The sequence below is a fragment of the Cicer arietinum genome, chromosome 3 (genome assembly GCF_000331145.2).
Source record: "Cicer arietinum cultivar CDC Frontier isolate Library 1 chromosome 3, Cicar.CDCFrontier_v2.0, whole genome shotgun sequence".
In the NCBI taxonomy this organism is placed as follows: Eukaryota; Viridiplantae; Streptophyta; class Magnoliopsida; order Fabales; family Fabaceae; genus Cicer; species Cicer arietinum.
In genome coordinates, this window is record NC_021162.2 from 56,933,926 (window position 1) to 57,006,014 (window position 72,089).

At 28.2% G+C, this 72,089-nt stretch overlaps 4 protein-coding genes across 9 annotated transcripts; 1 reads left to right on the top strand and 3 right to left on the bottom strand.

Moving 5' to 3' along the window:
* The first annotated feature begins 37,622 nt into the window (after positions 1 to 37,622).
* Positions 37,623 to 44,752, top strand: LOC101505743 (auxin transporter-like protein 2). The gene is made up of 9 exons (XM_004492362.4): positions 37,623 to 37,764; positions 38,001 to 38,243; positions 38,325 to 38,510; positions 39,068 to 39,180; positions 39,297 to 39,480; positions 39,711 to 39,808; positions 41,269 to 41,476; positions 42,201 to 42,458; positions 44,215 to 44,752. The coding sequence occupies exons 2-9, from the start codon at positions 38,058 to 38,060 to the stop codon at positions 44,449 to 44,451; spliced, it is 1,470 nt and encodes a 489-aa protein (XP_004492419.1). The 5' UTR covers positions 37,623 to 37,764; positions 38,001 to 38,057; the 3' UTR covers positions 44,452 to 44,752.
* A 5,186-nt stretch (positions 44,753 to 49,938) lies between these two features.
* LOC101506063 (T-complex protein 1 subunit beta-like) lies at positions 49,939 to 55,885 on the bottom strand. Of its 5 annotated transcripts, none has more exons than XM_073365995.1 (4): positions 52,465 to 52,819; positions 51,858 to 52,142; positions 50,977 to 51,296; positions 49,939 to 50,413 (listed from the first exon to the last, which is right to left on the bottom strand). In XM_073365995.1, exons 1-4 carry the CDS (start codon positions 52,542 to 52,544, stop codon positions 50,301 to 50,303), a joined length of 798 nt encoding a protein of 265 aa, XP_073222096.1. In that variant the 5' UTR covers positions 52,545 to 52,819; the 3' UTR covers positions 49,939 to 50,300. The 5 variants fall into 5 exon arrangements, 2 of the variants coding, with proteins under 2 accessions (XP_073222096.1, XP_012569022.1); XM_012713568.2 differs by having other exon boundaries at positions 49,939 to 50,562; XR_003471809.2 differs by lacking the exons at positions 49,939 to 50,413; positions 50,977 to 51,296 and adding exons at positions 52,929 to 55,359; positions 55,644 to 55,884 and having other exon boundaries at positions 51,929 to 52,069.
* Positions 55,886 to 57,792: 1,907 nt separating this feature from the next.
* Positions 57,793 to 64,427, bottom strand: LOC101506710 (T-complex protein 1 subunit beta). Of its 2 annotated transcripts, none has more exons than XM_004492365.4 (12): positions 64,263 to 64,427; positions 63,779 to 63,816; positions 63,374 to 63,430; positions 63,203 to 63,268; positions 62,993 to 63,104; positions 61,983 to 62,111; positions 61,211 to 61,282; positions 60,934 to 61,049; positions 60,231 to 60,307; positions 59,581 to 60,066; positions 58,706 to 59,021; positions 57,793 to 58,182 (listed from the first exon to the last, which is right to left on the bottom strand). In XM_004492365.4, exons 2-12 carry the CDS (start codon positions 63,782 to 63,784, stop codon positions 58,036 to 58,038), a joined length of 1,584 nt encoding a protein of 527 aa, XP_004492422.1. In that variant the 5' UTR covers positions 63,785 to 63,816; positions 64,263 to 64,427; the 3' UTR covers positions 57,793 to 58,035. The 2 variants fall into 2 exon arrangements, with proteins under 2 accessions (XP_004492422.1, XP_073222639.1); XM_073366538.1 differs by lacking the exon at positions 64,263 to 64,427 and adding an exon at positions 64,095 to 64,113.
* Positions 64,428 to 67,772: 3,345 nt separating this feature from the next.
* LOC101507256 (uncharacterized protein At4g19900-like) lies at positions 67,773 to 69,323 on the bottom strand. The gene has a single exon (XM_004492366.4). The coding sequence runs from the start codon at positions 69,192 to 69,194 to the stop codon at positions 67,866 to 67,868; it is 1,329 nt and encodes a 442-aa protein (XP_004492423.1). The 5' UTR covers positions 69,195 to 69,323; the 3' UTR covers positions 67,773 to 67,865.
* Between the last annotated feature and the right edge of the window lie 2,766 nt (positions 69,324 to 72,089).

Consider the following 72,089-nt stretch of genomic DNA (forward strand, 5'->3'; position numbering starts at 1 on the left):
TGACAACTTGGTGTTCTAAATCTCATCTTCACAAACAAATTAATAAATTAAAAATCATAAACAAATTAATCATAAAAATTATTAAAAATTAACTAAAAATGACATATTTTAATCAATGAGTTGCATAATACAAATTATATATTTTGATAGCTTTAAAATTTATTTTTATAAATAAATAGATCTAAAATCAACTTTTTAAAATTTAATTAATTAGATGTTTTTTTTCTTCTTAATATTGGAGTTGTTAAGACGCAAGTTAAACTATTTGTTGATTTTGAAACTCTATTTAAAAATATAAAATATTATTTAGAGGATTAAATTAGATATGACGTATTTTTACTCCTTGAGTTTTGAGACACGAGTTGTACAACTTGATAGTCTTAAAACTCATATTTTAAAGTAATTTTTCAAATCAAGCAAGTTTCTTTTTATGTTCATCAAAATTAACTTTTTTAATAGTAAAATACCATTTATTTAAAAGCAATCAACACATCCGCATTTTTACCAAGAACTACGTAGCTTTGATTTCTCCATAGCACCGGGAGATACGTAGGAGCAAAATCACGCTCTTGCCAAGCACACTAATAAAAAAAAAAAATTTCCCGCTCTTTTTAGACACACTTTTATCTCAAAAAACCACATTTATAAAAAATAATTTATATTCATATTTAATAATAAAGAGAAATAAATATATTTAAATTGATATAATTTTGTACAATTAATTATAGGTAACCGTATTTTAACGGATATCGTAGGGTGTTAATACATTTCCTACACATAATCGACTCCTGAACTCAAAATTTGGTTTCAAAGACCATTTTTTATTTTTCTATCTTTAAGGGTTTCCCAATATTTTCTTCATTTTAAAAAATAAATTTTGATGGTGACTCCATTGAATTCGAGGAAAACTCGAAATTTTAGGCTGCAACAGTACAAAACATATATTTAGGAATTAGTACCACTTTCTCCTATAAAGTGTGCTATTAAGTCTCGTTGGATATAAAAGATCAAAACTAAGTCTGATGGGTCGGTTGAGCACTATAAAACAAATTTTGTTGCTAAGAGATTCTCTCAACAATATGGTATGAATTATGAAGAAACTTTTGCTTTGGTAGCCTAGATGACCAATATTTGTACACTTATTGTAGTTACATCTATTCGTGAAAGACAAATTTCCCAAATCGATGTCAAAAATGTCTTTTTAAGTGGTGAGCTTCATGAAGAAGCCTATGTGGTCCTTCCACAAGGAATTTATCAAAATTAAGGGGAAGTGTGCAAGTTAAAAAAAAGTTTTCTATGATATTAAACAAGCTCCTCGAGCTTGGTTTGAAAAGTTCTCTACTGTGATCACTTCTCTTGGTTTATGTTCTAGTGGATATGATTATGCGTTGTTTATAAGATCTACCACTTATGGTTACATTATACTTCTTTGTATGTTGATGATATGATTATTATAGGTGATGATGTTAGTGGAATCAATGATTTGAAATTGTAGTTAGCCAAGCTGTTTGAGATGAAGTACTTGGGAACTCTTCGCTATTTCTTGGGGATTGAAGTTGCCTACTCTCATATAGGCTATCTTCTTTCTCAATCCAAGTACATTACCAACATTCTTGAGCATACTTGCTTTCTAATACTAGAGAAGCAAATACTCCTTTAGAGTTGAATGTGAAATATGCTCCCTCGGATTGTGTTCCTTTACCATATTCCACTTTGTACCGTAATTTGGTTGACAACTTGGTGTATCTTACGATTATCAGACCTGATATTGCTTATGTTGTTCATATTGACAGTCAGTTTGTTGTCTCTCCCACTGCATTATATTGAGTAGTTGTTCTTCAATATCTTCAAGGAACTCAATTTCAAAGCCTTCTTTTTCCATCGTCATCCTCGTTGGATTTACAGGCTTATTCTGATGCTGATTGAGCTTGTAACACCACATATCGTAAGTCCACCATAGTTTTTTGCATCTTTCTTGGAGACTCTCTTATTTCTTGGAAGAGTAAGAAATAGGACATTGTTTCTCGCTCTTCTACAGAAGCAGAGTATCGTGTTATGACATCCAATACTACTAAAATAATTTGGTTACGTTGGCTTTTGTCTGATAAGGGTATCTCTCTTTTTGAGCTAAACCTGATGCACTGCAATAACAAGAGTGTTATTCAAATTGCTCATAACTCGACTTTTCAAAAACGCACCAAGTACATTGAGATTGATTGTGGTCTTACTCGTCATCATTTTCAGCATAGAACCATTACTCTACCATTTGTCTTCACTTCCTTACAGATTGCTAATTTTTTCCCAAAGATGCATTCCGTTAAACATTTTTGTTTTTTGGTTTACAAACTCTCGATGCTCAATGTTAATGCATCATGAGTTTGAGGTATTATATATTAGTAGTAAAGGTATTTTAGACTTTTCTATTTTCTTGTATATATACTTATTATAACTCTATCACCCTATCTAGTAAGAATATTTATTTACAAAATAGATGACTGAGTGATAGTTTTTTTACTAGCAAAATTTGAATATACCATATGGTTACTAAAGAAATTTGCATAAGCGTCATTTCATTTGTTTTCATGAAGAGTACATTTATACATGAAAAATAATAGAATCACATGCTCAAAAATATTCTTAAGTTATTGACCTAAGACTTTTGCCCATATAGCTGCTATCATTTAAGGAATTTGTTTCCATATTTATTGCAACCATAATATCATCTTGTTTTGGAACTGACGTAGACTTCTGGTCCTAATTAATTGTAGAATCAACATATGTCAAGGGTTTTGTATTATGTTCCTTATCACGCCCCCTCAAGCTAGCAGGTGGATTTGGATACACGTCTAACTTACTGCGAAATTTGAAAAACGAATCATTCGCTAGTGGTTTGGTGAAGCATCTACAAGTCTTTGAAATCTTAGAAAGCAATCTAGAAATCCTGACTTTTTCTTTAAAGGATAAATTCATGAAAACCATGAGTAATCATCTATAAAAAGTGCATAATATTGAAATTTTTTATTAGAATTTGTAGTTCAGGTCCCCACAGATCGCAATGGAATTTGTCTAAAGGAAATTTAGAAATTTTATTAGAACTTTGGAATGAAAATTTACAAATTATTCCCATTTAACAACTAACACAAACAACAGGTTTTGATATCCATTGTGTTACATTGATCTTATCTTTCAACAAAGATAGGATTTTGAAGTTTGGATGTCCAAGTTGTTGGTGTTAAATTGTGGAAGAGGAACCTCCTTTTATTGCACTTAAAGCCTCTTGACAGTCTCATTCGAGTGTGTACAACTAACTGCCTTTGCTTATGCCTCCATGCAATCATCCTCTGATTTTGGTCCTTAATAATAAAGCCAAAAAAGGTGAATTGAAAATTGCAATGGTAATCATAAACAATTTTTTTAACAGATAACAAATTCTTCTTTAATTTAGGAACCACAAGAACATCTTTAAATTTTAAATTTCCATTAGTTGTAGTAACATTTACATCACCAGTATGTGCTATTGGTATGCTATTTCCATCACCCAAATAGATTACATCATTTCCATGATAAGGCTTAATATAGGAAAGATTACTTGCATCATTGATCATATGAAATGTGGCTCCATAATCTATAATGAAAGATTGGACCTTTGTGTCATTTAGAGCAAGAGCAACAAGAGCTTGAAAATCTTCTGATAAGAATAATCATACCTATACCAGCAATCAAAGGCTTCATATTTTGGTTTCTTACAAATTTGACAGATCTTTTTATATTCACTGGTTTGAGTATTTTGATGTAGCTTCTCTGAATTAGAAATGTGGTTATGCTTAAAAGAGAACTCATTATTTTGTTGTCCATTATATCGACTCACTGGAGTGAATCCTCTTCCTTGAGAGTTAAAGTGACCTTTATTGCCATGTCCGCTTCGACCTCGACCTCGTCCTCTTTGGCTAAAGAAAGCTTGTGTCTGCTCCATTAAATTATTTTCTTCTTCCTTTTGAACATCTTGTATCTGCTCATGCCCTTGGAAAGCTAACAGAAACTGACTAAAGGAAGGATAAGGTGGTTTAGTAAGCATAGCAATACGAGAAGCTTCATACATTGGTCCAAGAAAATTGCAACATTTTGTCTTGGTAAGAAACAGGTTCTTTTATAGCACTGAGATTATCACAAATTGATTTGAATTCTCGTAGATATTCATCAAGGGTTTGTGACCTTTTTTTATTGTCATTAACATGTTTTTCAAACTTCGCGCCTTCTTTATTGTCGTAGGCAGTAGTTGTTCTTCAATGGAAGTCCATATCTCATATGTGGTATCGTCGTTGATCATGGTCGACATTTTTTCTTCATGGTTCCAAGTAACCATGAACACAAGAAACCATCGTTGGTGATCCACTTTGAATAGTTTAGATTTAGGTTGTTTTCACTTTTGTCTCCCTTAACTTCCTCTTTTGGTTTTTCTTCACCGGAGAGATGGTGAAGAACACCAAGACTTCAAACTAAGGGCTTTATTTATTCCATAAAAAAATTTGAAAAAAACTCAGCGAATAATTAAATTTTACCGGCTAAGCTTTAAAAATTTGAAAAAAACTCAGCGAATAATTAAACTAAGGGCTTTATGCAAAAAAAAAAAATCAATTAATATTTAAATATGCAATTAGTCCTTACAATTTAAAAAAGAAAAAAATTAGTATATGCAAAATTAACTTTTTAGGTTAAAATTTTACATAATGCAAACATTTTTATTTTTGCCTTTAATGTTTATCAAAATTAATTTTTTAAAGTTGAGTAATTAATAACTTTAAATTTAGTCTTACAAAATCAAGAAAATTTAACTTTAGTTCCTACAGAATAAAAATTTCATTTTAGTCTCTGCAAAATGTAAGAAAATTAATTTTAGTCCCTTCATAAAAAAAAAATTAATCGTGTGTATTGCTTTTATAATAAATTATAATTAATGTATTATAATTTTTATTTAAAAATATAAAAAAAAATATTAATTTTGACTTATTTATTAAACTAAATATTTATCCCGTATAGATTATACATGATTCATTGGCTTTTTAGTAATTTATTTTCAAACAACATTATTAAAAAAAATTAGTTAATATATTATAATTATTTTTATTTTTATATTCACGATATTAAAAAAAGTTAATTTTAATTAATTGTTTATTCAAAAACGTTTGTATTTCGTAAAGAGATAAACTAAAAGATTTATTTAAAAAGAGTAAATAAAATTATATTTATTGTATGTTACGTAGACTAATTAAAGCCTATATTTAGGGGTAGGGAACTAGGTTCGGGGGTGTAGTGTGGAATTTTGTTATAGTAAACTCTGATGTTGACAATGGCAAACGATTCCCTTGGCCCATACGAGTCTTCTTCCATGCCTACATAATTATCCATAAAACATAAATCCAACATTTCTTTTGACAGCACAAAATCCAACCTAACTTAATGCACCCTATACAATCTATCCTACGAGGCTTGAACTTCATGACAAATATGGAAAATTTTACTATATACCCACAATTAACATGGATATTTAATTTTGTACTTCTTTATTAAAAGAAGTCAAATTTTCGTTCATTTCACCTAAGAAAAATTCTTTCAAAACTTCCGAAAAACTTGGATTTTATGTAATTCTCATAGTTTTTGTCCTTATTTTTTTTATCTAGTTTTTGTCTTTATCAAGTGGATTAAAAAAATGAATGTTTATAAAATATTGTGAACTTCAATTTTGGGCAAAAATTTTTAGTGTAAAAGGACAAAATTATTTTCTCTAAAGTAAATAACATTTGAAAGGTAAAAAAAGAAACTAATTGTTTAGGTTCTATTTTACTGGTAAAACTATGAAGAATGTGACTTCAAATACGTAGTCACGCTATCTCAATTTATAAGAAAGAATATTAAGTAGGTATTGTAAAAAACTAATATAATAAATGGTGTTGCATCTTGTATTTCAAAAAAGATTCTAAAATTTTTCAATGTAATCAATTGAATTTTTTTTTTTAATATAATAATGCTCATAATTAAGATCTAGCTAGTAAGAATATTTATTTACAAAATAGACGAGTGAGTGATAGTGTTTTAACTAGCAAAATTTGAATCTACCATATAGTTGCTACCTAACAAATTCGATGCTTGCAGGTTTCAAAATGTCAAGCTAACATTTATAAGTTTTGAGTAATTTGATGCATTGGAAAAAATCTAAACCTAAGATAAATAGAGATAAGTGCTAAACATAATTTTTAGAACTCCCACTATTTATATCTCAACATTAAGTCTAATAGTATTGTGTTTAAGGGGGTGTATTGGATAGAGATAAATTCAATAGTGTTGTGGAATGTTTGTCAACGATATTCTTTTAACACTAAAGACAAAAGCATATGTCAAAACGAAAAAAAAAATTGTATGGGAAGATAAAAAGGACAAAACTATATGCTAAAACAACTTATTTCAAAATCATAAGTACTTTTGTTATTTTTTTTTTCTCGCTCTAGTGTTTTCTCTTGTGACACTTTTGGCATATATATGCAATCAAAAGGACGATAGAAATGTATAGAAAATATGAAAATTCTTGGAATCCAATAAAGTGAATTTGTGTTGACTTGTATTCGAAACACTTTAATTATAAAACAAAATTTTCGTTGCGGCTTGATGTCTGCCACTAAAAATGCAATCCACTCGTGCAATATTGGAAAGAGAATTAGGAGGCAAACCATGGTGGGAAGACAATGAGAGCAAAACTTGGTGGAGAATGGAGATTGGAGAATCGAACAATCTCACTAATGTACTAAGAGAGCTTCCAATTCCATTAATTTTTAAAAATTAATATGAATCAACTTTTTTATGGGCAAAAGAGAAGAATGAAAGATTAATTGTTATATTAGTAAAAAGTAAGATAGCTAATTAATCATGAAATTTAATTTAAAATTAAATCAATCCCCATTATATTTTTAACAATTTTAAAAATTAAGGGATTAAAGTTGATGAAATTTTTTTTAAGAACTAAAAACAAAATAATAAAATTTTATAGAAACTAAAAACTTATTTAACTATAAATTATAATCTAAACATTTGAATGTAAGACTTTGTTTATATTAGAACTAAAAGATTAAAGATAAAGTTTGTTAATCAGAGTTAGTTAAATTAATTATCATCGTTATTCTCTCCATTTTCTTATGAAATGTACTCTATAAAAAGTCTTTTTTATTCATTACTACTTGATCGATTAAGGATTGATAAGTTATTAATAAATGAGATATTCATTAATAATAGGAACTAACTCGAGATCCTATAATAATTACATTTGTTCTTAAAAATTATAAAATCTTATCTAATTTTTTCTTAACAATCCAAACACAAGAGAAAAGTCCCATTTCTTGTATTTTCTAACTGTTTTCTACTCATAGTACTCTATGCTTCGTTGTCAAGTTGGAAGAGCACTACTTTTAATCTATCTTTGGAAAATGAAGAAAGCTTTGTCACTTATTCAATTATTACCCTTTCTACTTTTCTCTTATCATGTTCCTAGGTAAGGGTTAGTGTTTGAGACAAGATCACAATGCTAGCTTGATTATCCAACAAAGGTTGACTACATGTGTAGAAAAAAAAAATCACCAACCGTCCATTAGAAAGTGGTTTCATGTCGATAGCCAAACATTTTGAATGTAGACATGACACTGGAGTGCAATATGAAACTTAGGAAATGCAATATGTTAACATCTATTGCTATCAAGTTAGGTAGCAACATTTTACATGGCATAACCTTATAAGATAGTGCCTATGTCACGAAATCATTAAGTAAGCAAAAAAAAAAGTTGAGCTCATCAAATGAGCTAAAAGCATGCTAGCCAAGAAGGTGAAATATAAGAACATGTGAAATCATAGCAAAACGCATGAGAAAAGTAAAGGTAAAGAATCATTGGTTAAGGAGGAAATGAAATTTGCATGTCTCCTATCTTTAATGGACCATTATTACTTCTAATTGTAGCTAAAATACAAATAACTTGTTTGTTACAGTTAATGAAGTTTCATGAATCGAACTCATTTTGTTAAATTGTTTTTATTGGTGCATTTTTGTGTTGAGACACAAACGTGACGTGTCAATTCACAATTAAAGCACTATTTTTTAGAAGAGAATTAAGCTTTAGACATTTCCTTCATAAGAATTAAAGCTATACAAGATAAACTTTGGAATAAAAAATTGGCAACTATTAGAATTCACTTGTTGAGAAGTTTAAGGGAACATCAAGATCAACAATAGATTAAACATCTAAGATTTTTAAGAGACATTAAAATTTAGTTTAATAAAAAAAATTATTAATAATATAAATGTATTTAATATTTTATTTTGTATTATTAATTTGTGGTAAAAACTAACTAGATCTAAAATACCTATGATTTTATTCTCATCATTTTTTAAAAGTTTTTAATTCAAACTTTGCTTTAAATTTCTAATGCATAGGAAGGTCCTACAAAAATTCAATTCTATAAGTGAATAGAAGGGAGAGGGGATGGATGAGGATATTGATGAATTAGAGAGTGGGTGTGAGGGTGGAGCCACATAGATATTATGGAAGAAGAATGTAGTTTTGTTGGGCAGCTGTCATTTGTCTTAGGAAAGGCATGGCAATTGGGCACATGGGACCCATTCTAATGTCAGCCTTCTATCCATTCAGATAATTGATTATGTTCTACAAGGACTTGTGGATGCATTTCATTTGAGAAATCACTTTCTTATATTTATTATTTTACTTAGCTAGTTACAAATTACCACTTTATTTATTTCGGTTGATCACATTGATAAAGGACTCATTAAGTAAATGATTGATCATTAGTTTTTGCTATATAAAAAATTTGATTAAGAGAGAAAAATTTATGTCTAATAAGTTTTTTGATAGAGATTAGTCATTGCTAATGATAGTAAATACTTAGTATATATAACATGATTATAAAACAATAATTAACATTTATTTTTTATTTATTGTCTATTTTTGAATGTTTATTAAAAAGATGTAAAAACAATTTATTTTCGACGTGTATTTGGTTATATAGTCTCAAATTTTTCTTTAATGTATTGATTATTTAAAATAATTTTGATTAAAAGTAAGTTGAATGAGTTGGTTAATTAAAAATAGAATGAAACATATACTTAAGAAGGGTGTACAAGAGATAGACAAGACTAAGTTTTCTTTTTCCAAAATGAGAAGAGAGCATTTTTGACTGTTGGTAAAGGTGTAGCCAAACAATAACTCCAAAATTGCCTTTATCATTCATTCATATCTAAGAGGCACCCACCTTGTAATTTGTTTGTTCCATGACATGTAAATGGGTCCCTATAACCTTCACTTACATGCGTAGAAGATTTAATAACTAACTTTGTCAAAAATGACTCTCTTCTTTGACCATCACAAATCCTTATTGCTTTTCCTTTCTCCAAATAATAATTATACTATACTATTAGGTATAATGGACCTTTAACAACATTTACTCCTTTTTTTCTAACTATTTATAAATAAAAATAAATCGAAGAAAGTTAACGTATTCAATTCTAACATAAATAGTAATAATTTTTTCTCTCAACATAACTTCACATTCTAACATAAATAGTAATAATTTTTTCTCTCAACATAACTTCACATGTATACATCGAGAAAAAAAAAATTGTATAAAAATATATTTTTGAATAAATTATACCTTTAAAATTATACTTCTAAAATTATGTGTAGTTTTTTAGAAACGTGTGACGAATAAAGTTCCTATCATTTAGTATGAGTACAATCTCAAATTAAAAATATTTGAACCCACAAATAAAAAAAATTAATTTAGACATATCATTTATTTTTTTTCTTTTAATTTTTTTATTTGTAATTATTTTTTAATATATTTTATTTGTGTATATGTGCCAAATATTTTGTAATTAAGGTTGTGCTCCAATAAATATCTCTCACTTAATATACCTCAATAATATAAAAGTAGAAATTGAAAAGACTACTCACGGTGTCATAAGTCCAAAACATTTCAAGTGATCTCAATATCCACATCCATGACTAATCAATATCATTTAGTAGACACATATGAAAAATGAAATTTAGGTCTAATACCACTAGACCTTTAAATAATCACATGTGAAAAATAAAATTTAGGTCTAATACCATTAGACCTCTTAATAATCACCAAGAGTAGTTTTGTCAATGCAAACAATGTGCAATAATAAATTCTCTTCTTAACAAACAGATATGGTCATGGCAGACCCCATTTCTGATGCAGTTAAGTTTATATTTTTGGTTGAAGGGAATATTTGGACTTGCTTGAGCCTTGAATAAGACTTGCGACATCATTGTGTAATTAACCATCATGAAACAAAAACACTTGCATTTTACAATTTCCTTTGACATTCTCATTATCCATAAACAGAAACAGACTACATTTTGCTTTAATTTTCATTTAGTATTGTAATATATGCTTAACATAAGTGTAAAATTCATATTTAATTGTTCTAATGTCTTAACTTAACTAACAAATGTCGTATTATTAACAAGAAAAAAAATTATACTTAACCGATTAATTATAACTTCTAGCAAAGTATATGGAGATCAAAGCTATCTCCATCTATACATCGGGACATAGAGATTTTGAGTTGTAGGGAGAGTATCTCTCTTTTAAGTATTGTCACACATAATGTTATAGTCTCTAAATTTATTAAAATTACAAATATTTTTTTTGTTAGTGATGTAATAGACCAAATTGATTATCGAAAAATGAAGATTAAATTAATTATCTAAAAACATATTAAAAGACAAAAATAATTAATAAAAGACATGTTTTAGTTTGTTTGTGTAATTTTAATACATTTAAATTCTATTATAACAATACCTGCATATTTATTTTAAAAAATCAAAATATAGTAGAGACATAATCTATAACATATATCTTTTCTTTATCATATAATTTATTTTTTTTAGTGTGTTAAATACTAAAATATTTAATTTTTTAAATTAAACATAGGCCATTGTGAATTGTCTAAACTAGCTTTGGAATGAGTTTGTCCCAACCTATGCTTATGGTACGTTCATACGAAGAGGACTCTCTTTCTTTGCGGTAAAATTATGACATAGTTACTTTTAATAAATAATTTCAACCATTGATGTGAGATCAAAAAGTTTGATTACACATCAATAAATTAAAATTAAATAATTTCAGTCTTTTAATTTAAGATGGCATGGTCAAGATTTGTAACTATCCCACATAATGATAACATAAAATACATAAATAAAGAATATATCAAATAGGTGTACATGTCCATATGACTACCAACCAAAAATACAAAAGACTCAAAATGTAAATTATATGATTATATAATAAACCATAAATTCAAGGACTCAAAAAGTAAATCATATCTTGCACAATTTATCAATCAACTGTATTTGTTGAGTAGCTTCATGTTCAGCTATAGCAATTACAATGTTTAGTCTCTCATGATTGATTTTCTTGGTCAATATCCATGAATTTCTGATAAGTTCACCACTATATAGCCTATCATTGTTTCAACTCTCAATAACCTGGGGATGATGATTCATATTTTAGAAATATGTCCAAAAAAGTCATATTACCCAACATTAGTGCAACTTTTAATCACAAGCCTATAATTGAATGTGATACTCTGTCAGCGCAAGAAATGGATGGTGCAAATAATTTAAAATACTAAATCACTAGCACAAGTAGGTTACATTTTTTAATACATCTAACCATGAAATAAGTATGATTAATTTATTTTAGAATTTAAATTTAGCTTAACTCGATCTTTTAAAATAAGTTTATAAAATCAACGAGGTCTCTTACGTACAAACGTAGTCTATATATCTCATTTAATATAATATATTTCCTCAAATCCATATTAAACATTTGAAATATGATCTGAGTGTTAAGATAGTAGGTGGTCCAATAAATCTTATATAGTTCTTATATCACGTTAAAATTTAAGATAAATCTAACTTAATTTTATAAAACTGACTTATAACATAAAATATGTCTTCCACATATAAACAATTAAACAGATTTATAATATATTGCAACTGTCGATATCACATACAAATACAATCAATACAACTATAATTGCAATTGAAGAGTGCTAATTAAAATTATAGAATTAAGAGTTAATATTTGATTGTGCAAAGCAGCAACGTGTTTGAACAAAGATATATCCAATCTCTGACACCTAACTAATCATAGCTGAAAGTTTACATTTTGTAACAGTTTTCTGTTAGTATGATAGTGTCAGATCAGTTAGCATGTGCTCTGTATCAATACAACTCCTTGATTCCACTCAGAACAGAACCTGCATGTCTACAGCATTATATAGTTGAGAGATAAAAATCAAAGTTCAACATAATATATACTAATTTTTAATTTTAAGAATATCTAATTAATTGAATGCTGATATATTCAAGCTAAATTAAAACATATTAACGGGTAACTAATACTTTTTATTGTGCATGTAAGAGGTATCCCGCATTTGTACACTCAAGATATCACTGGTCATTCAATATTGATCGAATGATCCCAAAAGAAAAAAATATTTTTATTTTTATTTTATAATTTAAAACACCAATATTAAATCTGAACCACTCAAACTCGATCAAATGATTGAGAATATAGATTTGACTGCGTAAATGTGAACATCTCTATTAGTAGTGAATCCGGATTTGTTTAGGACAATGTTAATGCCAAGTTGTTTATTATATGATTTAAAAAGGATGTTTATTATATAATTAATGATGGACCCAATGAACATGGTCAAACTAAAAATGAGAACAGGAGATATGAACTGAGATAACATGCGTTAATTATTCAAAAAAAGAAGGGAAAGTAAGTGGGAAAAGATGAGTCCCACATGGAAACACTATGAAACTTAAGAGAATCTTTTAATTAGAACAAGAAAAAACCTTTCTCTTTCTCAGAAGCAAATCATCAAACATGTCGTTCACGTAAATAAGTTTATAAAAACATTTCAAGCTCGTCAAGATATAGCAGCACCTTTTTCGGCGTGCAGAGAGGGCCGATCGCTTCAGCATTAGTTTACCTCCGATCAACCGTTCACTTCAGTACCTGTACCTTTGATCATCTTCACCAACTTTCACACTAACATGTAATTATAACAGCCATTTTCATCTCAAATATAAACAAAAATAAATTTAAAAAAATTATGTATTTAAGTAAAATAAATATAACATTATTATTATTTTAAATTATTAAATAAAGTTATTACTCTCTTCCTCGTAATTCATTTAAAATTACTAACGTAACATAAATTTGTTAGTAATTTAAATATAAAACTATTTTTTTTATTTTTTAGATTTTTTTATTCGAAATACATCAAATATTAAATGTGTGTACTTTTCTGAAAGAACATTTAAATTTAAGTTTTGGAAGTAATTTCTTACATTAGACTTAATTTTGATTAGTATATAGAAATATACTGTTGAAAGGAACGAGAACTTGTATATTTAATTTTTTTTAAGTTTAAAGTTTGAGATTTTTAATAAAAAGTTTGCTCTTTTAATTTCTTAAAAATTGTTTTTAGTACATTTGTTTTTAGGACATACACTTGTTAATTAGACTCTTTAAGACAAAATTTGAACTTCATACAGTGACAATGTAAGTTTGTTTACCGAGAGACTATAACTACTCGTATGTATAATTTTAGAAAAATAATTATAATTAAAATAAAAAAAATTAAATATTTTTAATGATTTGTTTATTATAAAAAAAATATTTGCACTAATAGTGTATAATATAATTTTTTTTGACTCGATAGTGTATATAAATTAATTAAATAAGTAAGAATTCTTACTTATTTACAAACTATTTAAAATTAATGATTTTTTTTTTCTGGTACGTAACTGATTTTCTTACTAATCAATCAACCTGAAGTATATACATCTTAATCATATAGTATGTACTCCACTTAAATTAATAAATGATGAAGAATATATTCTTTTGTAGATACTAATGTGTTTCTCGTTTTATTCTTTTCCTGCAGTGGAGAAAACTATGCAACAAGTTGCATATATTGAATGAAATGAATGGAAGAAAGAAAAAATTGAGGAAGGTTTGAATAGAAGCACCATTGATATTGATATTGATATCACCTCACACCTCTCAGTGATCCGTATTGCTTAATTACCAGCATGCACTGCCCACTCGATTAAGACCTTCCGGCCGGCCATTATAGGCATCATACCATATCCATCCCAACATGGGCCCTATGTGAGAATTTGAGATTAAATATTATTAGATTACCAGAAAATCAATTCCAGAATAGTATTTTCCAAAATATATCTTTTCTTTTTCGTACATTCAAGTCAATGCATTTACATCACAGGATTGTTGATTTAAAGATATTAAAAAAAAAATTAAAATTAGAAATATTGACTCGTCCTAGAAATAAAGAGAATGCAACAGTTAATTAGTTTTAGTGTCAATGAAAAATCTTTTTACGGAGTTTATTTTTAAGATAAGAAAAGAGAATATATTAAAAAAAATTACTATATGTCAGAAAATTTGTAGGATTTGAGAAACACTTTGTTTCTGAGTTAAGTTTATATGTCCTCAATTTTTTTTTCCTTTTTTTTATTAATAAGTTTATGGCTTAAAAAGTTACATTTCAAAATAAGGAGAGATATAAAAATAAAAATAAAATGATAAATATTATATATAGATTAGATGATATAATGAGAGTTTGGTGTAAGAATGCAGATCACACATATACACACAGATAAACATCCTATGAAAAATAAAGAGAATATAAAATGTGAGACAAGTTTTTTAGAATATCGATCGATATGTATATGATTCATTTCAAGATAGTGTTGGAATTCTATACTTGAAAAAATTGTCTCTTGGGGTATACGATTGATTTCTCTTTTTGATTTAGAAATTGGTCATGGTACTGAACAAAATAAAGAACAATGAACTAAAACAAAATTAAGAACTTGTGTCTCTCACTAAATTATGTAATAAATTTTTGTGTCAAGTACAAATTATCAAAAATACAAATTATTTTTAGGCTTAATTACAGTTTTGGTCCCCTTATTTTAGCTGAATCGCGAAAGTAGTCCCTCCATTTTGTTTCTCTCCAGTTTTGGTCCCTCAAACAAAATTTTGATCCAAAACTTGATGAAATTTCATTGTTTTTGCATTTATTTAAGTCACACCATGTCTCAAGATCTCATTTGCAACAATTGTACCTGAAATCTATGATCATAAATGGTGTAGTATGGCTTTAAAAAATGAAATTTCATCAAGTTTTGGACCAAAATTCTATTTTGGGGACCAAAACTGGGGAGAAACAAAATGGGGGGACTACTTTCGTGATTCAGCTAAAATAGAAGGACCAAAACTGCAATTAAGCCTTATTTTTATTATTCTTCTAAAAAATTATTATCTCTCTACTCTCTCTCTTTTTCCCTCTACCCTCCTATCTCTTTCTATACTATGTATCTCTCATGCCTATTTCGTTTTCTCTTATCTCTTTCTACACTCTTATCTCTCTCGCGTATTTCTTTCTACCCTAGTCTATCACTCTCATCTCACCTCTTTCTCTATCTCTCACTTCTCTCTTTCTCGCTCTCTATCCTTCACCTCTCTCTCTCTCTTATCTTTCTCCACTCTTTTTCCCTATGCTATCTTATTTCTCTATTTACACTCTAATGATCTCCCCTTCTCCCTCTTAACTCTCTCTCACCTTCTCTTCTTTATCTCCTTATCTTTTTATCTCTCATTTATCATTATTATCTCGATCTTCTCTATCTCTCTATATCCTTTTTCTCCCCTCTTTTTTATTAATATGTGTATTCATAAGAGACATATCTAATGAAGAATGGCTCTCTTATGTGAGAGTGAGAGGGTCAATTATCAGCCCTTAAATCAAAATTGATGGTTGAAATTACATCCTTTTGTAAAGTGACTCATGTCACTCTATCTCTAATGCTTTCTATTTGCAAACCCAATAATCCTTTTAATTCTTACCCTCTACAATCTCCTCAATATTGGAATTCCACTATCCAAGGTGCAATGGAAAATTTAATGTTATGTGCGTCAATTATCAAACCCAATAGAGTACAAAAAGTTGTCTTGTATAATTATGTATTGTTCTATATTGTTATGTCCATCAACTGTTTTGTGAATCAAACGCACCATTGATTAACTAGACTTACAAACATTTTTTTTTATGGATGGTGTCTCTTTTTCATAAATCCAATACTTATTTTAAATTATTTTACCGCTATTATTGTTGATATCCTAACACCTAAATTGTTATGTCTATTATTTGTTAATAAATATTAGTCGTGTTATATCTTAAATTTCAAAAATTTCACATACTCATATATCTATATCATATCGCAGTTGCACTCGTACTACGTATTTGGACTTTATAGTTATGGGGTTTAATGAAAAACTTCATAAAAGCTCGAGATTATGAAACAATGTTTTGTCTTTGGAGTCAAATATGGTGGTCACTATTATTAAAATCTTCATCCATCAAATTACTATCGGACATATGGTTAATTTGAACAAATCAGATATAACATTAACATTTAGTGCAATTGAGTTTGAAAATATAACATTAACATTTAGTGCAATTGAGTTTGAAGAAAGGATTTGTAATAGAATAAAGATAAAGAATATGAAATATTAATTTAAAGTTGTTGACTTATTTGTTTGATAATATATGAAAAAAATTGTGCAAATGGAATAAAGGATATAGACATTGGTTGGGTTTTTTAAATTGACTTCTTATATGGCTTTATGTAACATTGTTTGGTTTTATTATTAATGAAATCTTGTTTTTTTATTAAAAAAAAAAAGAAGTCAACAACAAAATTGTAGATGTAAAATTATGAATACAATCTCTTAAAAATAATTTACGTTTAAATAAGTTTTTAGTTCATATAAAATTTTACTATTTTATTTTTAATTTTTATTAAAATATTTATGCACTTTAAATTTTTAAAATTTTTTGTTTATAATTTTGGTCCTTGATTTTAAATCAACTATTATGTATCTTTTGAATAATTTTTTTTGTTAGTTATATTTAGGACATGTTTAACAACTACCTTACAAAAAAGTTAAATTTTTTAACAAGTGATAAATTAAATATGAATTTTTAAGCTTTTGATGTTTAAAAATTCATATTTAATTTATTACGTGTTAAAAATTTTATATTTTTATAGGAAAATTTCTTTTAATATCATAAAACTTACTGCAAAAAAGTCATTCAAAAATTTGAATGATATACAATAATTAGATTAAAAAAATAAGAAAGAAAAATTTTAAAGGGTTAAAATTTAATGAAATTTTGTACAAGAATTAAAAACAAAATTGTGTAATTTTATATAAACTCAAAATTTATTTAATCCAATAATTTATATGTAAAATCTAGGATGTAAATTAGTACAGCATGACATTTTTTTTTATATGTAGTCCTTCACTTCTAAAACAATTTTACACCCAAAGAGTTTAAACAACTCAACCTATTTTTACCCAACATCACACAATTGCTGAATTAATTGACCATAACACGGGTTTCTGAAATGAGAATCAATATGAAGCATCTTTGGTACCAGAGATGCTAATGAGATTTTGTACATTCCTTTGTTACGGTTACATCAACGAAATTAGATTCTTTGGAGGTCTGATAAAAATGGGAGATTACTCTATAAAAAACTTCTACAGGTGTGTGTGTGGAGTATTTGGTGAATAGGGATAAGCTTAAGGTTAAGAAGATTTAAATCGATCGTGGAATCTGCTTATTCCTCCCAAAGTCAACTTTTTTGTGGATACTTTGACGAAATTGACTTTATAATATAAATATAATTAATATTGTATTTATTTATTTAATTAAAATAATTATTTAAATTAATAATTAATAAAATTTAAATTAATTATTTAATTTAAATAAAAGTTATTGAATAATATATATATATATATATATGTTTATTATTATAGAAAATGTTAACGAGAAATAATGTGAGACATTATCTCACATTTACGGATTATAATTATTTAATTTCTCATATGTAGTCATATTATTGTTAATTTTTTGAACTTCTTATATTTGCATTTACTAAATAGCATTATTAATAAAAAAAATTTACTAATAATAAAATAAATTTTATAATTAAAAAAACATACGGGACATCAAGAAGTTGGTAGGGGTTGGGCGGATTTTCCTACATTGTTTTTTTTAATAAATGAATGTATGACCGATTTTTCATTATCGTAAAGTTGAAAAGAAAAAAAAAAGAGTAGTAATTTAGTATTTAATAAAAAAAATAAATGATATTTTAGTATGTAATTTTTTTAGTAGTAAAACAGGACCAATATCTCATCCTCGTAAAAATTGAAAAAAATAAAAAAGTGATATTTTAGTATTTAATAAAAAATGAGCAATAATGCGGTACTTTTTATTTTCTTGGTAAATATTATCTGATTCAGAAACTCAAAAAGGAAGATATTATCATAAAGTTGATGACATAACGCATGATACTCGGTAATCATTGCTTTGTAGGTTTCATCAAAATTTGAAAATCTCAAGCAAATTGATAGTATTTTTTTAAGGGAAATAGATAGTACTTTTTGATGACCTTCAACGCATATGTATTTCATTATAAATATCTCATTCAAATTCAGTGTAATTCTTTAAAAAAATGACCGTATAGATTTTAATAATAAAATATATTTTATTTATTAAATTATTTTATTAATGTAGTTGACCGAATAGTTAGATAAATTAAAATATAATAAATAAATGTATATTATTAAAAGAAATATTTATCACTTCATTGATAATATATAAAAACAAATATAAATAAATATTATAAATAAGACATTTAATATGAGATAGAAAAACCTATAAAAAAATTCTATTATTATAGTCTCATTTCCAAAATACTTTTTAAATAATACTATTTTTATTTCTTAAATAATCTTTTGTTCTCCTAAGACATTTTTGTCAATACATTTATTGTTGTACTACATGAAAAATTAACCATTCTTAACTAATATTTTTAATAAATGTTCATATTCTTATGTTCTTTTTATAAGTGTCACTTAAAGTTGTATAATGAATCAATAAAATATATAAGGGGTTTCTATGATATATTCAAAAGTTGAAGAATTTTGGTATGTTGTTTTTTAAATTAAAAAATTAACGATGATTTTCATGAATCAAAATATTATTTGACGACTTTAATATTTAAGAAAGATCATTTCCTAAAAAAAAATATCATTTCCTTATTTATATGTATTATATTAAAATTTTATATTTTATTGTAAAAAAAAAATCCAATATTCACTATTATGAATAATAAAAATTCAAAAAAAAAATTAAATTTTATTTTACTACTTTTAGTAAATAATATTTAGTTATTGTAAAATATACGATAAATAATCTAAATACATTCATATACATTATTTCAATGACTTGGCATAAGTTGAATCTTTTGATGAAATTATTTAGTTTTTGATATTATGGCGTAACTATTTATTATCTCAGCCGACTTATTTTTCAATCTGCTGTAAATAGTTAGAAATGATTTTTACAAAACAATAGTTCATAAATTATTGTATTAAAAATGAAAAATTAATAGTGAACAAAAATTTCCAAGAACACTTAAAAAATAACTTAAAGGAGAAATGGCAGTCAATCATTAACCAAGTAAATTAAAATTGGATGTATTATATCATCGTTTGTCCTAATTAAGTGGCATCCAAGTAAAAAAAATCATCTAAAACATTTCACATCATTAGTCCAATTAATAATATATTTTGGAACAAAAAATTCTAGTATTGTTAATTATTAGTATCATTCTATTTTATAACAGTTCTATCTCAATTACCAACCAATTTTATAACTTTAATTTTAAAGTCTATAATTAATATAATTTATATATAGAGATGTTGATTCAGTAATATATATATTAAAGATAACAGAACTAGGTTAAGTTCTTTAGACACTTTTTTTGATGTTCCTTTCTTAAATTAATAGAGTACCCATAATGGCCATAAATTATTTTTATAGGGAGTGAAGAAATTGTCTCTTTGATAAATAAAAAATTGCACTTTGGGGAGAGGAAAAATAATAAATGTATAATGGACATTGCATCTATATTTTACCTTTACAAAAAATTATTTAGTTGCAACAAATTTTTGCATTTTTCGTAATGTACATAAATGTAAGTGAATTTTTATAAGACTTAACTCAATTAAAAAATATAAAAATATTAAGTTAAAATATATATTTATCAATTTCATTTAAAAGCAAAACAAAATGCATGTGATTAATCGACTAATCATAACTATTCGGTAAATTGCGATTAATCTCATTAGTATTATCATCGTTATGACAAAAAAATTAGGCTTAATTGCACTTTTGGTCCCCCTATTTTAGTTGAATCGCGAAAGTAGTCCTCTCATTTTGTTTCTCCTCAGTTCTGGTCCCCCAAACAGAATTTTAGTCAAAAACTTAATGAAATTTCACTTTTTAAAGTCGTACTACACCATTTATAATCATAGATTACAGGTACAATTGTTGCAAATGAGATTTTGAGACATGATGTGACTTAAATAAATGCAAAAAAATGAAATTTCATCAAATTTTGGACCAAAATTCTATTTGAGGGACCAAAATTGGGGAGAAACAAAATGAGGGACTACTTTTGCGAATCAACTAAAATAGGAGGACCAAAACTGCAATTAAGCCAAAAAATTACGTGACAATCCATGTTCGTATTTTAAAGCTTTTTTATTTGTAATTTCTTTGTAAAAGTGGATGCTCTACGCTCCTCAATTCAATTCAAGAAGCAACTAATTGAAGATATGCCACTAAATTAGCATCACAAATTGATGTTGAGAATCCAACTTGACACATGGGAGGAACATGGAACCATCACATGGGTTTCAGGTTTCTTTGATCCCAAATAAGATTTGTATCTAATGAGAAGTAACATTAAAGGACTCGAAAGATTAGGGGAAAAAAGTCAAACACTCAATATTTGTTTATATACTTAAATGGGTAATATTCAATTCTTACAAAATCTTTTAGTGTTTCCCACAAACGGTTATGTGAACTCCAAAATTCAAAAAATAACGCGAACACAGTTCTATAAATGGAAGCTGGTTCCTTTTCACAAAAGGGAACTCTTGCCACCTGCTGTGAATTTATCTTTAGCTATTACAGTGCATTCACACTTTCCTATTTTGTTTAAATTTAATTGTAATCTTATATTTTTATTTTTATTGAATTACGAATTTAATTATTTTATTTTAAAAGTAAAAAGTTTTGATTATTTTTTTAATTTTTATTAAAAATTATATACTTTAAATAACGTGACATATTATAAGATAATTTAAATTTTAACTTTAAAATTAGAATAAAATTTAGAAAATGATATATGAAAAAATAGACATATAAGACAAATAAAAAATAGACATCGTTATAACGATTTTAGAATAAGAGGAATTTTAAAAAAGTTTGAGTCATAACTCAAAACAAAATCACTACCTTCAATATTTATTTATAACACTAAAACGCCAATTCATTTTTTTTTATAAAAATACACACCTCACTTTTAATATTACTAAATTGCACATTTTCCTATATAAAACACAATATAATATCCAAGAGTAGAGAGACTTGAACATAGTAGGAGGTAAAAGGAAAATTACAAAATCAAGAGAAGACTAATCAAATTTAAAATAAAAAAGACACAACTTAGTAGACTATATAAGTTGCAAAATGTAAACATGTATGATTTTTCAATTGCAGGATGGGTGGATTTTTTTTTACTCATAAATGGCTGATTTAGAAGTTATTATTGTCGATAAATGTTGAGAAAAATAAATAAAGAATCATTCAGTTTTGAAAGAAAAATGAAGAGTTATTCAATAATGGAGTTTGTTAATGTGGGGGTTGAAAGTATTCATGCATTAATCTATACTTAATATAATAACATAAAATTAAATATTTTAATATTGATTTTTTATTTTAAAAAGTAGAAAAAATATTATAATAAATTTTTATTCTTTTTTTTCTAAATGTCTAAGTCCTTCAAGCTTAACAATTGGTGGAATGTGGATTGATACGACCAATCAAGTTATGGAAAGTCAATGATGGGTTATTCAGGAGTTAGTCAATTGAAGTTAGCAAAAGACTACTTAGGAGTTGTCCAACAAAAGTCAACGTAAGGCTATTCATGAGATGGAAGGTCGAGTAATTAAAATTGCCTTACTTCATTTCTACATAAATAAGTTAGACGAACACTAGAAGACTTGATGTGACACATCTTTAGGTGCCTAGTATAGCAAGTTCGGAAGGTGGGGGGTGACACGTCCCATAACTAGTAGTCCTAAAGGGAATAACTTTTATGAGGACCCCTAAGTAAACCTAATGGACTTTGGATGGGGAAATGGATAACCCATTACTAATTAGTGGATTTTCCTATAAACGGAAAGAAACTTAAGAAGCAATGGATTATCTTATTGGATCTATTTCAAAGAATTGAACGAAGTATTTTATCTCTATGTGACGTTCCTTGCAATTTTGCCCTAAAAGCTAAGGAAAAGTTATTTCTTTGTATCTTTCTTTCAAATAAGTGAATATTGGCATCTACCGAAGGGCTACGGTAAAATTTTCCTTTATCATCATGGTCAGAAGTAGATGTCATAACGATTCTTCCAACTCAAACATGAAAGGAGGAAGAGAATCCAATATTGATGTAGCACTTAGACGTTGTACAAAGAACTCCATGGGTAGAATGATGAGTATAAATTATGTAACAAAGAGTGAATGATTCAAAATAGAGAACTAAAACATTACATACATAAAGGAAGGTTGAGATAAGAGACGGTCCCTAAGTGAAAGCTAATATGGAGATTGCATAACCAAACTCATAAGAGAGATCCTCCCCAAGAAAGAGTTTCTCGGTCAACCAATAAGAGATACTTTATTCTGATATAACTTCCTAAAACTATAAATTAAAAATAATTAAATTGTTAAAAATTAAAAGAATCTAAATTATAGATTATTATTAATTTTATTAAAAGAAAATGTTGTTTAATATATTATTTTAAGACAAATAATATTTTAATTATTTTATAAATGTATATACAAGTAAAAAGTTTTTTCAAACTAATTTGCTTAAAACAAGATAACAATTATAAGTTGTTTTGTTTGTTAGAGACTTATAAAGTAATAATAGGAAGTTGTTTTGTTTGTTAAAGACTCATGTACAATAAATAGTAACAAACAAAACTATTATAACAATCTTTTGTTATCTAATTACTAATTATCTCGTTTTAAATCAAATAAAATTGAGCAAAAATCATATCTCCATTAAGATCAATATTCATAGGAGATAGCATTACTAAGGCACCAAAGTTGAACATAAATTCATGCAAAAATTAGAAAACGAGAAGCATATACTTATAGGTAGCGATTAATAAATTAATCAAGGAAAGATTGGTCAATTTTAATTCAGCTTTGTAATCACACCCTTAAACCCTTTCATGATACGTTTATTTTAAAAATTTGGGATGAGAAAAAAGTTAGATATTTTGAATGGGATTTTTTTGTCAAAAACCTAACTCTATTAAAATTATAAATTTGTGAAATACAATCTTAGAATATGAATTAACTTATTTACTATTTTGTTTGTTGAATTTCCATTTTTTTTAATGATTATTATATATGTATTCTTTAAAGGATTGTTTTATTATGTTTCCTTGCATGATTGTTAAGTTATTGTATATTTAAATGAAATATTATATTCTAAATATGATTTTATGAAGATGATTGTTAAAAATGAATTATTTTTATTGTATGTGTTTGAATGAACTTATGTTTCATATGGATGAGCCTTGTACCCCACAATTATTTGGTCGGATGAACTATGTGCTCCATATAGATGAGTCTTATACTCCACATGAGATGAGTTTTAAACTCTACACGGATGAGTCTTGTATTTCACACTAGTTCAACTAATGCTCCGTGATAAGATAATACTCACTAAGTAGTACATCTCCATATAACTATCGGACGTTATTGAATTGATTAATTGATTTTCTGTAGAATAAATGCGTGTATTTGATTATTATAAATATAAATTATTGTAAATTTAAATAGATGAATTTATATTAATTATTGGAAGTAATTGGTTATTATAGAAAAATTATTTATATTATTTATATTTCTAAAGAATATTTTGGAAGAACGCAGGTGTCATGATCGATTTTTACGGTTACCACGCCAGTTGAGAATAATACTTGTTTTAAAATTGTATGTATTATTCACTAGAAATTAATATCTCATCAAAGTGTTGTTTTTAGATATTGAGACCGTTAAAAACATCGAGAGTTGAGAAGTTTTGTCTTAGTTGAGAAGAGTAATTTCCTTACATTTGGTTAGTAGATCAAGAATAAGTAAACATAGTTTTACATCATATTTTATTTCGGGATTAGTTATTTGCCCAATTTTAAATATTTTTATATGTTAAAGAATTTTCAGCTATAAGGTTTTATTTTAAGAATTTTACAATATTATTTCTTTCAAACAATTCATTATTTACTATAGTACTTTATTCTCTTATATAAATATGAAAAAAAAAAATCGTTATTATATCAATCGTTATATCCATGTAACTAGATGTTACAATTGACACTGACACAAAACCAAGTCAAAACTGGGAGTTACGAGGAGCACACACCCATATTGCTCACAAACAAATATTATGAAAGGCTTCATAGAAGTATTTGGTGGTAGAAATGGATTCCTCATACATGGTTGATCAATTATAAATGTTTTAGGAGCAATGTATCAACATGCCATTTGTTTTTAAAATTTCCTCTCAATTGAGTCGGAATCTGGGTAATCAACGTTGACCAATTCTCAACGCATCAATGTTATGAAAGTAGTATGAGACCTATGAAAACTGAGGAAAATGGTCACATTGGTCTGCCTCATCATAACTTTTTGGATTTGGATCCCCTAGATTTCAAATGTGTGAGGGAGGACCAATAACAAAACTAGCCAACAACTTGAAAGAAATGCAAATAAGTGGTGAGTTTGGGCTTAAGACAAAGATAAGTGCATCACTAATTGAGGTAGTTAAGGGAGAAATTGGTTGTCTTCACATGGTTGACGTGAGACATGTTGGAGATTTACCCAAACATCATATGTCGTTGATTATTTGTTGATGTCAAGGCTATGTCAATTGCAAAAAAATAGAAAATATGGACAATGAGAAAATGAAAGCATTGGTAAAAGAAACAAAGAAGCTAAAGATGACATACTTCATATGAAATATGTGATATCTCATCTAGATGGACAAGTCGTGATGGTTAAAAAGTCTTTAGGAAAATGGAGGACGTGCACAAACTAAACTACCCCTGACAATATCTACAAGCTTGTAGATGACACATTCGGGTATAATCAAATTAAGATGCACTCTGAGGAAAAGGATAAAATGACTTTTTTTCACCAATAAAGTCAAATACTGTTACAAAGTAATGTTCGATCTAGAAAAATGTTGAGGCTACTTATTAGCGTTTGATGGGCAAGTCCTTTAAGCAAGAGATAGGTCAAACAATTCATGAATATGTCGATGGAATGGTAGGAAAGTCTACCAAATATGGGGAACATGTGGAGAGCCTAAGTAAAGTGTTCAGCTTGTTTAGATATTGATATAAAGTCAATTCCTAAGAAATGTGCTTTTGGAGTTCAGGAAGGAGAATCCTTGTGTTTTACGCTCACAAAAAGAATGGAAATAAACTAAGTCAAATGTTAACATGTCATAGATATAAAAATCTGGACTATTAAATGAATATAAAGACCAAAGTGGTTAGTATTGTTAGTTTCATGAAAAATAGGGTAAGTGTTGGTATATACCTAACCCTAAGGAAAACTCACGTTATAAGGAAGTTCCATTAAGGGGGCTTCCTTTGAAATCTCAATAAGGATGACCAAGAGAGTCATATCTTCACATTATAAGGAAATTCCATTAATATTTCTTCCTTGACATTTTAATAAGAAAGATCGAGAGAGTCATACCTTCAAATTATAGGGAAGTTCCATTCAGAGTGCTTCTTTGATGTCCTAATAAGGATGAATGAGAGTCATACCTTCACTTTATAGAGAAGTTCCATTAAGAGTGCTTCCTTGACGTCTTAATAAGGATGACAAAGAGAGTTATATGTTTGTGTTATAGGGTTGTTCTATTAAGAATTTTTCCTTGATGTTTCATTAAAAGTTATTTCTTGACTCCTAGATAAGGATGACCAAGAGAGTCATACCTTCACTTTTTAGGGAAGTTCTATTAAGAGTGTTTCCTTGACGTTCTAATAAAAATGACTGAAATTCATACCTTCATATAATAAGAAAGTTCCCTTAAGAGTGTTTCCTTGACGTTTTAATAAGGATGATCAAGAGATTCATACTTTCATGTATGTTATAGAAAATTCCATTAAGTGTGATTCCTTAATATCTTAATAAGGAAGATAGAGAGAGCCATATCTTCATGTTATAAGGAAGTATCATTAAGAGCGTTTCCTTGACGTCTTAATAAGGATGATCAAGAGACTCATACCTTCATTTTATAAAGAGTTTTCGTTAAGAGTGTTTCCTTAACATATTAATAAAGATGATAAAAAGAGTCATACATTCACGTTATAAGAAAATTTCATTGAGTTATTTCTTTATGTCACAATAAAAATGGTTGAGAGAGTAGTATATTTTTGTACCTCATGAAATTTCAAAATAGAAGGATTTTATGAGTTATTTTGTCAAAGTTAAATTTAGATAATTTCAAATACCACCCAAAACCTAAGAATTTTAAATTTCCTCTTTCCTTTATAATATATAATTCAATTTTGAAGGATTTACAATTTTGATTCAATATATTTTAAAATTTTCATATTAATTCATATATTTATTTCTAATTAGTCCTTAAAAAAATTTAAAATTTTGCAAAATGATCCCTCTTCAAAATAGTTTATTTTTGCCTGACACTATAAGAAAATAACTTTATGGGGATTTGGAAATTTTCACTTCGATGTTTTAAAATTCTAATCGATGTTCATGTTTGTTCTTTTCCCTAATGCATTAAAAAGCCAGGAATATTGTACAAAAAAAAGAAAGAATATTAATTAATTCTCCATCGTATAATCATTATGGTGTTAATGATACGATTGTTCATCAGCCTAAAGCAAAAACAAACAAAAATGTGTACGAAAGGAATCGTCAGGCTGATGTAGGATGCTGTATATAGGATATTTTGGAATGGAAAATGAGGGAGAATAAAAGAAAAGATTAAGCAAAGGAGAGTGGTAATGTGGGGTTACATGGTATAATACTATATACACCTTTTATAGATGCATTCACATGGAGGATCATGGATCGAACCTTCACCCAATTTATAGTACAACTATTCATATGGTCCACACCCAACTAATTATGTGATTTGAATTCACTTGGGAGTGTTGGACTAATTAATGATTTGGTTTAATATTTGAATCAAGTTTACAAATTTATAAATATAAACTAGTTTAATATTTTAAATATTTTTTTAGTTAAAATAAATTTTGAACCCGTAATTCAAGAAAATAGTTTTAAAAATGTGTTGATAAAAAGTTTTAATTTTTAAATTTTTGAAAAAAAATAGATGTCAAAAGTTTCTCAATAAAAACAAAATTTGAGAAAAATAGTTTCAATTATTTTTTGAAACAAATTCCAAGAAAAAGAACTTTTTGGTTTTTTTCAATTTTTTTTATAGAAAAATAGATGAAAAAGATACTTCAATAAATAAAAGTTATTTTTCTTTTAATAAAATAAATTTCAAAAATTTGTTAAGAGAAAAATTTTAATTGAGGTTAAAAAATAGTTAAAGTAGTTTTTGAATTAAATTTAGTTAACTGATTTGTTTTAAATATATAGTTCAATTCATAAACCATTTAATTAATTTTAGGCTAAATTACATTTGTGGTCCCTTAACTTAATTTCAGGTAACGTTTTAGTCCTTTATCTTTTTTTTCCCAACTTGGTCCTTTATTTTAATTTTAAGTGACAATTTGATATTTTATGTTTTAAAATTTCAACAATGTTATCCTTTTTTATACAAAAATTCAAAAAAAAAATTCAATCAGAACTCATAAAATTAATTATATTCTTCAATATAATACAAATTTCATCAAATTCGTAACGCAAATCTTCAAATAAACTCATATTTTCATACTTTATTTGATATTGTTAGAAATAAAGGACTAAATCGGGAAAAAAAAAAGATAAATGACTAAAACGTTACCTAAAATTAAGTTAAGGGACCACAGATGTAATTTAGCCTTAATTTTAATTTTTTAATACAGTACAATTCAATTTATCAATAAAACTCAATTAACTATATTTTACACACCCTTAATTTCAATTGTCTATTGTACTTTAAGTATTATATATCAAATAATGTTGTTGCATTAAATAAAAAATTGTTTATAAAGTGTTATCAGAGTGGCTAATTGATAGTAGAAATGATAAGTATAAGATCGAGTATTTTCTCTTTTGAGAAGAGTTTTCTATTGAAACATAATTGCTAACAAAACTGTACATTTCTAAACACATGAATTTGAATCCTTTATTTACATGCCATATAGCATCAAACTTGTTCAACACTAAAACTCGTTCCACCCACTATGAATACTTATTTATTCCACCAATGTAATCGATCTTTCAACAACTTTAATTTTTCCTTCAAAACAAAATTTTTCTTGCCCTCAACATGAAAAGACTTCCAACTGCTTACAATAAAGGGTAGGAAATCCTTATACTCCTTCTAGCAATTATTTACTCTATATGGTATAGGCCTATGGTCATTCCATTTTGCAATTACAAATAGGTATGTCAATGGATATCAAGGTAAAAATGAAATGTGTGTCATATCTGTATATTTATAAGATAATTCATTCAACGAATCTTTGTGTATAAGTCACCACAAGTATCAGAGGATATTCATAAATATCATCTTTTAAATTAAAAAATATATATTATTTATGTATAAAAATTATTATAGTTTTGCAATTATGTAGAACTTTTTCTCTTTTTTGTCAATCTAAAAAAGTATTAACACATAAGAACATTGATACATTATGACATAAACAAAATTTATAAAAAAATTCAATCATTAAAAAGTAGTGCAAATAAGATTTTAGTTCTTAACAAATTTGTATATGTTTCTATTTTCATTTTTTATTCCTCCTTTTAAATCAAACTTATGCATATCTTTCAATGGCTTTTTACATACATGCTTAGAATATTATAAGAATTTTTCTCACAATAAATTTGTCTCTTTGTATATCCCATCCCCATCTTGCTTTCAACCCCTAATCATTGAGCAATCAGTCATACTTTTATAGCTACTTTTTTATATTGTTTAACCCAAAAACTTCATTGCATCTAAGAATGTCGTCTCACCTGAGTAATGAGAGTTGTCCATGGAATAATTAGTTGTTGATGATTTGGTTGTAATTCACTAGTTTTCCTACTATGAGACGTTGACTTTTTCTACACATTTTTAAGAAAAGTTGATCTCCCAAATTTTTTTATAGGGTTTATAACTTGGTGTAAGAGGTTCAAAGTGGAAGGTGGTTTTACTTTCAATGAGAAATACACTTATATGTAAAATTCTTCGTGTATATAGTATGTGATTATATATTTGTCGTTCCATAAAACCTATAAATATTTTGTTGACCACATGCATCTCTTTGTAAGTCTTTTTTGGTGTGTTGTGGTTGGTGAGGCATCAAAGGATGGAAATGAACTAGAATGAACAACGGGAAGGCAACTCTATGGAAATTCACTAGGTGCTGATGATGTATTTCATGTTGCATATCAAACCCTAGTAGTGGCAACATTAATCTCTACCAAATATTTTATAAAAATGAAGAAAACATTGAAAATTCTATTGTCCATAGATATTTATCATATTATCAACAAAACTGACGTTTTTTTATGATAAATTAAGGTATTAACGTATCCTACAAAATTCATGTGTTAAAAATTGGATCAATTATCGAACGGAAAAACATTTAAGTCAATGTTCAATTGACTCGACAATAGTTCAATCATGTGAGGAATAAAAATATGATTAAAAAATTAGTTGAACCGTCAGCAGTTCAATATGATCAAATCTTGTTTCGATCTGATTTAACCAAACCATAATATATTCGCAGAAAATACATAATAATAATTGTTAATTTCTGTTGTCATTAGTTGAACCTATATATATAGTCTAAATCATGAGATGATTTATAAGTGTCACTTTTTATAAACGTTCGGTATGATCGTTAGATTATGATACTCTATTAATTTTTTATATTAAATTTAATTCGTCTTTATAAAATCAATTTATAAGACGAAGAATATTAGATTTTATAAATTTCTATAAAAATTTATATCTTCTCAACTTGTGAGGTACAATTTTTCTCAATAAGGAATTTAATGATAGGTCTTTTGTGTATTAATTATATGCTATATACCAATTTGTGACCTAGACATTTTCTTTTGGAGATGTCTATCCATATTTTATATGTTAGTCAAATTGCTCCGACAGATAGCGCCGCGTAATTTAAAAATGGAATAGGACAAGTTGGTTTATTTTCAAAATTATAAGTTTACAAAATTAATTTAATTTAATTTTGAAAACAAAAGTGAAACCATTTTATAATTAAAATTATAAATCAAATTATCTAAAAATAAATGAAAATTTGACAAGTTAAATCACTAGGTTTATCACAACCTAACTCACCTGACGCTTCTTCTTTTATTTTTTTCTTTCTGGTTGAAGGAAGGAGTATGCATTTATAGCTTTGATGGAAATGCCTATTATGTTTGTCTGAGGGGACCAAAGGTGATGAAATGTCACAAATAAATTATGAGTATATATTTGGGCCCTAAACGGATATGTGGTGGCTACAAGGGGTCCACATAAATTTGCCCATAATTTTATGTTGAAGGCTGGGGTTGATTTAACGACCTAACACAATTTGATTATTATTATTTTTTTTTTATCAAAAATATTTAGAGTAAGTGGACGGTGTTTTAGTATAAGAGAAGATTTTCGAGTTCATTTATCACTTATAAAATAATTTATTTTTATTTAATTGCACTAATGTAAATGGAACCTAATTATTTTATTTACACACTTTTTTTTTTTTAAGTTTTCACATCTAAAGTGCTCATTCTTAAGAACATACATTGTATATTTAACTAAACAACTTTAGACCACCCAAAGGTATTCCCCTAACTCAAAGGGATTAATATGAAATCCAAGATCCGTTAGACACTTGAGAAAAGAGTTCAATTATTCATAGTTATTAATAAAATCAAAATCGAAATATGATTCATAAAAAATAAAATTAAAAATAACCACAAATAAGCCACTCATTATCATTTCGAATTTTGGCTCCACTCAAGAGCTCTTCCAACATGAAAAATTGGAATCCTAGAACGAAGGAACAATACAATTATTTTAAATAAAAAAAACATGGAAAAGACTTAAAATTGCACAACCCTATCAAAGTGTAACTTGAAGATGATGAGTGAAAAATAAAAACTTGATTGATCTCAAGTTTTTGAATGAATACAATGAAAGAGAACAACCTATTTATATGAGATTTAACTCACTAATCACCTAAATTAATTGTTTAACTAATTGACAAAATTATTGATCATTACAGAAAAACAAAAAATATAAAACATCTACAAAGCTTGTAGATATATTGTCACTAAAAACCATGATCTCTTGAGTTTTTCCTTAGTTTTCTAATCTGAGTTTGGGTAAAACTTTCTTCTTCTTTTCATCAATGGTGATGATCTTCAAGAAATAGAATTATTGATATATAGCATGATTTATTATATATGCATGCAATGTGGTCAAGACAACCTGAAATAATGTGTATTCCTTTTTTATGGAAACAACTAGTTTCTTTCACTACAAAAATTGGGAAGCCCTATGCAATTTTATGTAACAATATACTAAATAAACGAGTAATATGTACTACTTATTAAAGATAAAGTAAAAGAGATTGAAATATCTTGTTTAACCATATAATTTGCACATGGATTAGCCTTTATGTAGACGTGATAATGAGTAGGGCTCTAATAAGAAAGGATGGAAAGAGAGAATACTTCCTTCAAATAGAACGAAGGTTAGGAATTATATTATAAATTCTTTGGCTCGTGCAAATTTAGAATCACTATTAAAAATGACATTTTTTTGGTCAAGCTATGAGCCAATCTAATTCAATGGGGAAGAGCTCAAAATTCATCAAGAAGTTCATTTATGGTCCATATATGGAACATTTATTTCAACCACGTAAGATACTTTTGAATAAAACAATTACTTACATTTAAAAAAAATAAAAATATTAAAAAATTGTTTTAATTATTTTTGAAAATACGTCTTCGTTAACAAGCATTTTATTATCTTTCCATAATAATAGTTCACTTCAAAAAATTTCAATTAAGATAAAAATGAACACACATTTTAGAAAACAAAAACAAAAAGTAAACAAGTCCTAATTTTCAATAGAAACATTTTTATGAGTAAAAAAATAAAAACATTTTTAGAAAATAAAAGTTTCACCAAATTACCAAAATATAGCTAAATTTAGTTTACAATATTTTAAAACAAACATGAAATACACCTTTTATTAAAACCAAATAAAACCTTTCAAAAAAATAATATACCAAATAAAATAGATAAATGATTCCAAAAAAAAGAATGTATAATTCAAAAAATATTGTGTGACGAGTTGAATCTTTAACTAAATAAAGAATAGAAAAATGAAAGACAGACATACTTTTAACATCTTCTATTGGGTCTCTCAAAACACACGTACAAAATTTGTGATTTAAATGGTGTGATGAAAATGGAAGAGTTGGAGGGCCCATTTGAAGGCTACCCGAGGAACATACTCCCAATTTTGATCCTCATGTGAAACAACTTTAGTTTAGTGGCATCAAAATCCATTATCTAATCATTGCCTCCTCCACTAAACCCCAAAGCTTAAATTGGATTAGTGAAATTTAGTAGTAATGTTTTTGTTAGTTTGACTAAATTTAGGTGTAAATCATCACTTGATCGACAAAACATGCTCTCTCTTTCTCAAGTGAAAATAACAACCAACTTCAAGTAATAATTATTTTAAGGGTGATGCTAATAAGTGTCTTAAAAAAAAAGAAACTTGTTAAGATATTAAAAGGTTAAAATTTTGTATTGAAAATAACAATGTTTAGATTTTTAAAGAGTTGAATATATAAATTTAGAGATAAAATTTCTTTCTTTAGTCTCTTTAGACATTTGTTAACATTTTTATTATTTTAAAGGGGTTTAATTACTTTGATCAAAATTCTTGCTTTTAAGAAAGGATATGGGACGAAAATCAGGTAAAACTAGTTTAATAAAATTTAAACTTCAAATTAAATGATTTTTAAGGAGACTTATAATTACATTATATATTAAGCTTGTATATAAGCAAAATTATTGTTTTGAATTTTGTAAGGGAAGAACATTTAGAGTAAACTTATGCTTCCATAGGTAAAAGGAAATATTCTCTTAATAATTTATTAAAAAAAATGAAAAGGAAATTCAGAGCAAATATTCTCATAACTTTGTTCTATAAAAAGGAGATATTATTTTGGCATAGGTCCGTTGGAGAGAGAAAGAGGTAAGAAAAGAATGGGAGAATTTGAAGAGTGGTGTTGTTGGGTTGGGGAGCAGAGTGGGAAAGCATCACGAAGCAGACAAATCCCCGTTAGAACGGAACAATGAAGAATTAGTGTTCATTTTTCAATTCATGTGTAACACACTTTTCCATTTAACATCAATTCTACTCATAAGCCCAAAATTCCACATTGGTTAGGGATTGTGCCTTGTGGCTTGTGGGGTGGCTCCATCATATCTCCTTAAATTGCAAATAGTGACAGATTCCATACATTTTTTATTTTATATTTCTTTTTTCTAAATTATTTTAAGGAATATTGTTTCAGTGGTAGAATTAGCTTATTTTAACCATGTGGTCAAAGTATAGCAAAACATATTTTAGGAATCATCATCATTTTGCCTAATAACAAAAGAAAGGTCATCATTTAAATAATTTTTAGTTGTTTTATGAGATATCCTCTTTGGTCTTTGAAAAAGAACAATAAAAAACATCAGAGTTAATAAAATGTAGTAAAATAAATTTCCTCATTTATTAAAAAAAAATTGAATTTCTTTGATATACAAATGGTAAAATTATAATAATTGATAAAAAAAATATTAATTATTTATTGTGATAGAACACACATATATTGTAAACAACTAAAAAAAAATTAAAATATCAATAGTTTATATTTATATTTGATTCTGGTCGGATTTATCGAGTTGACATGATTTGAATTTAAAATTATATCTTTATTATTAAAAAAAAAAGTTAATTTAAAATATATGTTAATAATTCAAATCTAAAAAATTTATTTTAAATTTGTCTTATTTTGATTTACCGATTTAACTTAATGTCTTAATTTGATTTTTTTTTTGGTTGGGTTGACCTATAAGTATAGCCTATAACCATCGTTAACTTCTTCAACTTCTCCTTAATTAATTATTACTCTTTAACAACAATGCTTTAATATCCCTCAAGCAAAAGTCCTTATAAATTTAAAGTTCAACCAATAGTCAAATCTTATTTACAAATCAACTAAAATATTTGAAACCAATGGATTCACTTAATAGCTTGATTGCATTGTCCCCCACCTAAATTCTTGCATATTCGATTCAGGTAGAGTACAACCACACAAATTCTAAAGTTTAAGATAAAACTCCTTCATGTATAAATGGAAAGTGTTAGGAATGTTTTTTTAAAAAGATTCAATTTTAGTATTTACTATATAATTCATATAAAGGCAGTTATTTTATGTGGAATTTATTTTTAAAATTAGAATCTACGTTTATTTTATCTTATAAAATAAATATTATTTGACTGAGTGTTAGAATTAAAGTGATTGTTCTTAATACTTCTCTATATAATATAGATTCAAACCATACTACTAATATTTAATTCACAAATAGTTCAATAAAATTGATATCATCGTTGTGTTAAATACTTAATATAATTTATATCAATTAACATTAATCAATCATTTTGATATAATAAATTATTAATAGTATCAATTATAAAACCATTATTTATATTATAACACTTGACCAATTTGACGAAAATAATAATTGAGTTTTATTTATTAGTGGTCCATGGTTGATTGACTATTATTCCCTTTTTGTTAAGGTTAGGTAGCAATTGAAATAAACTAAAAATAATTTTAAAGTTAAGCATTATTTTTTAGGATTTGAGTATAGTAAACAAAGATAATATAATCTAACCAAAAATCAATAACATTCCAACATAGGTTGCTCAATTTATAAGAATACAACTCAAATTTCATAGAAGTTTAAGTTCAAATTTTACTATCAACATAAGAATCTCGCTGGGGAATAATATGTAAGTATTTATATAACCATCCTCTAAATCTTGAAATTTTTAGAGTTAATTTTCTTGTGAGGATGATCTCATTTTTAACTAATTTTCATGTTTTTATTGATATTCCAACATATATTCAAAATATTATTATTAATGAAATGTTATAAGTATTTTTTGTCTAACAAAATATTGAAATTTTTCTTAATTATCATGAATCTCTAACATTCAACTCACCTAAATTTAATGTGGTGAATTTTTTTCTCAATCTAGGTATATTGGGGACAACGGTGTTTGAAAGAATCTATGACTGTTTTGTGAAATTTTAATTTAGTGTTATTCTCTAGTTATTATTAGAGAATAATTGTGTTTTTATTTTTTTTTTTATTTTAGAGTTTCTGCATTATATTTTTGTATTGAGATTGTGTTTCTTTAATTTCTCTATGTTTGTTTGTTTTTTTTCAATTGCAATGTTGTTTGCCTTTAGAAAAAAATTATTTGGTTTCTTAAGTTTATTGCAATTTAGATGTAACCACACTATATTAATTATCAAGGATAATATCTTCAATAATGTCATTGTCTAAATTAGTTTTATCATTATCGTCAAAAAAAATTGAAAAGTATTTTTATATCATGAATAACATTGCAGTTTGAGTTTATTTTCTTTAATCTTTAGTCATGTTATTTTAGACATCTTTCTCGTGAATAAACTTCTCGCGGAAAAAAAAAAACATCTATTAAATATGAAGATTCATTATCTCTCAATTTTTACCAATTTTATATTGATTAGAATGATAGATTTTCTCAATTACAGATGTGTCATATACATAAACATTTGAATCATAATCAATAAATAAAAGATTAATAATACAATTACTTTGATTATCTTCTTTTGCCACTAGTACAACCTCAATAGCATTATGAATCATCTTTGTTGTCTTCTCTTTGATTATATAAATCTAATTTAATTTGTGATTCATATCTTTACGAATTGTCTACATCTATATTTTTTGACCACATCAACAATATTATAACAAATACTGCAAAACGACGGTAATTTCTAAAACTCTATGTCCACATAACAATCAAATAACTACACATATGATTTTCTACTACAAAGAATTACAAATATTATTTTAGATCCCAATATTCTTTGAGACAAAGTTATATTCAAATATCATTATAAATTATTATGAACATTTATCTTTAATCTTCAATACAGTATCTAACATATTTTTGCTGACATCAAAACAGTTAACCCTATACTAAACATATGTCTTTATTCCTTTCATTAAAGTGTAACCTTAGCCTTTACCATTGAATCAAACTTTTTGATGCCTATAAAAACAGAGTACCTTTCCTTTACTTCACTTCTTACTTACCAACAACAAAATCTCACTCACACACACACACACACTGCTTTTTATCTCCAAAATCTCTGCGTCATCACTCACATCACCACTAACCACACACCCATTTTTTTAAATAAAAAAAAAAAAACTCAATTTTTTTTTCTTCCCAAATCCAAAGCCACAAAAGCAGCACAAAATTACTCCACCATCTATACCCTTTGTTGCTTGAATTAAATCTTTCTGCTTCTTTACTTAGCTTTTTGACTATACACACATTATTTATAATATTAAAAAGAAGAATCCTCCACGTTGATTAATATATCTAAACTATTGAACAAGTACAGTAACAAAAAGGGTCTTTTATAATTCTTATATAATTCCACATTTCCACTACTTGTATTCTATATAATATAGTTCAGTTTCCTTCAGAAGATAGAAAAAAACTCATAGAGTCTATTTTCTTTTTCCTGCTTTTGCGGCTTCTAGCCGTCTTTGCCGTTTAGCTTCTGCTTTTTTCTGTGCCAATATTAAAGCGGTGGCTTTTATTACTACTCTTCAAAACTGTCACAAAAGAAACTAATAATAATAACCAAAGTGTTGCAGTTTCTGAACCTATATCTGCAAAATCTAATTGCATTTAAAGCTTTCTTATATGCAAATTCTATTATAGAGAGAAAGAATTCTTTAGCCATTATTAACCTATATCTTTCTCTCTGACACTAGCTTCTTTTTCTCAACTTAAGACATTCAATTACTCAACCTGTTTTGTTTTTCTTCTTAAAGGGTTTTTTTGGTTTTGGTTTTTTAACAACACTTTTGGAGAAAGAGACTTCACTATTACACAAAGGTTAGTTGAAAGTGATTTGCATTGGATTGTTTTTTTCCTCTCATTTGGTTTGTTCAACATGTAATTTCGTTGGTGCCCATTTCTTTTTTTGGTTTGGATTTTGTTTGTTTCAGTTAAAGTTTGAATCTTTTTCAGTTTTTTGGATCTGGGTTGTTTTTTTTTTCTCTTGGTAGTGATTGATCATATGTTTTGTTTTTTTGTTTTTGTCTTGTTTTGTGTTTTTTTTCATGTTTCAGATCCATCACGTTTTTAAGACACAGATTTTATTTTTTGAGAAAAAAGAAAGAAAGACAATGTTGCCTCAGAAACAAGGAGAGGAAGCAATTGTTAGCAGCTTCAATGAAACAGATCAACAAGAAGGAATTGGAAGAGAAGAAGAAGCAAAGGAACAACAAGATCAATCTGGTTTCAGTGTCAAAAATTTTCTTTGGCATGGTGGTTCTGTTTGGGATGCATGGTTCAGTTGTGCTTCAAATCAAGTACAAAATCACTTCACAAAAAAATCACTTTTTTATTAAGTTCATATTGATTAATTCATAGTTGTTGTTTTTTTTTGGTAGGTAGCTCAAGTGTTGTTGACACTTCCATATTCATTCTCTCAACTTGGAATGCTATCAGGGATTTTGCTTCAAGTTTTCTATGGAATACTTGGAAGTTGGACTGCTTATCTTATCAGTGTTCTCTATGTTGAGTACCGTACTAGAAAAGAAAAGGAAAATGTCAATTTCAAGAACCATGTCATTCAGGTGTGTTTTTATCTATGTCTTTCTATTCTTTCTGCTTTTCACCACCACTTGTTTCTATTCCCTTTCTAAATAACATTATTCACATCATCTTTGATTTTACAGTCAAATAAATAAAATTTAGGCACGTTGTTGTGATTTTGCAAAAGTTATAGACTCTGTTGTTTTTACAAAATGAACCAATGTGATTTAGTTAATTTTACCTTAAAACTTAACAAGTACTTGAAAACAAGAGTTTAAACATAGTTGCTTTAGAGTGTTTGATATTGTGAAGAATCATAGTGAGATACAACTAATATGGAATTGATTATAGTAGCAAATAAACACAATCAACTTCAATGAGTCATAAAAAATCTTGATGTTGATTTGAAGTTTCATTGGTGTGTTTAATATTATTAAGAATTGCACTCAAATGCAACTCATATGGCGTAACTTGAAGATTTGAATACATAAAAAATGTTGATGTTGATTTGAATTATTTTCATAAAAAAAGGGTGAATAGAAGTTTATACTAAATGAAAATTTGACTGAATTTGAAACTTATCGGAATGGATTTTCAGTGGTTTGAAGTGCTTGATGGATTGTTGGGTCCATATTGGAAAGCACTTGGACTAGCTTTCAATTGTACTTTCCTTCTCTTTGGATCTGTGATTCAGCTTATAGCTTGTGCAAGGTAACATTTTTTTTTTTTTTATAATTAATTTATGCTCGAAATTTGTCAACACTAGAAATTGGACTTTTATCTAATTATTTATTATAACAAATTTTAAATTTTGTTGATTAAAACAGCAATATCTATTACATAAATGACAACTTGGATAAAAGAACTTGGACTTATATATTTGGAGCATGTTGTGCTACAACTGTGTTCATACCTTCTTTTCACAATTACCGAATTTGGTCTTTTCTTGGACTTGGAATGACAACTTACACTGCTTGGTATCTCACTATTGCAGCCATTGTTCATGGCCAGGTAAATCAATAATTAAATTTTTTTTTATTAAAAAAATTTATTTTAAATATTTAATCATTATTGAATATTTACATGTGATTTTGTCTATGAAAAATTTTAAAGGATATAATTTAAATCTCATATGAAACAAATGTATAATGATTAATAGTAATTTTATTTTGTGGATTTAAAAAAAATTATATATATATATATATACTAAGTAAGATATGATTTTGGAAATAATGTTGCAGGCAGAAAATGTGACACATAGTGGTCCAAAAAAGCTAGTGTTGTACTTCACAGGAGCAACCAATATACTATACACATTTGGTGGACATGCAGTTACTGTGTAAGTTAAAAACTTAGAATACCCTTTTTCATATTAATGATATCCATTATTCTCTTCTTCTATTTCTATTTCACTTGATTCTTTTTCCTAGCTTCTCTTAGCAGCTTTTGCCGGTTACATCTTTTTTCGAGATCATAGGAAAAATCATGCAACATCTTTTGTTTTTTTTGAGGAAATAATAATTCACATACTTGCTAGGAAGAAAAATCAAAGGAAGATAAACTATATTGGATAATAAAATTTATGTGAAGTCTACTCCCTCTAGGATTTCTTTTCACTTTTTTTCTGTAAAATTTAATATGCATTAATAATTTTATTTTACTTACAATTGATTTTTTTTTTAATTTTTATTAGTTTTTATTATATCAATATAATTACGAGAATGATTTATTAAAATAAAAAATATTTTAGATAAATTTATTACTCCAATAATTTTTTTATTATCCATGAATTTTGCATAGGGAGAAGGAGTATAATGTAAATGCATCACTAAGTTCAAAAAATCATTATAGCTTCCAAGCTAGATGTCATCATAAGGTCATAACGTTTGTCATAATAGCATTTGTTCTTTTCTAATCACCGTAAGACAATAGTGTCCAATTTAATCAATTTAATTAATGACACATGCTGTCAGGTTATTGTATTTTTTTTAGTTCATCATAATTAATTAGCTCCTCAATATTAATTGTTGACTTAAGAAATACCAACAAAGATTTAGACAAGGTTCTTGGTTTAAATCTAAAAAATTAACATAATTTTATTAATATATTTCTCTGTCTCCAAAATAAATAAGTCATTTATTTATTAAAAAAATATATTAATAAAGAGAAAATATCATTTTTATTAAATTATTTTTGATAAATATTAATGAATTATAATATCGTAAATGTACAATAAAAATGAATTAAAAATTTTATAAATAATATTAATTGAAAAATATATATTAAAAATTAAAATAATTATTTATTTTAAAATAAATATTTTTATAAATTGATCAATTATTTCAAAACAGAAGTAGTATTATATTAACATTTGCAAAAATAACTCTTATTGAGTATACTACTTAGGTCCCTCACAAGCTTAGTAGTACACACAAGTCAGTGTCACAACAAACCAAGTAAATCACCAGCAATATTATTTTGCTAAAATATAAAATAATTAAATAGTAATGTCTCCTTAGAATGGTTTTTACCTTTTCACTTTCTTTGTCTTTTTTACCTAATCTAATCTCTTTATTATTAAAAAATAAGATATGATGTTTGGTTGGCTCCCACTATATTGTACTACTAGTCCCTTTTGTGTGTAGATTGTAAAAATAATAATGTATAGTAAAAACAAAGTGGTAATGGTGCCAAGAGAGTAAAGAAAAGTGAGTTATAATATCTTTAGCTGGTTATAGAAATTTCCAAAGTCACAACCAATTAAAAATAAAAAAATAAAATGTTTGCATTGGATTGCAGTGAGATTATGCACGCCATGTGGAAGCCACAGAAATTCAAGTACATATACTTGCTGGCAACTTTGTACGTTTTCACGTTAACGATTCCTTCTGCTTCTGCCGTTTATTGGGCCTTTGGTGATGAACTTCTTAACCATTCCAATGCTTTCTCTCTCCTCCCAAAAAACGGATTCCGTGACGCCGCCGTTATCCTTATGCTTATTCACCAGGTAATTTTTGTTTTAATTTTTTTTTACTCTGTTAATCAATTATAATTATTTGATATTTACTTAAATCACTTCAAAAGATATATGTTATATCACTTGTCATGTAAAAAACTTGCAATAAATGTTCCTTAAACTATAACAAAATCTTTTTTATATATAGTATTAAGATTATGTGGATTATATTCGAACTCATTAAACCTTCTTTGAAAATCAATTTTTTTTACTCTGTTAATCAATTATAATTATCTCATTAACACCTATTGTCATGTTAGTGAACTAAGATTATCTACTTTTGAAATAAATTGAAGAGTATTAGAATTTCACAAAACATAAAAATAAAAAATAAAATTCATTTCCCTGTCAAAAAAGAGAACTACTGCCAAATAGTTTCCCACCTTTTATTAGACTAATAAAAACTTAATTTAATTGGTAAACTATATTATTATTTTCATATCAATTTATCTTTCATATTAATATGTATTGTGAAAAGATATAATTAATTAATACTTTTTTTTTAATATAGATATGGTCACCAAAATAACTCATAAAAAACTAGACTAGTAAAGTGGTAAATAAAACCAAATTTATGCAACAAAAGCACCACGATAAATGCATTGGTTTACCTTGATGATGCCTTTTGTTAAATTATAAAAAAAAATGTTACAATATATGAACTAAAATTAAAAATAAAGGATTCTAATTTTTTTCCCATAATAAATTGGTGCAGTTCATCACATTTGGATTTGCTTGTACTCCATTGTACTTTGTATGGGAGAAGGTAATTGGAATGCATGACACAAAAAGCATTTGTTTAAGGGCACTAGCAAGGTTACCAGTGGTGATACCTATATGGTTTTTGGCCATAATTTTTCCTTTCTTTGGACCAATTAACTCTGCTGTTGGAGCTCTTCTTGTTAGCTTCACTGTCTACATCATTCCTTCCGCCGCTCATATGCTCACTTACCGAAAAGCCTCTGCGAGACAGGTAAATCTTTCGATGTTTTTAAAAAAATTTAGCGTCTGTTTGGTTTGTGAAAATATTTTCTATTTTCTATTTTCATTTTTCATTGTAAATAAAATATGCCACTTGTTTTACTATGTTTCCTGTTTTTGAAAATTTATGTGGAAAGTACGAAATCAAAATTACAATTAAAAGTTTATAATAAAGATTTTGTTACAAACCAAATCTTTTCAAGACACTCTACATCATAGGATTAGATTTAGTTATTTCATGTTATGTTATGAAATAGATGTGTATTGTTAGTTAGTAAGAAAAAAAGATGTTCATTGTTAGGGTAATGATTTTTCTTTAGGCTTTTATTTCATGTAAGTCTCTTTACATAATCTAAGATTGGTTTATTTGGATCATTTGAAAAAGCTATATTTAGTATTATTCTATGATGGCTACCTAATTATTTTATTAATAGTCTTAAGTTTGTTTTTTAATGATCAATCTAAATTAGATGTCTTTGGGAAATGACACATACTCTCTCCGATCTCAAATATAACAAAAGATGAGTCAAAGAAAGTTGATGTATTTAGTTTTAATTTTGGACTAAATACTTCAAATTTCGATGACCATTTTTTGCTTATATTTGAGACAAGAGGGAGTATGTGTCATTATCCTAAGATAACTTCAAAAGATATATGTTATATCACTTGTCTTTGATAGGCATTTTGTCATGAAGTTTGACTTATTCATATGATTTAATTAGGTTACATATAGAAGTATGATATGATTGTTACCTAATTATCTGCCTAATAGGCTTTTAAGATGTTTTTTAATGATAAAATATGCACATATATCATCACACTTATACATGTTATTTTATACTTCCTCATGTCAAGAAAAATAACTAACTTCACACTTAAAAAAAAAAAGTTAAATGTAATTAATCTTATTGATGTCCTAAAAAATAAGTGTATTATAAAAATGTCATTCATGGAAGCTTGTTCCATAAAAGTCATTGAAAATAAAACTTAAATTAATTAAAGAGTATTTTAGGATATACATTATAAGTAAGTAACTATATTTGCTTATATTTTAATAAAAAAATGACTTACTTTTTTTGTTTGTATTGGAGACTAAAGTAGTACATGTGGAATAGCATGAACATGGTACCAAACAGTTGATAGATAACCGAAAGTATATAGTTAGAGATTTGATTCCAAACTCATGTGTACTAAAGATTGGTTGAAGAAAAAATAATGTTTACATGGAATTTCCTTAAATGATGCATGGCATTATTGTAATTATCTGATATGAGTGGAGGGTAGAATTGTGATTTAACATTCCTTAGACATCCGCACTTGATGGGGACTTTCTCCTATATTCCACTATTAAATTAAAGTGACCACTATAGTTTAAGAGAGAGAAGAGAAAATGTACAAAAGCATTTAAGGCTTGAATTTGGAAACATTAGGAAAAGAGGTGGAAACTGGTGGGAAGTCATTTTCGTTTAGTTATTTTGCTACATACATACTACAGTTACTCTACCGTACTATATGCTTAAATTGAGCTGGCATAGTTGATTGATATATTTCCCCCAATTATTCACAAATTAGGACAACATTGGAAAATATTTTTGGAAAATAATTTCTATGTGGCATCATTATTGCTTCTATTTCTATTTATGGTATGTTTGTGAGTAATGCAATACTATATTGTTAGATTTTAAATTATTTGAACCGTATAGTCTCAAATTAATGATCTAACTTTTTGTTTCATTATTATTTTGTAGAATGCTGCTGAGAAGCCTCCTTTTTTCATGCCAAGTTGGACAGCAATGTATATTTTGAATGCATTCATTGTGGTATGGGTTTTTGTGGTTGGGTTTGGGTTTGGAGGATGGGCTAGTATGACAAACTTCATTAGACAAATTGACACATTTGGGCTTTTTGCTAAGTGCTACCAATGCAAGCCTCCTATTCCACCATCTATGGTAGGAGCACCACCCCCTCATGCTCTTCATCATTGAAAATTACAATTCACTCACCTCAATATACTCTTATTATTATTCTCTCATCATAGGTCCCTCAATATTTTGTAACATACATGGAGGGATATAGTAGTAAAATACTTCACCCCTTCATTTGGTGTGTGTGCTGGATGTATGTGTGTGTTTTGCAAGTTTTTTTCCTTTGTTTTATTATATAGTTTTTTTTTCTTTTACCCTTTTTAAGATTAGTTGATTAAAAAAAATAGTGTGGAGAATGGTTATGATTCCTTTGCTATAAATGCATAGGGTAATGAATTAAATTATTACATGTGTTTTGGTATCTTCCTTTTTATTTTATGTCTACTTTTTGAGATTGTATAAAGATTTTTGTTTGCCATTTATAATTTATTTTTTGTGGTAGTAGCTAGATTCAATCCTCATTATTACTTTGCATGTTTCCAAAGATACCAATGTGTAGAGAGATAGGTTTTGTAGTGTTAATGGGTTGTGTGTGGGACTTGTTTAATCACTCACTTCATGCCCTTAAGAATGGAACGTGGACCCGTTTTTATATTCACATGGGCCGCATGTGATTTCTTCTACTCTTCATGTGATATTCTTTGAGTGACAAATATTATTATTATTATTTATACAAAAAAAATATGTATAATGTATCTTGAATCATAATTCATGATGGATGAATCTTTCTGCCAGCATGTTATCACCCCATAATTTCATGTCATTGCATTTGTCTATTGGTATCCTTGATATTGTAATTTATCAAAGGAGTTTAAATGGGTTAATCACAAATATTGGGTTGGGAAAAGATTTCATTACTGGAAATACCAGAATCTTTATGTTATAAAGATAGATATACTTTAATATTTCTAAATTGACTATGGTGTGAGTACAGAACTATTTCGGTCAACTTTGACGGTTCGGTTGAAATCCACCTTATAAAAAATAACATCAACCCAGTAACTATATTGCAAAATACTATAATATTAAAAAAAAATTTGGCACCAACATTAGGTGAAATTGGCTGCAATATAGATTATACCAAGTGAAGGGAATCTATAAAACAAGATAATGTCATTGTTGTTCTAATGAGCAATAGTAATGACCTACTACGAGCACTTATTTATTTTTTTTAATTTTGCAACGTATAATTATTCGTTCCAACAATCATTTAATGGCAAATAAATTTAAAAACTTCAAACTGATTTTCTAAATGCACAACAATAAATATTAATGGTGTTAATAATAATAGAAGTTGAGTACTAACCTTTAAATTTGCACCTCCTTATTATTCTCAAGATAATTTGGAGTGTTTGTGAGTCGATTTGGTTCGATTTTGACTAAATATGATGTTTAAGTTGATAAAAAATATATGGTTTGGTTTGGTTCCATTTACAAAAAATTTAGATAAAATTCAAATCGAACCAAACTCGTGCATAACAAATTCATTTGGGTTGAGTTGATCGAGTTGCAACACAATAATTATATCTAAAACGTTGGATCAAAATTTTAAAATCTGGAGCAATGAAAACATATAAGAAAATATGATATTTATAATCCTAATTTTCACATTTTACTTTAACTATAAATATGATATTTATAATCTTAATTTTCACATTTTACTTTACTAAAAAGTTCAAAAGATTATATAGAGAAAACTTACACAATACACCGCACGGCATCATATTTATTAAAAAATATTAATATATAATAAGAAGATGACTGGTTTGAATACACAGACATGTAAATATAATATTCAGTGTCTGATACCCGAATTGTATCTCTTCGAATTTGACTGAGTTTGTTCAGAATTAGAGTCATTAATAAAATTGTCCAATCCAAATAGCATAGTTTGGTTCAGTTTTGCCGAAACTGTTGCACACCCCTAAAGACAACATCATTCAACTTTAGAATATTTGTCTTAAGACCATCTTAGTAGAGGAATATCCTAGAAAGAAATTAATGATGAAGTGCAATATCCATTAAAAAGATGAGCAAACAATAGCTTCATATCTAGGAGTACTTGTCACTAGAGATGTAAAAAAAAAAAAAAAAAACCAATAACTGATGAACTCGAAGATCTAATTGAAACAAATAAATTGGTCCAATTTTCATATTCGTGTCCAAATCACATCAATTCAATTTGACGTTTGTTGGTTTAAATATTAATTTCACGTTATTTGAAATAGACGTTTGTTGGTTCAAATATTAGTTTCACGTTATTCGAAATAGATTATAAGAGACTCAAACCAAATTACTATTATATTATTATTTATTTTGTTTCGACTATATTAATAGTGTTGTCTTAAAAAGTATGTTTTATTTATGTACTTTTTATTCATTAATTTTTTTTCGTTGTAGGTTATATTCTTATTTTAGTAGTATAAAAAGCTTATTATATCATGTTTGAATCTAGTGTTTGATATACTAACATAATATGATAAGTTAATCTATAACTCTGTCATATCATTTCTTTCTAGTTGAAATTTTTATCCTGAATATGAACTGGATTAGGAACTAGCAGGATAAGATAAAAACATTAATTTACTCAATTACTCTTATAAAATATAATTTAAAATATAAAATTAAAATATAATAAGATATAAATAAAAAATTATAAAATATAATCTAAAATATAAAAATATAAATCTAATATAAATATAAAAATAATTAATAGAATTTGATATTCAACTTAAAAATGAAATATTAATAGTTAATTTAAAAAAAGTTTATGATTTTATCACAAAGATAGTTTTGTCTTTTTATAAAATTTAATAAATTAGTATTCAAAATTATAAAAATATGAAAATTAATTGAAATTTTAAAATAAATATAATTTGTTTACAAGGGTATTTATGCTATTTACCTATAATATATATCATATCTTTATTTATATTCTAACAAATTAAATAGAATTTTTTAGTTACTCATGATTTAAAAAAATAAATTATTTATTTAGTAGTGTAAATGGATAGTTTTAAATATAATATTATTTCATTACTTATTTAATTTTTTAGTATTTTTTTGCTAATTAATAATATTTAAAATATAATAAATAAATTTAAAAAAAAACTAATATTTAATTATTCACAATTGTGATTTTGTTATTTAAATATTGATGAAATGTGTATCAAATACATAACGATAAAATGTTGTTATCTTGTTGGTTATCACGTGTGTATTAAACACTGAATATGATAGATAATGTTTGTGGTGTCACTATCATATTATATCCTATTATATTTCAATTTTATATCATATATCGTCTCTATCATATCCTATGTATCAAACATGCTCTTAGTATTTGAAAAATGTTAATTTTTTCAAAATAAGTTACTAAATTTTAAAGAAATGTCAAACCATTTGACGGGGACAAAACTTATTCATTCTTTGTTAAACTAAACTAAACCAAACCTATTATTTTTTATTGGTTTACATTTTTTTCCTCCTAAAATCTGAATCAAACTGACTCGTTACACCTAACACCAAAATTGCTCACCTTGTCAAACTTTAACAATACCAATACCCGTCCTTTGATTATCAATTTTCTCTTTTCATTCTCTTTTTGTTGTTATATAATTCATAATTAGCTTAAGTGTAATAGAGCTTTACAATGAGTAAAATCAGTTAGTTAGCTGATAGTTAGTGTGGTAGTTATGTGACAGTTAATTAGTTGCACAAATGACATGTATAAAGAAGCAAACTTAAAAGAGCAATTGTAGTAATGTAATGCAAATCAATAAAGCAGTTTTAATTCTCATGATTCTGCTTAATATTTCCTCTCTCTCAAAGTTTGTAAATCAAGTAAAAAGCCTCCATTGTCTCCAAAACTTTTCACGTTCTATTGTTTTTTTTACGTTCATTTCACATTCTCCCACAGGATAGGATTATGATTATAGAATATAGATACATTCATAGTACTTTCTTCCATTGTTGGTAGTCTACATCATCACCTGATATTGCAAATGGTTTATAAATTTAACAACGATTGCTTTAACATTATTATTTAATCGATCAATTTTTTTATGAACAAATTGATTTTCCTTTTCTTATTGAATTCTTGGATAACCATTAAATCATGAGTAATGTTGAGGCAACAAGAAAAGAAAAAAAAAAAAAGATTTTAATGCTTTTGGTATTCGGTTCTCTACGTAGAACCCAATATGTTTATGGAAATTGCAATATGCTTTTTAATGTGTCATATTTATTCAAATTGTTTGGGATTTGGTTTGGGTATATAAGGAGTTGAGATACACTATGTGAACTGAAAAACTTTGATTAGAATTACTGTTCGCTCAATATATAAAAAACTATATATCCTTTTAAATTTTATATGCGTCATGTAAAATTCAGTTTGATTAGAGAAATGACAACACAGAAGGAGTTGAAATACATACATAAACATGTAAGGACTAAAAAACCATCTAAAAGAATTTTTGTTACAACAGAAATTGCCAAGGCAATACAAACATCTGAAGTTGGATGATGACTATTAATTATTACATTATGCCATTTTGTTATCCCTCTAAAGTATTTACTTTCAAAAACCCAACTCACAAAGAGACCCATAAGGACCATCTCAGATAGCAATACAGACTGCTTGATTTTGAATGCTTCAAAATCCCCATTCTAAAAATGAATGAAGTTTGATAGGAATGTTATATGATTATTATATATAATTTTTATTATTTTTTTAAAATCTCAATTATAATATTAAAATATGAACTTATCCTTCAAAATCATTCTCTATAATAGACTGAGTTACCGATACTCGATAAATGTTTCACTCATAAGCATTCCCTAAAAGCTAGTAGTTGTCAAGGGGGAAGAACCCCAAAAGTTTCTTTTCATCAAATAAGTTTAAAAAAATTGTGACACTAAAACAGGCTCGTGATAGATCAAATGAAATCGTAAATACCACTTTTTCATTCTACTCTTTCGATATATAATATAATGGTTTTGAATAAAATTTAGGTTTAATTGCAGTTTTGATCCCCTATTTTAGCTGAATCGCGAAAGTAGTACCACCAGTTTGTTTCTCCCCAGTTCTGGTCCCCCCAAACAGAATTTTGGTCAAAAACTTAATGAAATTTCATTTTTTAAAGTCGTACTACACCATTTATAATCATAGATTCCAAGTACAATTGTTGCAAATAAAATTTTGAGGCGTGATGTGACTTAAATAAATGCAAAAAAATAAAATTTCATCAAATTTTGGACCAAAATTCTATTTGAGGGACCAAAACTGGGGAGAAACAAAATGGATGGACTACTTTTGCAAATCAGCTAAAATAGGGAGACCAAATCTGCAATTAAGCCTAAAATTTATATATATTTTTGCATATCGAACGCTGCTATAGTTACTTAGTACTCCAAGCAACTCAAACTACTCAGCTGTGGGATTTAAGAGTGAATCACACTAGCAATCTATCATACATATCCTAACTCCACCAACACTAGGAGTGAATCTAATTAAGAAATGACTGCATCAAAAAATGGCTACTTATATCGGAAATTTCAATGAGACACTTTATAATATACACCAAAATCACTGATATGACCAGAGAGAATGCAGAGATCGGAAATCCCACCAGCAAAAAGACAACAAATAAATATATAATCAAGTCACATAACTAAGATATTCCTGCTAAGGTGCATGTTGAAGAGACCAACTCAAATGGAAAGAAAAAAAATAGACGATGGTATGATACATTGAGATTTAGCATTTCAAAATCATGTTCACTCAAATAAATCAACCGAATTCTCAGTAGTGATTCTATTTTGGTTGCTGTCCCAGCTTGAAAATTCCAGGAATATGTCAAAAATTGGCAATACAATACAGGCATCTGAAGTTGGATGATACAAGATTATTACATCCTGTCTTCTCTCCTCCTTGGAGCACAAGTTATGATTTCATCAACTCTAAGGATCATCTTGGCGGCCTCTGTTGCAGATAGTAATACAGCCTGCTTGACTTTGAATGCTTCACAAATCCCTCAGTACACACAGGTCAAAGTACGTTAGCCAAACAGAAAACAGAAAGGAAGCATGTTGACTGTTGAGCTAGCAGCCTACTGGATACTTTTCCAAAATACAGCATAAACCTAGGTAAAATCACTGTGCTCTTCATCCCTATGTTACAATATACTCGGTTAATAAATGGTACACTGATAAGCACCCAAGCACTCCTTAAAAAGCTAGTTGTCCAGAGGGAAGAACAAGCCATATGAGTACTTTACTAGGGATTCAATCTAATTTAGAAATGACTGCATGAAACAGATACATGCTTATCTTGGAAAATTCAATGAGACATTTCATGTTATATACCAAAATCAACTATTATATGACCAGAGTGAATGCACTGATGCAGTGATCAGAAACAATTCTATAATCAAGTCAAAAACCAAGATACTCCAGCTAAAGTGCATCTTGAAGCAACCAACCCAAATGAAAAAAGAAACAAAGACCATACGATACATCAAGATGAATCTAGCACTTCAAAATCATGTTTTCTCAAGTAAATCCACTTAATTTTTAACATTGTACCTACAGAACCAGAGATGACATCCATTCCAGTGGTACATCTCCCATTCTGGTGCTCTTCACGGATCTGAGAAATCAACTCGGCGCTGTCCAAACCAGCATTATCAGCAATTGCTGTTGGGATAGCGAAAAGTGCATGGGAGAATGCCTCCATTGCAAGAGACTTTTTTCCTGGGGTTTTCCTAGCCAAGGCATCCACTTCCTTTGCCATCACCATTTCAGGCCACCCGCCACCAAGCAACACCCTGCTGTCATTGACAGTCTGAGATAGCACACACAAGGCATCATGCAATGATCTCTCGGCCCCATCAAGAACATGGTGGCTGCCACAAGAACAGATATGTCAGTCTGAAAGGGCATATAAAAATAAAAAAGCATTCAACCAAAATTGTTAAAAAACTGTTCTCTACTCATACATGCCCTGACCTACCATAAAAATGGATAGGAGCGGTGCTATATAAGGACATAAACTAACTGTAAAAAAAAAAGGACTTAAACCGACTTTGCATGATCGTACAAGAATATGTACGTAATAGCAAAAAATGTCCAACATTTAAGCAGTATAATTAAATCATTGGACAAAAATTATAAAAGGTACTTAGCTAAAAAAATAAAACAATAATAATTGAATTCATTAACCGTCAAAAAACCAGCACGGAAACAGTATAAAAAGGTCATTTGACTCATTTGTAATAAGCAATTCATAACATATACTATGATCTGCCACGAATAGACAGTGCAGTATTACAAAAACACCGCGAGAACAAGAAAACCTTATAAAAGAAAAACGATGATATGAAGAGATATGTTATATAGATTAAAATTCCTGAATATGTAAAAGAACCACATTGGAAAGGAATTTAGAATAACAAAAGAAAAAGTACCTAGCACCTCTCAGAACTATTGTGCACGTCTGCCCCATTGCAACACCAGAAAACTTAATCGATTTATCCTCACCAGTCATAATCTCTTCAATAAGGTCACAACGCCCAAGCTTAACAGACTCTGGGTTGTCAAAGGTTGAAGCAATTTCACCACCAGTTACCAGAACCAGACGCTCAATACCATCAAAATCAGCATGTCCAATAGATGCAGCCTTGGGAAGAAAAACAAATGAAAATGAAATAGTTTCATTGACTCCTGTTACCACCATTAGATCACAGTCACACCTATCAATAAATTGGTCCTTAATTTAATTACAAAGATGGAACAATTAAATTTTTGAAACTATCGGCTTTTAACATTTAGTAGCTCACTATAACCTTTGAAAGTAGCATTCAAAGTTGTTAGATACAAAAGAAAGATCTGCTATACAATATACAAAAAAATAATAGGGTGGACAATAAGGAAAATGTAGCTTTAGTCACCAACGCAGTTACTTATAACAGAATAATGATGATCTGAAGTGATATGTTATCCAGATTGAAATTCCTGAACATGTAAAAGAAGAACATTGATAGGAATTTACAATAACATAAGAAGAAAAAGTACCTAGAACCTCTCAGAACTGTTGTCCATGCTTGCCCCATTGCAACATCAGAAAACTTAATTAATTTACCCCCACCAATCATAATCTCTTCAATAAGGTCAGAACGCCCGAGCTTAACAGACCCAGGATTGTCAAAGGTTGAAGCAATCTCATCACCAGTTACCAGAGCCAAACAATCAATACCATCAAAATCAGCATGCTCAATAGCCAATATTCCCGCGTCAGCAAAGAGCTCCTCCAGAAAATTGTAAATCAACTGTCTGTTTACAAAACAGTTGATGCCATGACCTCTTTTTACCTAATCAAAAACCGACGACTAACAAGTTTGTCCTAGCCAAGCATTAGACTCGCAGCAATCTGAAAAGAAACTAAACCATCTTGTCAATTATTACCATAAAACATGAGCAATAAAAATAGATAAATCACAGAGCATGACTAATTTAATGAGAGACAAAACAGAACTTACTTGAGAGCCACGGCATCATGTTCATAACTTCATGCAAACAAAAACCATCACGCAACAAACAATTGAAGCTGTGGATGAACCTTATTCAATTTCATCAAAAGTTCATTGCATTTAATATTTGATCCTACAGATGTATGTTGTGAAAATTTTGGAAGTATCTTGTCTATATCAATATCTTTTGAGACTTTACAAATGCAAGCTAAGATGATAGAAGTTAATTTCGAGTCGAGAACAACATCCTTATCAGCCATTTGTTGAAGCACCGAAATAATTTTTTTCGTCTCTCCCATTAAACTATATCCCTTTAGCAAAGAATGAAACAACACAGCATCTGGTACATGACCACAAGAGACCATTCTCTCATAGAGCAACTTCGCCTCATCCAATTCCCCCAGTTTTAAGTACCTGTTTATTAATATAGAAAAGGTAATGCTGTCAGGGACCAAACCAAAGTTAAGCATCTCCAATAGCAATTCCTTAGAAGATTTAACATCTCCAGCTTTGAGAGTTCCATCGATTATTATATTAAACGAGAGAATATCAGGATCATGATTTGCATTTCTCATTTCTTGAAATAAATTCCTAGCCTGCTCTACACTACCTTCTTTGCACAAGGATGCCATTAGTGTATTGTATTCTGTTACTGCAGGTCTAATTCCGGAAGCTCTTCTTTTACTAAAAAGTCCTTTTGCAATACTTAGCATTTGCATTTTGCAAAGACCATTAATCAAGACAGTATAGGTCATTGAATTAGGGGAAAATCCCAAATCTACTGCATACTTAAATAACTCAAATGCCTTGGTAAGCTTTCCAGCATTTAGATGACCGTCGATCAAAATGTTGTAAGTTACTATGTTACCTGAGTGCCCTTTTTCAACCATTGTAGAATAGACCTTCCTGGCATCATGAAGACGCAATTCTTTGCAAAGTCCCTGGATTACCAAATTAAACGCAAAAACATCAGGCTTCATATGGAACTCCTTGCTTAATAACAAATTCAAAAGGTCCATTGCCTCATCAATTTTTCCAACTCCACATAATCCTTTCAATAATGTGTTGTAGGTAACCACATCAGGTTTCTTCCCCTTCTTCGCCATGGTTTCTAGAATCTTGAATGCATCGTCTACCCGACCTTCCTTACAAAGTCCGTTTATGATGACGTTATACGTTATATTATTCGGCTCTTCCCCCTTTTGTACCATCAAATCCAACACTTTAATTGCATCAGACGCCCTCCCATTTTTGCAAAGTCCATCAGCTAAAACCGTATAGGTAACAACATCAGGACGGACCCTACAAGTCGTCATATCATCCAACATTTTCGAGGCTTCTTGCCACTTCCTTTTCTTGCAAAGTGCATTCATCAAACAACTATAAGTAGCAACATTTGGAGCAACATTCTTTCCCAGCATCTCATTAAAAAGTTGTTTTCCCCTCTCAAGGTCACCTTTGTTACAAAATCCATTAATCAGAGTGGTATACACAAACTCATCAGCCTCCAAACCCATCTTCTCCATCTCTTCCAACAAAGCAAAGCCTTCTTCGACTGTTTCATTTTTACAAATAGCATCGATCAAAGTACTAAATGTAACTAAATTCGGTTTACAACCCTCAACCTTCATATCCTCAAACAAAACCCTAGCTTCAACCAATCTCTTAGCTTTACAAAGTCCATTAATGATTGTATTATAACTAAAACTATCAAGCAACATACAATTCCTCTTCATTATAGAAAACAAATCCAAAGCCTTATCACAATCACCATCAATTTGACAAAAACCCTTTAACAAAAGGTTCATATTATACACATTAACATCATAACCACGCTTTATCATCAACCCCAAGACCCCAAAAGCAAAACTTGACTTCTGGGTGTTGACAAAACTTTCAATCAAAGCACTCAAGGAGGTAAAACAGGGGAAGATAGAAACACTGACCATCTTAGAATGAACAGAAATGACAAGGTCATAGTGTTTTGCCTTTCGTAGGTTGTCTATGAGGGTGTTGCAGAATGAATAGGAGGGTAGTGAATTAGGATAGTCTTCAATGGAACGGTGGAAGTGGGAAAGGGATTCAGAAAGGGAATGAGGAGAATTGAGTTTGTTTGGTTGAGATTCTACTTGGGAGGTTGAACTTGAAAAATAAGAAGAAAGATGAAAGGGACGAATAGAAAAGGTGGATTTAGAAGGGTAAAGGAAGCGTTTTGTTATCATTGTTAGTATGTGAGGTTTTGGATGCGATTTGTTCACACGGAGGAGGGGTGATTCTCACAGCAGAAGGGACTAAGGAAGTGAAGAAGATGGTGGTGGTGGAAACTCTAAGGTTGCGTTTGATTCACAAAAAGCTATTCTCCAGTGATTGATTTGAGAAGTGGAGGGAAACAGAACAAAACATGGGATGATGGGAACTCAAATCAAGTGTAGTGAGTCACCTACACAGATAAATACACCTTGTCACATAATCAATCACAAAAAGAGGCATTTATATTCTATTTGAAAATAGCAGCAGCAACAACAACACCAATCATAAACTACATTGAAAAATTAAATTAAATTAAATAAATAGAAAAATAACAAGAACAACGGCAGATTGATAAGATGGTTTGGGGACAAAGAGATCATGTGTTCAACTCCTTCCTCTGACAAATTATAACAGAAATCATAAACTACATGAGATGAACATAAATAGAGAAAATGAATAAAAAAGAGAAATTACCTAGAGTGATGAACACAGTAGGAAGGGAGTGACTGAAAACTGAACCGGTCAGGTGAGAATATGCGGCGACCGTATCAGGAGAGAGGAGAAGGGAGAAGAAAGGCGGTAGCGTCTGGCTGAGAGTGGGAGGGAACACCGGAACACGGTCTGGGGTGGGGACACCCCGCTCGCCGCTCGCGTCAGAAACAGGGAGAGTGTTTACTCACGTTCTGAAGAAACAAACTTGTTAAGTAACCTAGTCCAGTTCGCAAACACCCGTGTATACTCTAAGGGACAAATATTCAAATTTCACTTAATTTTAATTTTAAATCTATTTTTTCTGTTTTATAAAATTTATAAAATTTATCATCTTATTTTAAAAATTGATAATTTTGATTTTTTTAACTAAAAAATATACGTGAGATATTTTAAATATTGTGACATATGATAGAATAATATAGAATGATTATATTTATCAAATTATAATAAAATATTATAAAATAAATAAAACAATACAATATTTATGATTAGCGCGTGCCCAATACCCCAAATCGGATAGAATGTAGGGATAGTAAGCTCAATCATACCAAACAAATTATGCTTGTTGATCAGACATGTTTTATATTTGATTTCATAATGTCCATCTATCTCTAATTGTGAAGATTAACTACAAACATTCCAAACCTCAAAAAAGAAATAAAAAGAATAGAAATTGTTTTTAATAAACGGACCATAGATAAATTATTGTATTTTTAGATACTAAAAACTATACAACCATTGCTATTACACCCTAATGTTGAAATACAACAGAGCAAATACGGTACCCTATTCAAGTACATCACAATAAATAAAAACAAAGGTAAACAAAACAGTTTCCTCCTCCATATAGATTAGATATAAGAGTGGATCTCAGTATATTATGTAATGTATTCAAATTCAACCATCTTTATATTTCTAAATATATAAATATATTATTAGATGGAGGAAAGTGTATTCAGATGATGAATGCTCACATTTAAATTGATCCAAATAAAATTATAAATGGAACCAAAAATTGTATAAAATTAAATATTATTGTACGTGTTTGAACCTTCTTTTGCGAAATTTGTTCAGATCAGATTAAATTTTTGATTTATTTTTTAAAATCAAATAAAATTGTATAAATAAAAGTTTTAATATATTTTTGTTTTATTAGTATGAGGTATTACTTTAATGTAACTCTAGTGGTAAAAAGACAACTACGATTCTTGTAAATATCATTGAAGGGAGACAAATATAAATTCATCTGTAAGTGTTCAATGATCTTGAGGTATTTCCTACCTTGGACTGGAGCACAATTCTCTCACCCTAAATTTTATTTCATCAAAAACAAAATATTACTTCAATCTATTATTTGTTTGTTTAATTTTTTCATAATACTTATTTTTTTAATTTAATATTTATTTTACTATTTGATATATTCTAAATATAATCTATCAATGTTATTTTGTAATGTTAAATTTTAGAATATTATTCATTATATTATGCTTAAATTTTGTTACTTATATATAACTTTATAGTAATAATATTAAATTAATAGTTTATAATTGTAATTTAAATCAACAAAAACTGATACAATTTAAGCAATATTAATTTGGATCATATCAAATTTTTAAAAATGTCATTCAAATCAAATTGAACCACGAGTATTTTATTTTTTTGATCAAATGACGTTTGCCTTATAATCAATCAAAACTATACGGTAAATACCACTAATTCACAGCTAGAATTACATTGAATTTGACCAAATCTATTATATATCTTACATAATTAATTTCCTTCATTTTAGTTTCTTCATAAAATAATTATATTCAATTTTAAATATATGTATCAAATAAAATTTTCATTTTATGGATTTTAAAAACAAGCTTACCAAACAATTTTTTTCATTTTCTCATCTCTAAAATAGTTTTTAGAAATAGAATGGTCAAACAAATATTTTTAAAATTTTCTTCTTAAAAACACTTTCTTAAAATTAATTTACAAAATAGTTTTCAAAAAATAAAAAAAAAACTCAATCAAACAAGCCCTTATTGTTTTATCGGTAAATATAGAACTTTAAATCCTTTTAAATGCATCATGATTCATGACATTCATTTCTTTACGTAAAATTCAGATTGATTTATGGAAATGACACGGGAAATAACTTGATTTGCGTATATAAGGAGTCGAGATACATAGAGAAACACGTGAGGACTGAAAAACTATCTAAAAGAATGTTTTTCTCAGTAAATAAAGAACACATGTTAATTTAAACTAGCACCAATTATGTGGTGATTCCATTTTGGTTGCTGTCCCAGATTGAAAATTTCAGGAATACGCCAAAAATTGGCATTGCAATACAAGCATCTGAAGTTGGATGATGACAAGATTATTACATCCTGTCTTCTCTCCTCCTTGGAGCACAAGTTATGATTTCATCAACTCTAAGGATCATCTCAGCGGCCTCTGTTGCAGATAGTAATACAGCCTGCTTGACTTTGAATGCTTCACAAATCCCACGTTCAGCCATGTCTCCAACCTACCAGAAGTACCCACAGGTCAAAGTTCGTTAGCCAAACAGAAAACAGAAAGAAAGCATGTTAACTGTTGCACTAAGCAGCCTACTGGATACTTTTCTAAAATACAGCATCAACGGAGGTAAAATCACTGTGCTCTTCATCCATAAGTTACAATATACTCGGTTAGTAAATAGTACACTGATAAGCACCCAAAAACTCCTTAAAAAGTTAGTTGTCTAGGGGGAAGAACAAGCCATATGAGTACTCTACTAGGGATTCAATCTAATTTAGAAATGACTGCATGAAACAGATACATACTTATATTGGAATATTCAATGAGACATTTCATGTTATATACCAAAATCACTATGATATCACCAGAGTGAATGCAGTGATCAGAAACAATTCTATAATCAAGTCAAATAAATACGATATTCCTGCTAAAGGGCATCTTGAAGGCCATACGATACATCAAGATGTATGTAGCATTTCAAAATCATGTTTCCTCAAGTAAATCAACCTAATTTTTAATATTGTACTTACAGAACCAGATATGACATCGATTCCAGTGGTACATCCCTCATTCTGGTGCTCTGCACGGAGCTGAGAAATCAACTCAGCACTGTCCAAACCAGCATTATCAGCAATGGTTGTTGGGATAGCCAAAAGTGCCCGAGAGAATGCCTCCATTGCAAGAGACTTTTTTCCTGGGGTTTTCCTAGCCAATGCATCCACTTCCTTTGCCATCACCATTTCAGGCCACCCACCTCCAAGCAACACCCTGCTGTCATTGACAGTCTGAGATAGCACACACAAGGCATCGTGCAATGACCTCTCAGCCTCATCCAGGACATGGTGGCTGCAACATGAACAGATATGTCAGACAGAAACGGGCAAATAAAAAAAAAATCTTTTATCTAAAATTGATAAAATAAACTGTTCTCTACTCATGCATGCCTTGACCTCAACCATAAAAATGGACAGGAGCGGTGCTATATATGGACATAGACTAACTAACTAAAAAAAAGGACGTAAACTGACTTTGCATGATCATACAAGAATATGTACATAATAGCAAAAAATGTCCAACATTTCAGCAGTATAATTAAATCATTGAACAAAAATTATAAATGGTACTTGGCTAAAATAATTAAAATAATAATAATTGAATTATATACATTAACTGTCAATAAACTAGCACGGAAACTGTATAAAAAGGTCATTTGACTCATTTGTAATAAGCAATTCATAACAAATACTATGATCTGCCGCGAATAGAAATGTTACAAACACACCACGAGAACAAGAAACCCTTATAACAGAAAAATAATGATATCAAGTGATATAGATTAAAATTCCTGAATATGTAAAAGAACAACTTGGAATTGAATTTAAAATAGCAAAACAAGAAAAAGTACCTAGCACCTCTCAGAACTATTGTGCATGCCTGCCCCATTGCAACACCAGAAAACTTAATCAATTTATCCTCACCAATCATAATCTCTTCAATAAGGTCACAATGCCCAAGCTTAACAGACTCCGGGTTATCAAAGGTTGAAGCAATTTCACCACCAGTTACCAGAGCCAGACGCTCAATACCATCAAAATCAGCATGCTCAATAGCCAATATTCCCGCATCAGCAAAGAGCTCCTCTGGAAAATTGTAAATCAACTGTCTGTTAACAAAACAGTTGATGCCATGACCTATGATCTTGTTCACCTTTTCTTTCATTTTCTCCTTCTCAGCTCCTTCAATCTCAGCAACTTTAGCCATAGAGTCAACACGAACACGGGCACCGTATATCTTCACTTTGTCTGTGTCCATGGCAGTGTTTGCAACTAGGATCTTTGCATTCTCAATGCGTTTGGGTTGTCCGATACCAATTTTCTTGTCAAGAATAAATCTAAAACAAAAATATGATACAACTCAGAAACAAAAAGATTATTTGTAACCCAGACTAATGCAAATGGTTCATTATACAGGAGAGTGATGAAGTTGAAATGACAATCATTTGAGCAACTCAATACAAAGAGAAACACCAGGATTCTAACTTTTCAATAATATTACCCTTCATCTAAAAATGAGTCTATCAGTGATCCTCCGGGTTTCTTTATAATCTGGACAGATTCTAGATTTGTGCTTCCCTGTAATTTTTAAATGAAAATGTAAACAGGAAAAGCCATTTAGTTAATATAGTTCATTTTGTAACAATAAAGATCACTAAGACGAAAATTCTGACGCATAGTATATCTGCATGCATAGGTAGCGCAGAAATACAAAAAACTGAATAACTATATAAAATGTAGTGTAAACTGGGAACATTGTGTACTTTGAAACCATTAGAAAAAACAAGGAAAAACTATTGCCACAAGTGAAATTCTGCTATAACCTGGAAAAAATATAACCAACTTCAACCCATCATTTCAGGGAATAGTTTTTACAAAGCCTTCCAAGGCCCAAACTAGTTATCATGAAATTGTGTTACAAAACATAAAAAGCTGTTGTTCAAGGATGGGAAAAAAATTGAAAAAGCTAACAGATTATAAATTTTTAAGACCGTATAAAAGCATTGTAACCACACTTCTAAATAGAATATACTTTTACGATTTAGCCAAGCATGCAGAAAAGTATATATATCTAATCAGTATCTAATTTTTATAGACTGAGGTTTTTCTACAAATGGACAAAAGAGAAAACATGGCAAGTGCATACACTGTTTGTTAAATCCACAAAAACTAGACTCTGTATTAGTAAGGTAGTCACCATTCACCTTTAATCTCATTACAGCATCTACAGCTAATTTTGCAAAATGCTCCTTGTCTTGAGAGAGAATTTTGGAGCTCAAAGTAGTCCTTGCAATGTTCATTAAGTCTGACCTGAATTTCTCTGCACAATCCAGTAAATTCATTCAATTAGATATTATGACACAAAAATGATATAATATCTGACCCTGCTGTAAGAAAAATAATAACATTGTATTCAAAGGCTACAGAGCCAATGGTAAATTCTAACCCCCAAAATAAACAACCAAAAGAAAAAATAAATACCAGCATCTTCTTTGTTGTCCACAACCTTCTCTACCAATGCATTACGAGCACACTCAGCCGCCATTCGGAAACCTAAAGATCATATCCGATAATGTCAAATACACGATGTTAATCACAAAGGCCTCATTGAATTGAAAATCGTTTGAAACCAATCATGACAGAGAACTTCCCTTTGGAGAAGGGCAACAATCATACAAATTCTATCGGAGTTATAAATGGTCTTTAAAGCACCATTATCAAACTTTTGTACTTTATGTTTCTTATGCTTCCCACAATTTTCACTTTTATTCATTTTTCTGGAACGATAAAGAGTCCATTGACAATGAAACCAAAGTAAAGGAAGAATAATGCAGCAGCCTTGGAAAGAAAAAAAAAATGAAAACGAAATAGTTTCATTGACTTCTGTTACCACCATTTGATCAGAGTCACATCCATCAATAAATTGGTCCTTAATTTAATTACAAAGATGGAATGCTAAATTTTTGAAACTATCAGCTTTTAACATTTATTAGCTCAATATAACCTTTGAAAGTAACATTAAAAGTTGTTAGACACAAAAGAAAGATCTGCTATACAATATACAGAAAAATAATAGGCTGGACAATAAGGAAAATGTAGCTTTAGTCACCAACATAATTACTTATAGAAGTTAATTTCCTACACTCAGAATATGAATCAATGAAGTTGTTGCTAGAAATTTGTCAATATGAAAATCGAACAAAATCCCCATCATCAGGGTATCTAGAACATTATTGAAAAGAAAGAAACGTACCAGCTATTATAGTCATTGGATGAATTTTAGATGCAACCAGCTTTTCTGCCTCCCTTAAAAGTTCCCCAGCTAATACAACAACAGAGGTTGTTCCATCGCCAACTTCATCATCTTGAACTTTTGAAATGTCTAACTTACATTAAGGATGGTTATCTTCTAATTTAAACTTAGATATTTACATTACTAAAAAAAATCCGCATCAATACTTCAATGATCAATCAGTATCTGGATGCTCTGCAAGCACCAAAATACTTGCCACCTTAATTATTACCAATAATAGATGGCAGTTCAAGGTGGAATTGGAAAGCCAAAATTAACCATAATAACATGGCACATGGCACTGTCTTTTATGAAGAAAGCACAGCGGATATAACCACACACACACAAAAGCATAACAAAAAACTGGAAAATAGTAAAATAAAATAAAAACATATAAAAATAGAGGAGATCCACTGAACAAGAGGAAAGAGTCGCACTACATAGTACATACTCAACAAAAAAAACATGAAAGAGATTTAGAACAAGAGGAAACTGATAATGTTCCGTTTACAAAAAAGATTTAGAATATAAAGTCACAAAATTTACAAAATAGAGGAATAGGGAGAATAAAATAGACAAATTGATGGAGGGAATAGTTATAGAAGGGTATATCCAACACATCATACCACAATGGTGCATTGGTGCTGCCATCACTGCTGTTTATATGTACAATTTGACATATTGACATTGGCTAAAATTATTGTTTTACGAAAAAATTTACCTAATACAAGATTAATACTAGTAATTTAGGTATTCTTTAAAAATGCTGAAGCATTTGAATACAGATTCCAAGACCTATGTCCCAAGGCAAGTCATTGGAAAGCTCGAAATATCTACCCACAGTTTGGTAAATTTGTATTTACGTTATGGATGTCAGCATTTCTTAATAGGTCTGCCCAAAATCCTGTACCATACCATCCAATAATTTCTAATCTTTTATCCCCACTACAATAAAAAAATTATAAGGATACCGACAAGAACTTTAGCAGCCGGATTATCAATATGAAGGGATTTCAAGATTGTAGCGCCGTCATTAGTGACAGTAACTTCATGCCCTCTACCTGTTGACTGCAAAATTTTATCCTGCCACCATATTCCCAAATATGTGAATTAGTGAGGACTTGGTAATAGAAAATAAAATTGTTTATCAGCACATTTAAGTAGCAAAGTGGAGATTTTACCATTCCCTTTGGCCCTAAGGTAGTCTTCACCAAATCGGCAATAGCCATGGCCCCAACAAAAGATGCCTAAGCAAAACCAAATCATAAAACACAATTAGTTATAGTTAACCTAATGCATTGCAATATTTGCCAATACAATTCCAAAGTGAAGCAAAATCTTAACACGCTTACCATTCTTGCCCGCTCTCCTTTCTCTTCACTTGCTTCATCTTTAAAAATTCTATCAATCTGTAGCATCACCATACAAGAAATTCAACATATAAAATAAAAAAGTAGAAAAGAAAACAAAAACACTCCCTCAGTTTTACAATGAGTATCACTTTAAAAAAAAAAGTTGTTTTAAAATGAATGTCATTTTTGGTTTTCAAGGTATCTTTAACTATTTTTTTTCAAGTGTATCCTCCGATCAATGCTCTGTACGCTACTACCAAAGCATTAATTACACTTTGCATTTATGATAATGGAAAATACATCAATAATTAATAAAAATAATTTGCTAAAATAGCTATTCTCTTCTTCTATTTATTAGATTCTGTGCAAAAACCTTAGTAACAAGATTAGTAGCAAGTAACTTACTGCCATTGTGGGAACTCAAATCAAATGTAGTCAATAACCTACACAGATAAATACACCTTATCACGTAATAATCAATCATAAAAAGGGGCATATGTTCTATTTGAAAATAACAGCAACAAACAGCATTAGCAGTTGTAAAATACATTGAATAAACAAATAAATAAACACATTAACCAGTTGTTGGTTGTAGGTTAAGCACTGCAAATGAAGTTCTTAAGTAAATGTTTATAAAATGTAGGTCTAAATATTAATCTGCATTGTTCTATGAAAAGAAAAATGGAAAAAGAAACCAAGAGGGTTTGGGTTATTCACTGACGTTAGGATTAGGGTTCAGCAAAAGAAAAACAAAAAGAGACAGTGGATTTGGGCAGAGTTGAGAAATGAGATCGGAAAAATAGGAAGTGATACACGAACACAAGTTGATGTGATTTAGAGTGAAAATGAAGTTAGCGAAGGAAGAGAAATTGAGATTTGAAATGCTTACAGTGCAGAGAGAGAGAGAGAGAGAGAGAGAGAGAGAGAGAGAGAGAGTGATCGGTGGAAGTGTGTAGGGTTCGGAAGGAGAGTGTTGAGACTTGAGAAAGTGGGCGCGAGAGTTTGGCCAGATTGAGAGAGACAGTATAGTGACTTTACAAATACATCACACAATACACTTGAGGTTAGAAATTATAACTTAGTTAATATGCAAATTCATTTATCAAATTGTTATACTCTTTCAATTTAAGTTAGGTTTTAAATTTTGTGAATAGATAAATATATTATTAAAATTATAAAATATTAATTTAAATAATTTTTATATAAATTTTTGTTGGTTGATATTTTAATGTAGAAATTTAATTAAATATGTAGTTTTTTCAGAATGATCTCGTATCAATGTCATTTTTTTAGAGACAAAATTTTTCAGGAAATTTTGTTATCCAAAGATAAAATTGTGAGTAATTGTAATTGTGCACGAAAAAGTTAGTTAATGAAAATTTTAAATTTCATCAAAAAAATTAATTCATATTGAGATGACATTGACATGAGTTCAATGTAAAAGGATTAAATATTCAATTAAATATCATATTTTTTAACAATAAAAATTTAAATATTAACTATTTTGATTACTATTTTACAATTTAAAAGATGTATTTGTTAATTTTTAAAATTCAATAATTAATTTGATCAACGTTTACAATTTAAATAATTAATTTATATTTTCTTGTCTATTAAAAATAACTTAAAAAAAAAACTAATTATAAAAAATGATATTTTTAAAAGTTAATTCATTTATTACAATTTATTTCATAAAAATAAGTTACTTTTAATAGTATCACTAAATAGTTTATATATATATTTTTTTTGTTGTTTTTACTTCTTTGTCATTCACTACAAAACCTAGCCGCCTCATTTTCATTGTCACTTTTCTTCTCCATCCATTGAAGAGAATGTCCGAAAATCATCGTGATTTATTTTATTTTCTTTTATCTAAATAAGTGTTATATACACATATTTAATTTATCTTGTGTTTTTTTTTGTGGTTTTGTCATCTCAGCACCGTGTTGTGTTTGTTTGTCGTTTTGATGCAGTGTTTTATTTTCTCATCTTGTTGCGGTGTTTTTTGGTTCATATTGACATATCAACTTCGATTAAATTCAAATTCAATCAATGATTTTAGTGTAATCAACGTTACAATTTCTGGAGCCATGAATTTTTTGAACACCTCAATTTTATTTTATAGGTTTTGTCACATTTGTAGATATTTTATCGTTGTATTATTAACATGAGTATTGTGAATTTGTTCACATATTTATTCTTTTCAATTTTAACAATTTTGAATTGTAATGTTTTTTTGCTATTAACAATTTTGTCGTTGTGTTATTCTTTTTTTTTTTTTTTTTTCATAATTGATACCCTATTTTTGGGATTAGTGAAAGGTTATCATTTCCAAAAACAATTTATTAAAATGGCTAACTTTGGGGTACTTACTATATTTTATTTTTTAAAATTCTTCACAAGGTCGTTATGTAAAATGGTGAGTTCATGCTTCATACATTTTTTTAAAATTAAATAAACGCAAAAAAAAAAAAAACAATAATTTAGTGTGACTAATTAATCTATATAATTTAGTGTGACTAATAATATAATTCATTAAAAAATAATAATTTAAATTAAACAACTTATAAAATTTAATTAAAATTATCAGTAATATTCAAATAATATTTTAGTGTGACTAATTAATCTATATAATTCACATTTTTTTTTACATTTTTGTTCTAAAATTTGAATGTGGAATATTTTTCTAACAAATATTATCCGCATTACAACTAAAATGGACGTTATAAAAAAATTATAAAAAAAAATATAGTAAATTTACTAAAATGGACGTTATAAAAAAATTATAAAAAAATATAGTAAATTTATTAAGATTTGAACGACTAGAAAAAAAAATCAAATAGCACTCTCATTAGAATTGAAATTAATGTCGGTTAACATATACTATAAAACATTTGTGCAAATAATATTACTCACGATTCTAATCAATTTTTATAATTTTTTAAATATTTTTGTATTTTTTTTATTAATTGGGATGTATATTTGATCATTATTTTATTGTTATTATATATATATAGATAGATAGATCGTAGTTATTTGAAAGTGTGGTACTATTCGATAGATTGTTTTTATAAACAGTGATCTTCTATGAATTTTAAAAGTTGAGTAGATTAATATTTAATTTTTAAAATAGGGTATATTAATTTTTTTTTTATATTTAAAAAAACGATATATATCTCTATTTTATAAATAAATAAAAAATATGAATTTCTCCAAGTCCATATCATTGAGGGGAGTTATTGTAACCAATAAGAAAATATGTTCGATCTTTTCTTATTCTACATCAACAAATCTCAAATTCAGCCGGCTTCATACAATTCTTTATAGATACTATTGCCGTTTCTAGTTTTGTCCATTGTGTTATTTCTTCTCCATAAAACTAAAATAATTGCATAATGAAAATTTATTTAAAATCATACAAATTTTTGAAAACCTTATAGAAAACATGTCACATGAAATTACTGAGGAAACAGAGGAAGAGTCCCATTGGTTTATTAACACACAATATCAAAAGGAAAAAATCAGGAAAATTATACACTACCAACAATCTTTATATTTATCAACATCATCATCTTTGTCATCTTCATCTAAATCTAAATCTAGCAGTTTGTTGGAGTTGATGAAAGGTGGAAGCACATCCATGAGGAGATTATTTGACATGGAGCATACAAGTTTATCAAACCATTTTGATTATTATAGTGGTCCACCTATAATGAAGCCTATTTCTTTGTGGGATAGTGATTCAGAGAGAGAATTTCAAGACCCTTGGGACTTGATTAAACAGATTGGATCCACAAATTTTTCATTTATTGATAGAGAAAGTGAGTTAGCTTCAAAGGGTAGTCACATGGATGAAGATGAAGATTTTGGTTCTCATAAAAATGCCAAAAAGGGTAAGCATCAATTGAGTAGAAAAAAATCTTTTAGGAAATTGCCCGGATTTAGTTCGTGGAGACGTAGAAGATTCAAATTCCATTTGAGATTAAGAAAATTTAAATTTCGAATTTGGGGTAGAAAATTATGATAGCCTTTTTATTGATATTGAATTTTGATTTAGAATCTATTTGACATCATAGTTTAAAGAAAAAGTTTGCGACTACAATTTAAATTGCAACCTTATATTTGTTTATATCTCTATAGCAACAACATAACCATGACCAATGTTGCATTTGATTTGTTGGATTTTGATTTTGAACACGATGAAAATCAAATTTTAAGAAGAAAAAAAAGTCAACAATTGCAATTTGGATTGCAATATTGAGATTTTTTTGTCTCTGCAACAACTATACAAATACAATTAACATTGCACGTGTTGCATTTAATCGCGATAATCTATAATATCAATGGTTGCAATTCGAACTCAATTTAAAACCTTGTTTGAAATCATCAAGTAGAGAACTATATATTAAAAGAAAATTCCTTAACAACTTGTAGTGCTAGCCTTTACATCACACAAGTGTTCCTATACATTAGAAGAAAAAAAACTATAGAGTTAAAACTTACAAAAGACACAATGATTTGATACAATTCTTGCTAAGACACTTCCTTCTTCAATAACCAATCCACTACTCTGTTTATTCCATAGATGAATCCCATAAGTCTCACCACTAAGTTGAATCAATTTGGCTTCAACCCATTTTTCTTCACCTCTAGTTTTAGGCTTTCTAAAAAAACCAACTATCTTATTCCAATTAGCTGGATAAAAAGCCAAAGGTGGCAATATTGTAAATTTCAAACTTGGTTTTTTCCCAAGTCTTTCAACAACTCTTGAAACAAGGTAAGGACCATTATGCCCCCATTTGTTTCCATCAAAAGTCAAGGCAAATTCATTAATGAACCTAAGAAGAAGTGGATGATTCATATCAAAAATAAGAACAGCATTATTTAATCTAGTCCAATGATTAGAACCAAAATCCATGCTTTGTGCTCCAATACAATTCCTCAAACCATTTAATGGTTTCATGAGAATAAAATCAGTGTCTAAATAGACACCACCATATTTATAAAGAACACAAAGTCTTATCAAGTTAGATAGATTTTGAAACAAAGGAATCTCACCAGGATCTTTTTTCCCTTTTCTTAACTCATGAAACCAAGATTCAGCTAGTGTCCCTTTGAACAAAAATGACAAGTTTGGTGTCAAAGCTTGAACTTTGAACCCTTTATCAATGAATGGTTTGAGAATTTTATAACCATGATTTGAGTCCAAAGTTCTTGATAAAATTGTCAAACATGCTTGAGGTTGGACTTTGAAAATACTTTCTATTGCCAAAAACTCTCTTGACCCAAATGAACTTGAAGGTGAAATCCATGTCATGAAGAATTGAGACTCACATGATTCATTTTTGAGAAATCCTTGAATTCTAGCATGGAATTTTTTTGACAACTTGTTTGACTTTAGAATCTTGAAATCTTGTAGCTTCCCTTTAAACCATGCAATTCTTTGTTCTTTTGTGACATTGAGTGGAGCAATTAGCACGCTTTGATTTGAAAAATCAATTTCATCTTTGTCCTCTTGCATGGAATGTAAAGGTTTGTAACTTTGACCAAGAGTACTAAGAGTTGACTTTTTAGCTTGTAACATCACAAGAGGTTCTTTATATGTAGCATGGAGTATAATTGAATCATGTTGGATAACATGATCACCTTGTATGAGAAAAACTATGGCTGAAAATGTTATTAGAGAGAGGATTGATAAAATTTTGGAACTTTTATTCATCCAAGAATCAAACATTTTTTTAGAGTTGGAAGTTGCTCTGTTTGTGATGAGAATTTTATGTAGAATAACCTTAGGTTTGACTTTCATGTTGGCATGATTCATGAAGATATTAAAAGTAAAGGTTTATAAGTATTGATATTTGGTGATGTTTTGTGGAAGATTTTCTATGTTGTCTTTGTTTGAAGCATTCGAAATTCAATCAATGTCAAATTTCGACCAAAGGATAGCCGCCTATGACTTACATACACACGTCTTAGTAGTAATGCATTATTATATATGTATGGTATTGAGTAACATTAATAAATGATTCCTATAGTTTTTTAAAATAAATAATATATTTCGAATTATCTGAACTGTTTTATGTATCAACTTGGTGGACTTTTTAGTAATATTATATATGACGTGGCATGGTATATTTTGTTATTGAATATATTTTTTTGTGAACGTATGATTGAACATCTTAAGAACAGTTAATATAAAAAAGTGAAAATTCTAATATGAATCAATATCAATTATGAATTATTTTTAAAAAATATTTAAAATTTTTATGATTATAAATGTTATTTTTAAGTTGTAGACGTTGATGATCGTCTTTTTTTTTTTTAATCGAGATTGTTACTTAAATAATATCGGTTTGATAAAAATAAAGAAAAATAAATATGCATTTCGTATTGAATCGACATCAATCGGATCACCATTTTATTCATAGAGATAAGGAGAGTTACAAACTATTATTTTTAAAGATTATTTTTGAATTTCATTAGAATTTTTGATGATTTTTAAGTATTAATCTACGGTGGACCACTTATAAAAATAATCCACCATAAAATTCACGTATAAAATAGATAGGTCAAGAAGAACATATGTCTCACATAGGCAAACTTCTTAAATAGATATTTTTGTATTTCAATAGATTAATTTTGACTTTATTAAATAACACATTAAAATATCTTAGAATAAATATCATAATTAACATATTTATTATGTGGTTAATAAATAAAATAAATATAAATAGAAATATATCCCATGTCAATTTCCCAACAGGATTTAGAGCATCTTTAATGAGAGTTTTTGTTTTTTTTTAAGTCAATGAGAGTTATTTTAGCCGATATAAACCTTAACTTATTATATATTAGACACCTGTATCGTGAGATGAAAAAATAGTGTCTAAGATATGAACCTTAACGTTGTATAGCTACTCTCCTCTATGACATAAGTCATAAAAAATAGAATACACGTTTGTGTATTTTAAATATTTTAATTTAATAATATGTAAATTTATTAGTAATCTTGTATAGTCGTAGTATTAGTATACTCTTATTTTAGTGAAAGAAGCTTTTAGTAATAACATGCTACAGTCAAGAAAGTTATAAACAAGATGTCAATTATGTAAGAACTAAGGTGCTTGTCAAAACAAAAAATAAATTTGTAATAATCGTTTTGCAAATCAATTCAACTATCTATATTTGACGATTACGAAATTCATATAAATAGTATTTGTTCATCTTTTTCGTATCCATATAGCAAGTTTTATGATAAATTTTATGACTGCACTGTACCCTTATGCTTGAGGAGACTAACCTGCAAGAGGTTGAATTGCTGAACAAGTTTAATTACATTTTTTATTATTCACATGGAGTATTTTATTTTGGTATATTCTAACAAGCTTCTGTCAGAAAAAATATTCTAATACGCTATTTTATGCAAGTAATCCCACTTCTTTCCCATTTTTTGCTGCTTATGTCCCACTCATATATCTATTTATTATTAAATTAACATTTTAATTATGATCTCAAATCCTCTGTTTTTATCACTTTTATTTATTGGAGATAAATAAATGTGTCAGTGTGTCACACTTTGGTTTAAAAATGTTCTGTTCATTTATTTAGTTTGTTTTAATTTAATGATAGCAGCATTAATTGTTAAAACCTCAGTACAAATACTATTATGATTATCATCTCACCTATAAAGATTGAATCTTTCGGAATATACTAAACTCTTACTGAAAAACAAAAGCCATTTCTATTTTTATTTACAAAAGCAAAAGCAAATTATTGGTCCAGTCACAAAATTCTAACAACCAAATCAGAAGATGCATAATATTAGCAGATTTACTGCTCACATTATCACTTTAACTTTTCTATTTATACTACTTCCACCCCAATTATATTCAATGCACCCAATACATACAACCAAAGTAACATCAACTTCTATTCAATTCCAAAACCAACTACTTGTAACCTTTTGACTAATTTAGTTTGTAAAAATATTTTGTTTTTATTTTTTAAAATTATTGTAATTTTATTTATTAATAAGGAGATGAAATACTTTTGAAGTATGTAATAGTTTATATTTCTAAAATATAATGAAAATATTAAAAAATAATTTTTATTATTTTTAAAAATAATGTCATTTTCATTAATTAGTATTTTATCTTATCTCCATGACGATATTTTATTTAAAAATTTCTTGTTAAAATAAAATCAAACATATATTTTAAGAAATCAAAACATAAAATGTTTTCACTCGATTGAACTATTGAGTAACCCATATATATTCCATCCCTTTGTTTTAGTCTTTTATATTTTCTTATCATCCTTTTCTTTTATGTTTTGAGTAATCCATATTCATCCTTTTAATCCACCTATTTTTCCTTTATTTTTTTTTTCAATCCAATAAACTATAGTATCGGCAATAGTTTCAAAATGCTAGCTGGGTTATAATTTTTAATTTACCTTTATAACATAACACCAATAAATAACTGACACTTGTACTCCACTATTAAGATTTAGACTGACATCCAATAATATCAATGTATTCTCTTAATATGACATATAAATAATATTAATACAAATGAAGGAGAAACCATGGTTTTTCGAAATATTGAATTTACACCATGAAAGTTTTATGACAAAAATAATTTAGAGAAAGATAGCACCGAAGAATACGAGCAACAAATAGGATGGAAATGGAAAATTAGAGGAGAAAATAATATTG

What these genes read in the sequence shown, in the direction of transcription:
- LOC101506710 (XM_004492365.4), bottom strand. An exon ending in GGCTGCTAAAGTTCTTGTCG is followed by an intron (nt 62,112 to 62,992) that starts GTATCCTTATAA and finishes AATGTAAGTTAG; the next exon opens with ACATTTCAAAAGTTCAAGAT. An exon ending in ATGCTGTAATGAGATTAAAG is followed by an intron (nt 60,308 to 60,933) that starts GTGAATGGTGAC and finishes TAAAAATTACAG; the next exon opens with GGAAGCACAAATCTAGAATC.
- LOC101505743 (XM_004492362.4), top strand. Translation starts at nt 38,058, where the DNA reads ATGTTGCCTCAGAAACAAGGAGAGGAAGCAATTGTTAGCAGCTTCAAT. An exon ending in TCAGTTGTGCTTCAAATCAA is followed by an intron (nt 38,244 to 38,324) that starts GTACAAAATCAC and finishes TTTTTTTGGTAG; the next exon opens with GTAGCTCAAGTGTTGTTGAC. An exon ending in TCCTTATGCTTATTCACCAG is followed by an intron (nt 41,477 to 42,200) that starts GTAATTTTTGTT and finishes AAATTGGTGCAG; the next exon opens with TTCATCACATTTGGATTTGC.
- LOC101507256 (XM_004492366.4), bottom strand. Translation starts at nt 69,194, where the DNA reads ATGAATCATGCCAACATGAAAGTCAAACCTAAGGTTATTCTACATAAA.
- LOC101506063 (XM_012713568.2), bottom strand. Translation starts at nt 52,544, where the DNA reads ATGATTGGTGGGGGTAAATTAATTAAGTTTTCTGATGTTGCAATGGGG. An exon ending in ATAGTTCTGAGAGGTGCTAG is followed by an intron (nt 51,297 to 51,857) that starts GTACTTTTTCTT and finishes TTCTTGTGGCAG; the next exon opens with CCACCATGTTCTTGATGGGG. An exon ending in TGTCATCTCTGGTTCTGTAG is followed by an intron (nt 50,563 to 50,976) that starts GTACAATGTTAA and finishes ATTGTAACATAG; the next exon opens with GGATGAAGAGCACAGTGATT.